At 38.2% G+C, this 69,124-nt stretch overlaps 4 protein-coding genes and 5 non-coding genes across 11 annotated transcripts; 6 read left to right on the top strand and 3 right to left on the bottom strand.

Annotated features, from left to right (window-relative positions):
* Window positions 1-5,036: 5,036 nt before the first annotated feature.
* LOC127442382 (coiled-coil domain-containing protein 39-like) lies at window positions 5,037-22,226 on the bottom strand. 2 transcript variants are annotated; one of them, XM_051700367.1, is made up of 21 exons: window positions 22,073-22,185; window positions 21,382-21,606; window positions 21,155-21,274; window positions 20,871-21,017; window positions 19,306-19,464; window positions 18,650-18,742; window positions 18,398-18,526; window positions 17,910-18,101; window positions 17,440-17,543; window positions 16,142-16,274; window positions 15,613-15,807; window positions 15,313-15,477; window positions 13,207-13,344; window positions 12,303-12,511; window positions 11,413-11,536; window positions 9,365-9,524; window positions 8,387-8,493; window positions 7,786-7,926; window positions 7,429-7,608; window positions 6,386-6,474; window positions 5,037-5,882 (listed from the first exon to the last, which is right to left on the bottom strand). In XM_051700367.1, exons 2-21 carry the CDS (start codon window positions 21,469-21,471, stop codon window positions 5,705-5,707), a joined length of 2,853 nt encoding a protein of 950 aa, XP_051556327.1. In that variant the 5' UTR covers window positions 21,472-21,606; window positions 22,073-22,185; the 3' UTR covers window positions 5,037-5,704. The 2 variants fall into 2 exon arrangements, with proteins under 2 accessions (XP_051556327.1, XP_051556328.1); XM_051700368.1 differs by lacking the exon at window positions 21,382-21,606 and having other exon boundaries at window positions 22,073-22,226.
* A 465-nt stretch (window positions 22,227-22,691) lies between these two features.
* LOC127442455 (DCN1-like protein 1) lies at window positions 22,692-27,335 on the bottom strand. The gene is made up of 6 exons (XM_051700505.1): window positions 27,119-27,335; window positions 26,778-26,946; window positions 23,579-23,709; window positions 23,355-23,437; window positions 22,937-23,032; window positions 22,692-22,769 (listed from the first exon to the last, which is right to left on the bottom strand). Exons 1-6 carry the CDS (start codon window positions 27,288-27,290, stop codon window positions 22,692-22,694), a joined length of 729 nt encoding a protein of 242 aa, XP_051556465.1. The 5' UTR covers window positions 27,291-27,335.
* Window positions 27,336-32,039: 4,704 nt separating this feature from the next.
* Window positions 32,040-45,142, top strand: LOC127442206 (eukaryotic initiation factor 4A-II). Its single transcript, XM_051700055.1, has 11 exons — window positions 32,040-32,197; window positions 32,999-33,056; window positions 36,055-36,187; window positions 36,286-36,425; window positions 39,643-39,811; window positions 40,185-40,294; window positions 41,515-41,658; window positions 41,967-42,104; window positions 42,448-42,537; window positions 42,714-42,793; window positions 42,878-45,142. Exons 1-11 carry the CDS (start codon window positions 32,169-32,171, stop codon window positions 43,020-43,022), a joined length of 1,236 nt encoding a protein of 411 aa, XP_051556015.1. The 5' UTR covers window positions 32,040-32,168; the 3' UTR covers window positions 43,023-45,142.
* On the top strand, window positions 39,474-39,545 carry LOC127443251 (small nucleolar RNA SNORD2). The gene has a single exon (XR_007897643.1). It is a non-coding gene; the product is annotated as a small nucleolar RNA SNORD2 (small nucleolar RNA).
* On the top strand, window positions 40,020-40,091 carry LOC127443249 (small nucleolar RNA SNORD2). Its single transcript, XR_007897641.1, has one exon. It is a non-coding gene; the product is annotated as a small nucleolar RNA SNORD2 (small nucleolar RNA).
* On the top strand, window positions 40,333-40,510 carry LOC127443244 (small nucleolar RNA SNORA81). Its single transcript, XR_007897636.1, has one exon. It is a non-coding gene; the product is annotated as a small nucleolar RNA SNORA81 (small nucleolar RNA).
* Window positions 41,702-41,887, top strand: LOC127443245 (small nucleolar RNA SNORA81). Its single transcript, XR_007897637.1, has one exon. It is a non-coding gene; the product is annotated as a small nucleolar RNA SNORA81 (small nucleolar RNA).
* LOC127443250 (small nucleolar RNA SNORD2) lies at window positions 42,303-42,373 on the top strand. The gene has a single exon (XR_007897642.1). It is a non-coding gene; the product is annotated as a small nucleolar RNA SNORD2 (small nucleolar RNA).
* Window positions 43,061-57,597, bottom strand: LOC127442207 (lactosylceramide 1,3-N-acetyl-beta-D-glucosaminyltransferase B-like). 2 transcript variants are annotated; one of them, XM_051700057.1, is made up of 2 exons: window positions 57,556-57,597; window positions 43,061-48,597 (listed from the first exon to the last, which is right to left on the bottom strand). In XM_051700057.1, the coding sequence occupies exon 2, from the start codon at window positions 48,375-48,377 to the stop codon at window positions 47,235-47,237; it is 1,143 nt and encodes a 380-aa protein (XP_051556017.1). In that variant the 5' UTR covers window positions 48,378-48,597; window positions 57,556-57,597; the 3' UTR covers window positions 43,061-47,234. The 2 variants fall into 2 exon arrangements, with proteins under 2 accessions (XP_051556017.1, XP_051556016.1); XM_051700056.1 differs by having other exon boundaries at window positions 57,466-57,588.
* Between the last annotated feature and the right edge of the window lie 11,527 nt (window positions 57,598-69,124).

Below are 69,124 nucleotides of genomic sequence, written 5' to 3' on the forward strand. Positions count from 1 at the left end.
ACAGCATTTATCAATCTTAATATAATTTATAAAAATACTATTGTTCATTGTTTGTTCATGTTAGTTCATATTGAATGTACTAATGTTAACATATACAACTTTAAGTGTTAAATATGTATTAGTGTATGTAGAAATTAACTTTAACCAAAAATAATAAATGCAAATATTGTTCATTGTTAGTGTTAACAAATGCAACCTTAATGTAAAGTGTTAATAATAATAATAAATATTAAAATAAATATTAAATGTATTAGGCTACATGCCTACATTTCAGGAAAGTGAAACTATATACCTGATTTAAAAGGAGCTGAAGCTCTGCTGAATTACTTGAGAGATCAACCAGAGATTTGACTCCAATCCTCAAGCCAACAATTATGGGAAGATCTATGAGGAAATTAACAAAGTGTCTTTCAGTTGTGACAATGAGGTCTAAAGATGCTAATCTAAAGATGACTCATGTCGACAAGATGTTCATGTGTAAAATTCCCTGCTAAGTCACTGGTTAAATGTATCTATTTGAAATTGATTTTGTACATTTAACTCATATTCAGCAACCCTAAATGATGATTAAAAACACACTCAGGTACAATCCTGGTTTATAAAATAATTTCTTAAGAGGAAACAAAATATGACTTTATACCAGGCTGCTGTGTTGATTCAGCAATCATGGTTGTATCTGATATCAGTGGAAATACCGCTGTTGCCTCTGTTGTGTTTACTTGGGTTTCAGGGATAGTAGCTACAGAAGACAAACAAAAGCAGGTTTTTAAAATGAGGTCAACTTATAAGTCAATATTTCAGCAATAGAAACACTTTTACATTCTTGCTAACTAATCACATTATTTTACTATGTAAATAAAATGAACATGTTTTATTCATCATCAAGATGAATATTAAGTTGTATAAGGGGAAGTGTACATTTAAGATGCTGTAACTGGTCACCATTTTTACACTTTACTCAAACAGTCCTGCAAAACGACACACACACACACACACACACACACACACACATATATATATATATATATATATATATATATATATATATATATATATATTTAAGTACACATATTCTATTTAATACAAGGTCATAAATAAATGCATGTACAATGTGATTCAAGAATTTGAGAAAAGTTTAAAATAGTTTTGCACAACACTGCTTGAAATGCCATGTCTTGAGCTAAAAGACCAGTTACCAGAAAAAACAGCTAAATTTAGACTCTTCCAGAATAATTACGACTAAATCTCCTGTATTTTGTTCATTTTGAGTAACAATAAGAGTTTTATTAATCACTCACCAGTACTGTTTGATTCTCCCACAGAAAAACAGAGAAATCCAACAAACAAGATTAAGAGGAACATTTTCTCTGTTCTGCAAATGATCCCTTAGGCAGGTGTAGGTATGTTTACGCACAAATGATCCTTGACAGGTCATTTATCAGGTTTAAATGTTGCGCAGTATAAGGGCGTTACTCTGTCTCATGGGTCTCTGTGTATAGTGATGTTATAGGACACTCCCTAGCATTGCCGGCACAAGAACAATGGGTCCCAGGCGGAAGCAATTCTCCATATTTTTCTTTTATTTGATTCTTTCAGTTCTCCTGAGACCAGCATTTCATGTATGTTGGGTTTTATTGTTTACTTTCGTTCTGCTCCCACACAACACATTCAGAATTTTCTTAACTCTAAAAAATGCTGGGCTAAAAAATAACCATTGCTGGGTTATTTGGTAACCCAGTGCTGGGTAAATATTGGACAGAACACACACGCTGGGTTATTTTTGACTCAGCTTGCTGGGTTATTTATTTTAACCAGTGTGCTGGGTTGTTTCTTGACACGATGCTGGGTTAAAGCGACTACTTTTTAAAGGTTCTTTATTTTAGATAATCTACTACTAAAAATAGTAATAAGCATGTTATGCTTATTTAAAAACATGTTTAAAAAAAACAAAAACAAAAAAAACATGTTTCACAAAAATTCAAATAAACAACAGTATACATGTACAACATGAAAGTATTTTATTTAATTAGTAAATGGCCAGCAAAAATGATCATTTTATTCTGAACCAGGCAGAAAATTAAAAAACTATTAAAAAACTTTTGGATGGCAAAATAATAGCAATTAGTTATTTTACAGAATATCAAATTAAATAAATATTATCAATATTTTTATTTAACATTTAATTTATTTAGTCCAGCATCAAATAATTCAAACAACGTTTAATTAAATTTTCGGAACAAGGCAGTGCTTTAATTATTAAGAATGTACATTAATTACTAAATTGTAGCAAATCAATTCACAATACACCAAATAAATAAATAAATAAAAATAGATACATACATGGATACAAAATACCTGCATTAGTTAGTTTAATAAACAATTTAGTCCTCAGCAGCATAAATGGAGGCACGCGAAAAGCGAATTGTTGAATTTTCGGAACCAAGCATCTCATAAACTACCTGCTGCAAAAACTCCCAGGCAAGGGCACACTGTTTTGGAAAGTGGGTGTCAAAGCAAAAAAAGGACTTAAAACAAACATCTACCGCCTTGAGGAGAGTCTGCTCTTCTAGGGCTTCCCCATTCACCACCACGAAAAACTGTCCACCAACTCCAAGTTCTAAGTCAAATGGGAAGGGCTTCTCCTCCCTCTGTTTTAGTAGGTACTGCACCATGTTGGTTCCAGACTAAATAAGAAAATAACATCAAACATTAAAGTGTATGTACTCCTTACCAAAAAATTGTTACAGGTTTAGTGCACTTGATGAACAGCTGTAATTTAAAATAAATAAATGAGCCTGCTTTGGTGTTGTTTTCACATGTTCTACTTACTGGTTGTACATCAATGAAAGAGGTTCTGGCTTCCTCAATAGTTGGCCGGAAGGTTTTGTTGCCAATCTTGTACACTGATGGTGGAATGATCTGAGGTAAAAATGTTCAGTGCCATGGTGCCTTTGGTATTTAAAAGAAGATAAAAGTTAATTGCAGTGATCTGATCACAAGCGATCAGCACTAAATACAGGTGTAAATGGGGCCCAAAATGTTTTGTAACTGGATCACAAAAAGCATATTCTATATGGAGGTCATCAAAACACAAGTGACCCCATCACATTTTAGGTGTAAACACTAGTCCATCCTCAATGCGTCCTGGACAGTAGCTAAAATACTCCTCTCAGCTCCTAAACAACCGCTGCACTAATAAGAATTTTAAATGTTGCTGGTTTTGTGTGGCTTTAAAGGAATAGTTCACCAAAAAGATCTACTTCTTTCACAGTTTTCTCATTCTCATGCCATCTCAAACTCATATGACTTTCTTACTTCTGCAGAACACAAACAAAGGTATTTTGAAGGAGATGTCTGTTTGTCCTTTTAATACAAGTCAATGGGGTCCGAAACATTCAAGTTCCAAAATTGACCTAAAGGCAACATGAAGGTAATCCATACCTTCCAGAGTCCAGTGGTTTAATCCTTGTCTTCTGATTCGATAGCTTTGTGTAAGAGACAGACCAAAATGTAACTTCTTTTTTCCAGGGCTCCAGATTGCAACAACATTTTTCAACTGGTGCGACAATTTTGTTATAGTTTGCACACATCAACAATAATTTGTGTTTTGCAGAGGAATGAAAGTTATCTGAGTTTGAGCTAAACAGCATTTTAGTGTTTTTAAAAAGTGAGAAAAGAGAAGATCAAGAAGGGGCAAGTACTTTTAATGCAACTGTTTCTTCTGCATTTGATGTTACATAATTACTAACCTGCACACATGTTGTCTAAACTTGAGTAAATCCATTTGTCATCCATCTCTTTTAGCAAAGGCCAGAATCTTGTCAGCAAAGTCAGGCAGCCAGGATGAACACAATTTGTCAGCAGCATCAGGGTGAAGTACACTAAAGTCTTGAGATATCTGTAGTTGGAAATTATGATTATGACAATTATGATTATAACCTCATAGAATTTTAGTGATAAATTCAATTTATTTTTTATTGTATTTTTATTTTACTCAGTTTTTTAAAGTGATGAAAGTGAGGCTGGCACTTTATCACATGATTAATGTTATTACAGTTATTATTAAAATTCATCTGCTTCAATCTACTGGGCAACAGAGCGAAAAAGACACTGAGGTTATATTGCATTTACCATGCCTGGGGTATCCATTAGACGAGGGAACTCTGATAAAATCTCAGATATTGGTTTGGAGCTGTTCTGGCGAATCCAGTGAGCCCTAAAAAGAGCAGTTGCTTTCATATACTGCTCAACCTGGTCCTGTGGTCTGGTATTGTTTTTTAGCCATTCTTTTAATTGAATTGCTCTCTCAGAAGACAAAGTTGATGCTGTTGAGAGGTAAGTTGGCAATGTGAAAAGTCATACTGGTTAATTTACATCAGCTGTATTTGTACAGTGCCCTCCACAAATATTGCCACCCTTGGTAAATATGAGCAAAACAGGTAGTAACGGCCACGACGCGACTACAACCTCAGAGTGTTAATAATTTTTGAATGGTCACTTTTTCCTTAATTATGTAAATCCCAAAAATATCATACTTCTCACTAGTTGAAATAAAGCTAGTTTTATAGATTTATAGCAAAACAAATATCATCACTCACCTTTACTCATATACTGTCCAACGTCGTCGTCCTCTCGACCGTTACGTTTTGGCTTTGAACAGCGCGAGGAGATGAGGAGATAACCCAAGCGCTGGGTCAAATATTCCAAGTGCACTTTGTGTCACCCAAAGAACCCAAACGCTGGGTCAATATGAGCCATTACCGAGAATATAACCCAGCAAAATAGGTTAAAATACTTAACCCAGCGAATGGGTAGAAAAAATAACGCAGCATTTTTTTTTAGAGTTTTATAGAAAATTAAATAACCTTAATTTAAAGTTTTCATTTTTAATTCACAGTGGAAGTAATAATCAGTCAGCTGCATAGGTGTCATTTATGGGTGGGACGAGTGGAACATGTCCCCACCACTTTTTGAAATAGCTTTCATCAGGTCTAATGCAGAATAAACATTAACAGTTCTTGAGCAGGAGTTTCCATTTCATTTATTACAAGATGTATTTACATTAAAAGATTATTTGAAATTATCTGTGCATAGCCTAATTAAATTAATGAGTTTTGTGACATCACAATTAGCGCACAATAAACTGTCCCCACAGCTTTTTAAACAAAGTGATGCCCATGGTCAGCTGTCATTCTAAATGAACATGAAAAGGGCCAACATTTAAAAACATGAACTCTTTTTGTTTATAGTAAATGTCTGATGTAATACTTAATCACTGATATTGGTTAAATACATTTCTAGGAAAAATGTATTTATTTATTTATTTTAATTGCAAATGACTTTTTCCTGGAAACCACTCTTCACCTAAGGCATCAATTTAAAGCGAAATTTAAATAGCCAAACAAATACAGATTTTTTTAGACATGAGGGTGAGTAAATGACAACAAAATTTTCATTTTTGGGTGAATTATTTCTTTACTTTAACGTTTAATTGAATAAATGAAACATATTCAGTTACTGTGTAAAAAACAGCAATTAAACAAACATTAAACCACTTAAAGAACACACCCCTTAAGTAACAAGCCGAAAGGAAATACTGTTCAATAACTGGAAGAAAAAGAACAGTGACAGATGTTGTTCATTTAAAGGGGGTAAAATTGACTGACACACACTGTTCTTTAGAGAGATTGGGGTCTGTATCTGTTTAAGGACTCTTGCACTTGCTGCTTCTGGTGCTGCTACCACTGCTGGGTGGACGGGACACTGTAGTGGAGAGAGGAGGAGACGTGACGGAGAGGCCCAAGCCCAGATCCACTGTCTTCACTGGAGGGGACGACACAGATTGGCTTCTGGGACTGCTGCTGGCTGATTGACGTGAGGATCTGATGTTGGACACACACGATGACACAAAAACAATAGTCATGATTTTCTGCATGCTATTTATTCACCCTTGTGATGTAACAAACCAGTATGCTGTTAAGCCATTATGACATTTCATAGTGACCATATCTGTCAAACTCCAAAAAGGACATATTTGATTTGAGAGCTGCAGCAGTGGGGAAGATTTTCAGTGAATAATTACTTATATTTCGGTCTGTTCCTCATACAAAACTATCGTTTCGAATATAGTGCAGAAGTTGCGTATGAATGACTTTTATGGTGAAATTTTGTCCTTTTTAAAGCTTGCCAGATGTGGTCACCATGAACTGATGTTGTATGGAAACAAGCTGTGTGAAGATTCTTCAAAAATTCTCATTTTGTGTTCCATGGAAAAAAATAACAGCATACAGGTTTAGAACAACACAAGGGTGAATAAATGATAGAAATTGGGGTGATTTAATACACTCAGCTGGGGGCAGGAGCATGGGCGAACTGAAGCACTTACCGAAGTGAAGCAGAGCTCCGAGCCGAGTTGATTTTTGAGCTCAGACGACTAGATGGGGTGGATGAAGGAGAGGGCAGGGATAGACCAGCCTTCAATGAGGAAAATAACTCCTTTTTATTGTCTATTAAACACTTTTATGTTAAGATGTTTTCAAGATGCAGTCATGTAACATAGTTGCTGACTACACTGACAAGTGCACCTACTACATACGGGTCCACGTTGAGCAATTTTATCAAGCCTGATATCATGAAAATTACGTGACTGTGGTGACATTTTTGTAAAATAATATTAAATGGTTCATAAAACATATCACAGCAGTTCTGAGGTGAAATGTCCACAGGGTGGTGATAAAAGCGAGTTAAAGTTAAGATGTTTTTAAAGATAATGCTCTATCGATTCCCCTCCCCCCCCCACCACACACACACACACACCAAACCTTGAGCCTAAACCAAACCAGAAGTGTCATAAAAAGCTAATGTGAGATGAAAAACAGATGAGGTTTAAAGGTTTAATTCTCTATCGTGTTTGAAATCAACAAGACCGACCTCCCTAACCTAAACCCTAAACCTAAACGATAGTGTCAGAAAAGCAAATGTAAGATGAAAACGCAATTGCTAAAGAAACCATGTCTTTTTGTGGTGCTTCTAGGGGACATGAGTCAACTTGCGTGCTCATTAGGATTCATACCCCTATCAGTTGAGCTACTGGCAATTTGATTGCACTTGAAAAGCTTGTAAATGTAGTTGGTTATGTAATGCAAATGTTAAAATGTATTGCCTTACAAGTCGTGCGCTATAGTAAAAGTGTTTAGATGTCATAAGAGAGCACTGTGCGAGGATCAGAGCGAGAAGTAAGTGTTTATAAACTGCTAATCTGCAGTTTTACTCACGATTCATGTTTGTTTCGTGTTTCAACAGCACTTCTAGTGTTTAGGTTGTGCACGATACGTAGAACGTGCTACGTAAAAATCCTTTTGCAAATAAAAGGTATGGCAATGTGATTCTATGAGACCAGGTTGATTTTATCTTTATGTTAATCTGTACCTGCATAAAATATATCTGTAATGTAGCTGACAGGTCAGGATTCTTTTCCATGGCTTCTAGGAGCATCTTATTTATGCTTTTATTGACGTCTCTGAGTTCTCGTAGCTCTATGTCACATTCCTCAAAGGTCTTCTCTTTGGTGTTTTTAGCAGACCGAATTTCCCTGGTATATTTAGAACACTGTAAGAAAAGAGCAGGATGAGTTTTTTAGGTCATTTGCTAAGACAGGTGGCAATCTTGTGGTATAATCACAAAACCAGCAGTTTCATCTGTCATTACTGGCCTACATGCATACATTGTTTGAAAAATCTAAATAATTTAAATTGACTGTAGGTCTTGTGAAGGACAGTGTCAGACCTGTTTGACAACTCTATTCAGTTTTTCCTCTTGAGAGCTGAGCTCTTTTTTGAGAGAGAGTACATGTGATTGAGTCCTCTCAGTGTTCTCGTTCTGGATTGTCTGCTCTTGAAGAAGACCCTCCAATGTGCTGTTCATTCCCTGAAATTTGAGGTCAAAACAGAAACCGGTTTTACCTGTGGCGACTGAGGGTTTTCAAACATTGTTCTGGTAGTTTAACTGTTGTAAAACAATGTTGGTGTCTGTGAGTCATTCAAATCCTTTGGGTAGATTTAGCAAAGTACAGCTTGATGATTTGTTGCAAAAAATAAAATAAACATTTCATATTATTGCAAAAGATGAAAAGTTATAAGGAACTCACCACGCCACACAACCCAAAACAGATTATAGGTGTGTAGGCCACAAAAATCCAATTAGAAAATGTATACACAAAAAGCCTGCGCACTATTTTTGTTTAAAAAGATGACATACACCACAATATGTGAGATAAGTTTAAATTTACTGAAGGATAGCAAACGCTTCAGTCGCAGGTGACAACCAACATTTACTTTGAAGCCCTTCCTAATTGTAGGAGTCTTTAATTCAACACACAAATAGCTACCTCAATGTCCTCCTGCAGTTCTTGGATTTGCCGTTTCTTGTATTTGTACTTCTCCTCGGCTGCTCGTCTCTGTTCTTCCAGCTTTAGTTTCTCCTGGTGCTCAGGACCTACAGCAATATGGATTTTTGTTCAAACTTACATCTGTACAAGCGCTTGACTATATTCTCTTTGAATATATCCACTTCAATGTTCCAAATATTGTTTATATACCAAATGAAACCTTATGCAGAATAACACTATCTACACTGCAAGCATACAACATGCCAAATCTAAGAGGCTCCTTTTATAATGAATCACAGCTGTCTACACTACAGAGTCCATCACTGATAATAATGGGAGCTTTCTAGTTTTGTCGCATATTGTTGCTTGCTGTAGACATGGTTTAAGCATGTGAATAAGTAACATACATAAATATATCACTGTCTCTGATTAAAGTTGAAATGTGTAATTTGTGCACCACTAGCATCACCAAACTAAATTGTCGAAATTATTACTGTTTTAAACAGATTCCAGAAAACTCCCCATGTCTTTGATTGGTTGTACAAACAAATAGTCTCGTCCCAAACTTACGCCATTGGTTTCTTCATTGTTTCTGTGTTGGGCTTGGTGGGACGCTCCAACAAACAGAGCAATGTTTTAATTACACCTTTAGGTGAAACCAACCTACAAATAGCTTACTATTTGTATTCTAACAGTTGACACTGCATATTACGCTGAGAATTATTATTTTTTTATATGACATGAGTTTTAATTTCAGTGGTGCTCATGCAAAGCCACTCACTTTTATTTTAACAGCTGTTTTCCCTCATTCTTTACATCAACAAACTTACCAGTCTGCTTTATTATTAGAATCCGAAAATGAAGCAGTTGATCCTAGTCAAGCATGTCAAGTCATTGTGTGCATGTGGTAAACTTAGTGGTGGAGAATGTTCAAAACAATGGCAATGTGTCATGGCTTATATATCTGATTGCACATACTTGACTCTGTCACTTTGGTTAGGGCTTTGCGGTAGGTTGTATTGCGATTATTGACAACTTGCAGGGTGTTCTCCAAAGCTTGAATCTCTTTCTCTGTCTTGCGGATTTTAGAGTCCAAATCATCCCCCTGACGCTGAAGTTCCTCTTTCTCTTGAGCTGCCTAACAAAAAAGGCAATATTTTAGATTGGATAATTTGCTGTTAATTCTGATGTTGGGGGAACTGGTAAACAGCCAGGAAACGAGAATACTGCTTAAAGATGTTGTTGTTTATGTTTCTGCATTTGTCCGCTACAGATGCAGGATGTAAAGAAACTTTAATGCTCAAGTTTTACTTCTTCTTTCTTTAAGAAAAAAACATATGTAACTTCTTGTGACCTGTGGGCATTTGACTTTAGAGTTGGCTGATCACAGAACTAGAACTAGTTTAAACCTGTTAATATGGTTAATGCAAAACAAAAAAGTCTTCTTAGAGGAAGGTTTATCTTAAAGGGATAGTTCACCCAAAAATGAAAATTCAGTCATTGTTTACTCACCCCTCTGTTGTTATAACCCCATATGACTTTCTTTTTTTTTTTCTTAACACAAAGGGAGAAGCTGTGAAAAAATGTTGTGCTCAGTGATGTCATACAATGGCAGTTTATGGTGACCACCTCTTCAAGATTCTTCAAAAGAATGCAAAAGTATAATTCAGAAGTCTAATAAATTATTCCATGAGACTCATGATTTTTATGAAAGCAGACGATAAGATTTGGTGAGAAACAAACCAAAACCTAATGTATTAATTAGTGAAAATGTTCACTGACCGTTGATCTCCTGTGCGCGTTCATGATAGGGCACGAGAGCAACAGTTCACGCAGCCCCCTCATGACATTGGGCCGTTCAAGCAAAAACTTGTTTTGTTTATCTAAATACAGGTCCGCCACAGCGATAGCAACAACAGAACACAACACAGCTGCACATAAACCAGAGAACAGAAGTTACTAAACATGTCGGAAGAGTTTGAAGTCGAAGAAATTGCATTTTTATGCCCAGCCTTTTTTTTTTTAAACAGAGTACTCAGAAATCAAACAGAAATATAGAGGAGTCTACAGGCAGCCACAGTCACACAGTGTCCTATCCTGACGGCAAACGACACCTGATGTTTAACTTTTCTGATTAACTTTTCTATGTTAATCAGAGTTTTGGACCTAACTATCCGTGACGAGCGACAGTAAATTCTATCGATCACTTGTTTTCTATTTTCGGCATCGCGCCAGTTACTCTGTCCACTGTGAACTGGCACCGGTCCAAAAACTCTCATAACAGTATATTAAAGCCGGCAGAGGCCTCACTCTCCTCAGGTCTGTCACATATACTCACCGGTTCAGAATGGAGAAGAGGTGACAGAGACTCCTGCCTACTCCATCTCTCTCTGTTTGATTGAGTAGTCTACTCCGGTTAAAAAAATAAGGCTGGGCATAGAAATGCATAAATTCTTCGACTTCAAACTCTTCAGACATATTTAGTAAAATAATTTATTAGACTTCTGAATTATACTTCTGCATTCTTTTGAAGCTTGAAGAGGTGGTCACCATAAACTGCCATTGTATGACATCATTGAGCACAAAACATTTTCACAGCTTCTCCCTTTGTGTTAAGAAAAAGAAAATCATAGTTATAACAACACAGGGGTGAGTAAACAATGACTGAATTTTCATTTCTGGGTGAACTATCCCTTTAAGTAATTTTGACTTTACACTACAGTGTTCGAAAGAATTAATTAACTGGTCTCATCACTGTAAAATAAGTAACTTCTTTTGCTTATTATTTCAGGATATTGGTTATTCACTGCTTTAATTACCTGTTTTTTATTTTATATTGCTGTACAGTAAAGCATTATAAAGTAACTTTTATTATTTTAAGAGAGTAATGTTCTCGACTGAGCATTTTTTCTTGTGAATGAGTACAGATCTAGGCTGATCTAGCTCTTCCAGTCTAGAAACCTGATCTCTGAAATTATACTATATCAATGCATCTAAAAAAATCAGTTGTCTGCTGTATTTGATACCTTTATGATGAAGTAGGCCTGTGATTTATCCTCCTCTCCTTCCGGTGCAGCCATGGAAACAGTCAGGATCTCGTACCGCTTCCTCATCTTGTCGATTTTGGATAGTCTTTCGTGCACTTCAGCACTGACACCATTTATCACAACAGACAGTGCAAAAAAGATAGAATATATGACATAACTGCAATCGGATTCTCTTCTAATTACAATTTTTATAAATAGAAAAAAGTTTGGACACAGCTATTTGTATAATTTTTTTAATTTTATTATACAATTCTATTTGTGTACAATGAAAGGAGATGTTAGGCTAAATGTTTGCCTCAGTCATCATTCACTTTCATTTAAACTTTTTTCCGTGCAATGAAAGTGAATGGTGACTGAGGCTGTTTTTCTACCTAGTATCTCTTTTTGTTTTCCACGGATCAAAAAAAGTATTACGGGTTTGGAACAACATGAATTTTCATTTTTGGGTAAACTAGCCAATCATTGTTTTGGATAGAGGCAGGTGTTACAAAAAGGGGCGGTGCCAGGATTTTTTCACAGGGGGGGCCAGGCAGGGTACGTGATCAGTCTGGGTGGCACCGAAATTCCAGGGCGGGGTGATGTGAGTGGGGAGGCACATGGGGGGCTGCCCCCCAGGCCCCCCTCTAGAACCGCCCCTGGTTACAAAAAAAACGCATGTTGGCATTTTATCAAGGAAAGAAGTAAATCTGAAAAGACTATAAAATTGACATTCTGAATTATCTAGATCAAAATGGAACTTCAAGCACGCTTTATATAGTAACTAATTTTTCTATGATGACACAATAAATCCTCTTTATTGTTTGATTACTAGCAACAAAACCACTTTCATTTTTGCACGAAGGGCTGATTTCTCAAAGGCAGGATTATACCTGAGTCGCTGTCTCTCCTGCTCGGATAATTTGACCTGTTTATTGAGCATCTCTCTATGCAAACAGATCTCTTCTTCTCGCTCCTTCATGGCTGCCTGCAGCTGCAAGCGTCTCTTCTCCAGAGTCAGCACTCCGTCTGCTCTGTCATACAGCAGATCTCTCAGATGCTGCACCTCCATTTTCAGCAGGCCTTTCTCCACCATGCTATCCTGATGAAAGGACACATACCCACATTTGCAAGAGACAATGGGCATTATGCATAAAACATGAGCATAATGGATTTCTGTGTAAATTGTATGTTATGTCTCCTTAGGTAATTGATATATTTAATTCAATGAGACAATTACGATTTACACAGAAATTCCTCATTTTTTATGAATAAAGTTCATTGTGTTTTATATGTTTTCTCCCATAGGTTACCATTTATGTGCTTCAAAATGCTTTGCTAGATCAAGGTATCCTGCTCAGAAGGGTCCATGATATTTTTTTATACTTATAATGGCCCCAAATAGTATTTGGAAACACTTAAAATTCACACTTAAAAATGCATTATATAACAAAATATCCAATCAAGTGGTATTTATTTTAAAGAAAGACAGAACAAGAACACTTTTCAAGAAAGTGTGGTGTTTGTTAAATTCTAAAACAACATAGATGTACTGCTCAAAATTAAGGACACTTTCTAGTTGTCAAACGTTACATGTGGTTTCTCTACTAGAACACCTTTGTGAAACTGAGGGGAACTAACTTCATCCATCCAATAAAAAATGAAGAAAAATGTTAGCTCTGACAAAAGGTCTTGAATCATTTGTTTGCAGCCACTTGGTTTGATATTTTGTTACCTATGCAATGACACATCCTTATTGGAGCCACCGTATCAATGAACGTCAATCAAGTAATTCACCTGTTTTTTAAGTCTGAGTTTTTTCTGTTCTTTCTCGGAGATGTCAATGAAGAGCTGCATATCCTGGATCTTGGAGGTCAGATCTCTCTTCTCTGCTCCAGTTTTCTCTGTTTCTTTTCTAATACAGCGGATATCATCCTGACAATATACACAGAGACTATAATAAACCACTGACTTCATACATACAAACCAGATAATCTCTACAACAGAAAACCCTCACTGTTAAATAAACACATACTTTGCTATAGTAATAATGAAAAAGTCAGTGTGTTTTAAGAATCTGATTTAATGTTGACAGTAAAATTGTATGGATTTTATGTTTTATTTATACATTTCCAAAGCTAAATACCTGTTGAAGGACCAATATGGCTTTTGATTTGAGGGTTCCAGAAGTAAAAATCCCATTTATTTTCTCCGTAGAAATTTTTTTTTTTTTAGAGAAACCTACCTGAGCTCTGAGATTGTTTAAGGGATAGTTCACTCAAAAATGAAAATTCTCTCATCATTGACGCACCCTCATATAATCCCAGATGTGTTTGATCTTTCTTTTGCTGAACACAAACTTTTTAAGAAGAATATCTCAACTTTGTACAATGCAAGTGAATTGTGGCCAGAACTTTGAATGACCAAAAAGCACATAAAGGCAGTATAAAAGTAATCTATAAGACTCCAGTGTTTAATTCCATGTCTTCAGAAGCAATATGATAGGTGTGGGTGAGAAACAGATCAATATTTAAGTATTTTTTTTACTATAAATTCTCCTCCCTGCCCAGTAGGTGGCGATATGCACGAAGAATGTGAATCGCCAAAAACAAAAGAAGAAATATGTGAAAGTGAAGATTTAGAGTAAAAAAGGACTTGAATATTGATCTGTTTCTCACCCACACCTATCATATCGCTTCTAAAGATATGGATTCAACCACTGGAGTCGTATGACTTGCTTTTATGCTGCCTTTGTACGCTTTTTGGACCTTCAAATTTCTTGCCACCATTCACTTGCATTGTATGGACCTACAGATCTTGATATTCTTCTAAAAATATTTGTTTGTGCTCTGCAGAAGAAAGAAAGTCACACATCTGGGATGGAATTAGGGTGAGTAAATGATGAGAGAATTTAAATTTTTGGGTGAGCTATCCCTTTAAGCAATGGTATATGCTGCTATAGAAGCAACAAGTCAGTGTGATCTTCACGTTTTAAAAAAATTTAATTTCCAGTGAAGCACTACAACACCCATAATCCTGAAGAGAGATCCACCAACCAAAGATGTCGGTGATTGAAACAAAAATCGCAGCAAAAGAACTCAGCAGCAACTTCACACTTCCATGAAGCATTGCAAATTACATAATTAAGACGGTCTCCTTATACTCTCAAAGAACATATATATTTGTACTGTATATACAGTATCTCAATATTTTCCAACACACTTAAATACATCGGTTTTTTTTTTGGTTTTTTTTTGTGATTCTTTCCCCCTTTTCTCCCCAATTTGGAATGCCCAATTCCCAATGCGCTCTAAGTCCTCGTGGAGGTGTAGTGACTCACCTCAATCTGGGTGGCGGAGGACGAATCTCAGTTGCCTCCGTGTCTGAGACCGTCAATCCGCGCATCTTATCGCGTGGCTTGTTGAGGAGACCTAGCGCGTGTGGAGGCTTCACACTATTCTTTGCAGCATCCGCACACAACTCACCATGTGCCCCACCGAGAGCAAGAACCACATTATAGCGACCATGAGGAGGTTACCCCATGTGACTATACCCTCCCTAGCAACCGGGCCAATTTGGTTGCTTAGGAGACCTGGCTGGAGTCACTAAGCAAACCATGGATTCGAACTTGAAATCAAAGGTCACTGAATTAACAGCTGGCGATCACGGTTGCGCTCCATTAACAGTAGGAAATGTTTAGAGTGAAATTTAGAGAGCAACAAAAAGAACTACATCGTTTTTAGGTATAGTAATTCAAAGGCAGACAACAAAGACATGCTGAAATCAATCATCAATCACGCTTATGACATGTAAAAAGGGACCTGTGTCCCTATGCTCTCCAAACCTGAAAGAATTGTGAGAATCAATGTTTCATGTGTCAACAGTGACATGGAGTTTCCTCACCTGCAGTTTCTTCAGCTGTGTGGTGAGGGTGGCGGCCGTCCTCTTCCTCTCCTCCAAAGCCTCAGCCATATCTGAGGCCCTCTTCTCCAGAGCCTCTTTCTCGTCTTTGTTCACTTCCCCCTGCAAGCGTGACATCTTCCTCTCCAGCATTTGGATCTGAAAGTCCTAGACCAAGTGAAAGTACAATACTTTATGCTTTGAGAAAAACATCTGCTTCAAGAAAACAACCATCCAATTCCACATTGCTATTGAGCTGACATTACTGCCCAGTAAATGGGTGACAACTAGATGTTCTTTTACCTGGTTGAAGACGATCATCTGCTGTTTGAGGGAGTTCTGGTCCAGTTTGCGGAGTTTGCTGTCTAGGTTGGAAAGAGCGGCCCGGGTGCCGTAGATCTCAGCTGTTGCGTTCTTCTCCTTAACACGAAGCCCTTGCAACTCCTGACTCTTCTTGAACATGAGCTCTCTCTGCCGGAGAAGCTGAGCATCGATCTCCTACATACACACACAAGCAACAGCTTTTATTACAGTAGAGCCAAAAGTACTTATCAAATAGTTAAAGATGTAAAAATTAATCAAATAAAATGTTATTTTTTCATTTACATTAATATATGAATCTATGAACTATTGATCTCTAATAAAATATTTCTTTATGACTTAATAATAATAAATGTAAGTTATTATAAAGTTTAACCCATCACATTCTTTCTGTTTTTAACACCTGGACTCATGACACGTTACACTTATACAGTATATCAGTTTTTAAGTGTTCTCCTGCCAGTAAATGCTTTGAAGTGTGTCACTCAGTAGAGGAAAGAGTCAAACTCACTTTGATGTTCTGCTCTTGTTCTCTAAGCAGCTGCTCCATCTGTGCTGCCTGCTCTTCACCATTCAGCGCCGCCTCTGTCACCTGCTGCAGCTTCTCCTTCAGAGCAGCGTTATGCAGCTTTGCCTCCTCAATTCTAGCAAGAAAGAATTAAAAGTTGCTACAGTGTTATATATACAACATTTTTAATGTTACGTCTTTTCTGACCTTAAAGAGATAGTTCACCCAAATATGAAAATTCTGAATGCCACTCACCCTCATGCCATCCCAGATGTGTATGAATTTCTTTCTTGAGCAGAATACAAACAAATAATTTTTAGAAGAATATTTCAGCTCAGTAGGTCCATACAATGCAAGTGAATGGTGATCAGAACTTTGAAGCTCCAAAAATCACATAATAATCCATAAGACTCCAGTGGTTAAATCTGTCTTTAGAAGTGATATGATGTGTGGGTGAGAAACAGATCAATATTTAAGTCCTTTTGTACTATAAATCTCCACTTTCACTTTCACTTTCAGAATGTGACAGTGAAAGTAGAGATTTACAGTAAAAAAGGATTTAAATATTGATCTGTTTCTCACCCAAAGCAATTGCATCGCTTCAGAAGACATATATTAAACCACTGGAATTGTATGGATTATTTTATGCTGCCTTTATGTGATTTTTGGAGCTTCAAAGTTCTGGTCACCATTCACTTGCATTGAAAGGACCTACAGAGCTAAAAATCTTCTGTTAAAGAAAGAAAGTCATACACATCTTGGATGGCATGAGGGCGAGTGAGTGATGAGAGAATTTTTATTGAATTGAATTTTTTTGCCAGTTTCATTATGCAAATTATGGGGAAGAAAGAGGAGAATGGGGTTCGGGATATGACACACTCGATTGCCAGACTCAAACCTGCTTCCGTGTGAGCACTGAGTCCTTTATAGGTAATGAGGTTGTGTGATACAACTACACCACAACTCTGACATGCTTGTAAGAATTCCAGGTATGAATAGCTGCACTACTTACGGTTAGCAGGTTAATAGTAGCACAAAAACAAAGATTCAGAACAGTGACGCCACTCCTGTAAACAAAGGTCATGTCTCCATCCATGAAAATGTGGACAGAAATCATGTCTAACAATATTCAGAGTCAGAAAACATGGACTCATTAAGCCGAAATTATATATATTTTTAAAAAATAAAAATAAAAAGAACTGGGAAAAGCATGACACACTGGTGGAACCTTATCTTTAAGACTGAGTTGTACTGAGGTAGACTGAGGTATGTTATGTCTGTGAGAAAAGAGAATGTATTACTTTGCTGTTTTGCCTTGAATGTCCTTTTTCATGCTGGTTAAGTGAGATCTTGTGGTCTCCACATCTGTGGCTGTTCGGTCCAATGATCCCTTCAGACTATCTAGCTGGGGGGGAAAAAAACAACAGATTGATTTCACCAATTAATTTTGGAGTGGTAATATTGTAGTATTACTATGGTACAGTGATTATATCAGATGGTAATACCATGGTATTTTGATATATACCATAAAAATGAAAAATTACCATATTTATATACCATGGCATTTACATGGTTCTCATACTTCATAGACTACCATTAAACTATGACAGTACATGTCCAAAAATAACCGTGGTAGTGCCATGGTACTTTTAGTACTTTTAGTGTAAGAACAATAAATGGTTATATTATTATATAAACTATGTAATATCGGCTTTGCTGATTGTTGATCAGTTTAGTAGTTGAAGCAGGTGCATGGGTTCAGTAGACTAACCTCATCCTGCAGACGTCTGCTGTTACTCTCTTGTTCCCGGACCTGCTGTCTGAGTCGAACCGCCTGACGTTCAGCTGAGTCTATCTTCCTCTCCAGCTCTTTATTGTTCTCTATCTCACGCTCCATGAAGTCCTTCCTCTCCTTGATCAAATCATTCTTCTCCCTTATCACTTGGTTTACCTCTGCCAGCAACTAGTAGATTCAGTAGGTTAAGGTTAACAGTTAAATAAAACAATCTTCTGAATTAAAATATAGATAAAGTTTGCTCTGTGTTAAAGTCATTCCTTTTGCAATTGTGGAATTGTCCAACTGCTTATTCTTAATTTTTCTTTCTTTCTTTCTTTCTTTAAATATCTACATGACATCCCTTCAAAGATTTGTAAAGTTTAACAGATGTTAATTATGCAGTATAGCCTTGCTTTCATTTGAGGTTATTAAAATGCTGTGGATTTAATGACGTCTCAGTATGAGTGCCATCTTCAGGTTACCATGGCACATTGCTCCATCTCCTGGTCTCTTTTCCTCATTTGTTCAATGGTGTTCTCCCACTGGCTGATCATCTCCTGTCTTTCAATGTGGGCCTGACGAAAGCTCTCAGCTGTCTTGTCCAAACCAATCTGGATTCCAAATCACAAACACATCAGCTGAGACCAAATGTCTATAGGAATGACATTTGAAATGCATGAAATTAAAATGTCTCGAAAATCTAAGTAAGTCTGGTAATTAAAACTATTAATCACCTGTGCAGTAACTGTCTCAGTAAGTTCAGTGTCTAAGATCTTTCTCTTCTGGTTGGCTTCAAGAGTCAGCTTCTCAATTTTCAGCGTCAGCTCCTGTTTCAAAAGAAAGTCGACCTTAAGTCAGTCTAGTCATGTCAGTTATATTGCAATACGCATATAGCATAAAGTGTTTATAAAAAAAGTTACCTTTTCAGTGTTATTAAAGTTTTGAGTTTTTAATTTAGTTTTTATTTACAATTTGTCTTTTTCAGTTTTCACTAACTGTTTTAGTTCAAACAAATTCTAGTTTCAGATTAGTTTGATTTGGTTTTATTTTAGGTATAGTTTTAGCATTTAAGGGCTGATATTATATAAAAATGTTTAACACTGTTAGATTTCTCAGGGCTCTTTAGTGTTATCAGTATTTTCATTTTTAATCAGGGTAGATTGTACAAATTTCACATTTTGGAACATACCATGTCTGAGAAAGTAAAACTAAAGTTAATTTGTGGTCATTTTTGAAAATGCATTTTAGTTTAGTTTCAGTTATTTGTGTTCAGCAGAAGAAAGAAAGTCATACGCATCTGGGATGGCATGAGGGTGAGTGAATGATGAGAGAACTTTCATTTTTGGGTGAACTCCCTTTAAAATCGAAAGCAGATGTCAAACGGACTCACTCGAATCCTGCTCTCGTCTTGCTTGGCGTATTTGATGATTGCCATAGTGTCTTCATCCTTGTGTTCTGATTCCTGCAGCCAGGCCTCCAAAGTCTGCTGATCCCAGTTCAGCTGATTCTTCAACTCATCCAGCTTCTGAGTGGCTTTGAATATAGTGTTCTGTGAGGATTACATTAGAACTTTTAATTTTAATTGCACTTTAACTCTTATTTTGAAATGTATGCGCTTCACTGCTTCCAGCCGCTCATTCAGACAAATAAGGGATATAAAATGTGCACTCCTACAATAATCTACAACAATTTGACAAAAGTAAACATTGTCATATTTCATCAACACTATATCATCATCAACAGTTGATCTTTAGTGATAGCTTGTCATACATTTCTGATATGACTTAATGATTGTGAACTGCTCTACAACAGCTGAACACACTCACAGGCGCCCGTGTGCTTGGAGAAAATACAACAGTGCCGCGTTTTCACTTTGAAGGACGCAGCGCATGCATTTATTTAATTAAATCAAATTTATTTGAACTTTGATAATCAAATTAGGTCATATCACGATTCCTGTCTTTCCACCCGCAAACTAAAGACCTCTTTTTTTTGGGGGTGGGGGGGACTTTCTCCCTTTTCTCCCCAATTTGGTATGCCCAATTCCCAATGCGTTCTAAGTCCTCGTGGTGGTGTAGTGACTCGCCTCAATCCGGGTGGCAGAGGATGCATCTCAGTTGCCTCCGCGTCCGAGACCGTCAATCCGCGCATCTTATGTCCATGCATGTTACCGTGGAGACCTAGCGCGCGTGGAGGCTTCACGCTATTCTCCGTGGCATCCACACACAACTCACCACGCGCCCCACCGAGAGCGAGAACCACATTATAGCGACCACGAGGCGGTTACCCCATGTGACTCTACCCTCCCTAGCAACCGAGCCAATTGGTTGGTTAGGAGACCTGGCTGGAGTCACTCAGCACGCCCTGGATTGAGCTTGCGACTCCAGGGGTGGTAGTCAGTGTCTTTACTTGCTGAGCTACCCAGGCCCCACCTCTTTAAATAAAAATTAAGACTTTTGTTGTATCATTTAAGATATTGAAGACTCTTTATGACCTTAAATTTTGGAAAACTGAATTTAAGACTTTTTAAGGATCCGCGGGAACCCTGTTTAATCAATGAGTGAAAGTGTCAACTAACAGGACGGTTACTGAGATTAAGCGAGTAGTATTCAGCTGGTCATGTGATTCAAACATGGCAGCCTCCATGTGTGGACCCTCTCCATGTAGAATAAAACAGCTTTTATAAGGTTACTGATATGACTGGAGTCTTCATTTAATGTGAGTGCTCATGATTTCATACATGTGTTTTAAAATTACAATTCAAGTCTTTAGGAGTTAAACCTTTATGCTGAGTCAATTATTATTATTATTATTATTATTTTAGATAACTATTAGTATTTACAGTTTGTGAGACACCATTGTGTGTCATATTGGCATCAATTGACCTATTGGGTCACTTTAAATGTGTAACCCTCAGTGCACATATCAAATGGATGTTGCTGGGGCAGCTCCAACCTCGTGTGCATTCTTCTTCTCATTTAATGTTTTCAGTTCATTCTCCATTTTTGTGATCTCCTGCTTCAGACGGCCTGTCTCTCGCTCTGCCAGCGCCCTGAAGTGAACCTCTGATTCAGTCTCTTTCTCTCTGGCTCTGCACAATGCCTGAAAACATGCAAACATCCATATCATCACAAATATTTCCCTGAAATCTTACTAGTCATGTCAAGAAAACCTAGGACAGAAAGCATAACCTTGGTCAAATAGTCACTGATTTAGAAAGATCCTTTGCATAGAAGTACCTGAGTATGAGAAACCTCTTGTCTTAGATTTCTGAGATGTTCAGTCACTGCATTTATAATGTCCTTGTATTTATTCAGCTTATTCTCAAGATTTAACTGCTCTTTTTGCTTTCGTTTGAGCTGTGGAGACAAGAAAGGTAGACTGATTTAGGTATACACAACTGTCTTTAACATAAAGTTAATCTGACATGCAATGTCATTTATTTATGAGATACAATTCTGCTCACCTCCTCCTCTATTGCCTTATTCTCCGCATTAGCTACAGGGATGGCAAAACCCTCGTCCCAGCCGACTTCAGCTAACAATGCGTTGGACATGTTTGCTGTTTATGTTTCAGAAACGTTCAGGTGGAGAATATAAAACGGCTGTTTGAGATTACATTCACGACTAACGTCGCTTATCAGCTCAGTGTTGTCAGGATTTGTTTCCCAGCAACGACGTTAACGACTATCCTGTTGCCAATACACAGATTGATTTAACCGATAGGTGGCGCCAAAGGCTACTTTCGAAAATACTGCTATATTGCAAGTGTTTTCAATGCAAATGATATTACCAGCATAACAACAGCAAAACAAAAGGTTCAAAAGCGGATCTTGTGTGCTTTAATGAAAACCTGACCTTTTACAAAGGAGTTAACACTGTCACAAATATGCTTATTTCATTAGTCATCTAGATTTTCAATGTGAACCTTTTCTGACAACATTTACAATGCTGAGAATCCATCTGACTTTATTCTTCAACTATAACCTGATTTTATTGTATGGATTGTGTGACCTATCAAAGTGCTGAATGGGCAGCAAACACAATATACCAATACATCAAATGCTGAGTTATTAATAAATAAAAACTGAGGTAATGTTCAAATTAATATTATTTCTAGGATTGTAAAAAACAATATTCTCAGTTATTATGACTTACCAAACAAGCAATATGAAATCCTTGTCTAGATATCAGCAGAAAAAAGCACATGAATTCACAATAAAACACAAAAAAGAAAGAAAATGCCACTGGCTAGCAAGACACCAGCTCTTATGTTTCATAAAAGAGAGAGAGAGAGAGAGAGAGAGAGAGAGAGAGAGAGAGAGAGAGAGTACAATCAAAATCCATCGACTCATAATTTCCATAAAAACCAAATGAATAGACAAACATTCAAAGCAAGAATGCACATGGAGTATTAAAATGAAAATTTTGGATTTCCTTAAGATGCCATTGTACATGTCAAGAGTATCTGTGACAGCTTGCTCATGTCAAACAGTTTTAGCTGGATGTGTGAACACTGAAGTCCCAGAGATTGATTCGGCTGCTGCATGAAGTCGAAACATAAATCGGCCCAAAAAAGATAAAAAGCCCAAAACCACCATTAAATGACTGATGAGAAAAAAAGCCTTTGCAATGTCTCTGGCTTGTATAAATGTCTCAGTCCTGAGGGCTTGGAAAAGGCAATACAGATCTCAGTTCAGTCCTCTGTGCTCAGCAGAAGCGGTGTATGTTTTTTATCTTGTCTGTGCTGTCCAGATGTCCCTCAGAAGGAACGTACTTATACAGCTGTACTCTTGGTGCCAATATACGGCCGCGCAAACTCCACAAAGTCATCAGTAAGAACTGGCCATGCACCATTCAACATAATAATTGGCTTATGAATTTAGATTAGTCCTGTATATTACAGGACATTTAAAGGTTCAGTCAGTAATTTTTGTTCAAGTACACTTAAGTAAGTGTACATCATTTGATTATATTTTTTTAAAGTGCTATTCATTTAAGTTGCGAATAAGGATACCAACCCTCCTCATCATAGTTTGACATATCGTCTGTGATCATCGTGCTGAAATCTAACAAAAGGTTCCCTGTGTCTTCGGGAATGGATCGCTTATGATGCTCCTGCAATGTACAAGTAAAGCGTACTGTATATTTACATTTATGCATTTGGCAGACGCTTTTATCCAAAGCAACTTACAGTGCCCTTATTACAGGGACAATCCCCCTGGAGCAACCTGGAGTTAAGTGCCTTGCTCAAGGACACAATGGTGGTGGCTGTGGGGATGGAACCAACAACCTTCTGCTTACTAGTTCAGTGCTTTAGTCCACTACGCCACTCCACTCACTGTAAAACTGGAAGAAAACATATTGTGTTTAAACATTATTTTAACCAATTAGATGACTTTTATGTATAACTTACCACCATGAACTAGACTATAATCACCAATAAAAATTTGTTCCATAGATCTAGAAATTTAAAATGCCCAGCTAATATTAAATTCCAGTATGCAATTGCCATTTCTAGGTCTGGTGGAGAGAAGAAAAAGAAAAAAACTAAATAAAACCTAAAAAAAAAAAATAAAAAAAATAAAATAAAAAATTATCTTTACCAGGAAATTAAAGCAATAAACAACAGAACAGTACAACTAGAACAAACTTAACACATGCCTAAGCCCTTTTGTCCTGGATTCTTAGCAAAGCTGAACGAGAACTGATAGAAGTCTTTAAATCTCCTTTGGTTTTTTAACACTTGCTCCATCCTGGGCAGTTGTGCTTTGAGTTTCTCTATACTGTCACACCTTGAAAAGATGTAATGAAAGTTAATCCAAGCAAGCAATCTAAGTAAGGCTCAACAATAAGGACAGTCCAATGGCCAGTGGCCAGTGTGAGAGTTTCAGGTCAGTCGCCGAAATGGTCAGTTGCTCTAGCGGATGAATGCTGCATCTCCCTTTCACTGATCATGTACATGTGTTTTTACATAAACTTTTGGATTTTTGTGACGTATGAACCCTTTCACATACTGTGATGACGTGTTTCGGTAAATTATTTTTATTTTGGTAAATTTCCTCTATAAAAATATCACATTTTTGTAGCAAATGCTATTTTTTTCTAACAATGAATTCAGTGTATGAATTCATGGCTTTCATAGTTAGAGTCAAGTCTTCTTCACAGCAAAAGTGATTGTTTTTGCTTTAGAATACATTAATTTAACCAGTGGAGTTGTATAGATGATGTTTATGCTGACTGTCTGTTCTTTTTGGACCTTCAAATGTCGTATCACCATCCACTTGCATTTTAAGGACCTGCTGAGCAAGATATTTTTCTATTTTTCTTCAAATGTGTTCTGATGAAGAAAGTAAGTCATATACATCTGGGATGGCATGAGGGTGAGTAAATAATGAGAGAATTTTCATTTTTGGGTGAACTATTCTTTTATGCTCTGAAAGTGTTTTTAAAGAATTCCTGTTTCAGTGGTATGCCCAAAATTAAAGGCTTATAAAAAATGAAGAGAGCAAATTGTTTGGTATCATTTTAAAGAAAACTTTTCAAATTTGTTAATTATATATATTATGATAACTTCTGAGACTCCAAGCCTAAGAAACTACTGAAAATCAAAAAAAAAACTTGAGCCAAAAATTTACATTTTTTCTTATTTTTCTGATTTGACATTATAGATTCTTAGGGTGTAAATACGGTGGCTCCAAAAAACTGCTTTTGTGTTGTTCACAATTATGTCACCTGTAACAGAGTATAATTTTGTGTTGATTGATACGACAAAGCAGTCAAAAGTTATAGCATTACAAAAGTAATTTATCCTAGTGTCCAAAAACATCTCAAAGTGTCCAAAAGCCTCTCCTAAAAAATAAAACATAATAATTGTACATAATAAGTAATTACACATGCAAATACAATGACTAAATGTATGCTCTCTCTCCAAGCATGCAGGCATGAGTAATGAGATCTCATTCAGTTCCCTTCTGTGTCATTTGAACCATTGAGTCTGTGTCATGTACTTGGTGCCATCTCCTGGTGGCCGTATGTAATTACAGTGAATGATCCTGTCTGCCCATATTTGGATGACTTACTCATCTGAATCCTAATACGATTTGTTTAGAGTTCCATGACATTGGACAACATACTACATGATTTCTGATGAAGTCATCTGATCCAGGAAAGCTAATATATTATAGCCAGATAGCACATTATGTGCTGTGTGCACTAGGGATGTGCACGAAGCCGAACACCCTATTCAGAAAGGCACGAATAATGACTTCAAAATGAATAATGGATTCTTCCGAATAATATAAAAAAAATTTGTTTGACTGATAATCCAAGAAACACAAGGATAACGCATGTTTATGTATCACATGATTCATACGTGATTCCCATTTATTCATTTATAGCCTAAACCTGAGCACGATGTTAAATTCCTGACTTGAAGTGATGATTTCACATTGGAGCTCATCTAGCCGTCTCTTAAAGTTGACCACATTTATATTCACATCAGCGATTAAGGTAAAAAAAGTTAAAATGCTCCATAAAGGTTTAAATGCTCCATAGAGTTTTCATCAATTCGGAATATTCCTGCTTATATAAAACAAAGAAACTGAAACTTGCTCTGTCTTTTTTCTTCTTGTTCTTCTTTAAACTGTGCTAAATTTGAGAATGTTAAGTGTTCTTGAGCTCTGAAAAAGCGCTGTATAAATGTAACATTATTATTATTTAACTAAATAATGGTGTCCTATCGTAAAAATTCCTGATAGACTTACGGGACTTTCACCTGTTTGTAGGCTGCATTGATTTATTATATATTTATTTTAATGCTTGAATTTGTATTTATTATTCACTGCAAAATGTGCCATTTCACATTTCGCTTGACACCTCCTGCCTCCAGAATAATGTTGTTATACATGCACAGACAAATGAAAATTCTGTTTCAGGCAGATATTAATATCAGAAATACCAGGAGAAACCACAGTTAATGTGGCCAACAAATTCAGCTTCATCTGGTAAGAAATAAAATAATTTAATTATAATTTAATTCAATAATAATTATATAATAATAATAATAATTATTATTATTATTATTATTATTATGATTATGAAGGCATACACGAGGCATATTTTATTAATAGAAACTAAAACGTAAGAGTAACATTTAAAAATGGGCGTTTCATTTCGTTTTTAACGCACTTCCGGTTTAAACATTCCCCTTACCCGGTTCTGTCCAAATACAGAGACAGATACAGATAATTTTGTCATATGAACAAATACAAATAATGGCTTCGCTGCACACCCCTACGTGTGCACATTCTGCTTCGTATGAATTATCTAATGATCAATGCATCCGATTACATTGTGTGTGGGCTCATTTTAACGGAAATCCTCTAAGTAATAGTATGTGATATTTTATGTTCTGTTTATTTTTCCTGAATTTATAAGCGAAAACACGGCTTATAAGCAACACCTGTTTACATGTAACATATCTGTCAAAGACATATACTTAGCTACTACTCTTATTACTTCTACAGTAGTTCTACATTTTAAAACAATACCTATTTTATTGTTGTTCAAGAGTTTAGTTATTAATATTTTGATCATTCTTTTTTTCACGGTGGCCCCAATCCGAGCTTAAAGGGTTAAATTATTTCCAGTAAATTGTTTTATTTTATTTTTATTTTATTTTTATTTTTATTAAATACACATTACATAAATACTGCATATAATTATATAAAAATACGTTGATAAAAATAGGCCAGTAAAAATTAAGGGCAAGTAGAAACATGACCTACTGGCCCAACTACAATTAGTCCTGTTCAAGGAACAGGGAAAAGAAAAGAAAAAAACAAACAAAAAAAACATTTACCCTTGCTCAGCCATTCCCTCTATGAATTCTTGTTTGGTGAACTCGCAATGTGTTGCAGCCCGAAACTTCCAAGCGATTAGTAGTACACTTATACTGGCAGGATCAAGTGACAGGTCATCACAGAACTGTTGGATCCCATCTATACCGATCTTGTTATCATCTTGAGGGTCTGTAAAAATAATCAGATTTTTCTCACACTGCATCAAACAGAAGAAAATCAAATTTATAGAAGAAACATATGAAGTATAGTATGGTGTGTTTATAATGAGTACCTACTCATATACCAAGGCATATTTTAAAAATACAAAAACATAAAAGATGTGCTCCAAAACAAATCTTACCTCTGTACCATTTGTAGAGCTGTTCTAACTTTTTCCGGTCTAACGTTCCCTTTAAATTCTGTACATATAGGTCAGGATTTTGGAAAAAGATGTCTGTAACAACATCTAGTTTCCAATCATTTTGAGGCAAACAATTCAATGCCATTTTCTCGTTTGACTGGGTAAAGATCATGAACTGGTGAACTTTATCCTTCTGAGAGGATTTCAGCTTGTTCTGGATGGAAAAAGCATAAAGAGACTTTCAGTTAAATAAATAAAATGTGTTTTATGATGTAAAGAAAGAACAGCAAGTATCATGCCCTTGTGTACATTCACAGGCTGTGTTAAAACATATGACAGTGGCATAAAGACCCTAAATGGCTTGATTTTTTATTTAATTAGAAGCAATTCAAATAATAAACTTGTTCTATATGTATGAATATAAGTTATATAATACGAATACTGCACACAAAACAGATGCCTCGCCTGTTCAACTGCTTTTCAGCACCATTTCACACTGTTTGCATAAAGGCCTTTTAACAGATAAACATACAAATATCCCTTCACTATGGCCCATTACTCTTGCTTGCAAGTTATAACATGAACTAGTGAATCCTGCTCACTCACAGCTTTGACCTCGCTAGCTCAAAGCTACCTGCTCTCATTAATCAATAAGCCAACTCTACTGTAAGGAAAAGGCAAAGCGCCATAAACAAAACTTGAGTAGTAGTATTTAGTCTTACATCCTCCGATATAAAATAGAATTGAAAAAGTATATTGAGATGGCACATCTCACCTAATAAAGTAATAGAAGCTCTTTCTCTTATAACACTGAACTTTTATTTTACTCTAACATTCTCTTTTTCTAGTAATAATACAAATATGTTTATAAAAATAAACAATATATATTAGAAGTAAGCCGATATATATCAGCTTTACTGATTAATCCAACAAATTCTCATGGTGAAATTGTAAGGATTCGTACGACTTTTCTAAATTTGGCTAATTCATATGATATTGTACGACTGCACTCATATGAATTCATACGACTTTCAGCCAATGGTGTCATTGGGCATTTTTTTGCATATAATACGTGACAATTACTTGCTTCTGTCACACCAACAGCTTCCTATAATGTTTACACACTCTACTGATCGGTTAGGTTTAGATAAGGGGTTTGGGTAAGGGCAGTAGTGTAGTCTAGGGCATACGCAGGCATACATTTTGTGTATACCCACCTAAAATAAGTGATATGTATGGTCGCCAGAACAACGAGTAGTCTTTTCACCCAGAAATTTTTCAATCTTCTATTGCAATGCCGCAGCACTGTTGAGTGAATTGTATGTTTTTTTTGTTTTTTTTTTAGTGTACAGAGCTTCTCTCTAAACATGCATGGAGCTTCGGGAGGTGAGTGGGCAACTGATGGCATGGGCAAGACAGACAGTCTGACTAATCCGATCCACCAATCAGAACATTCATTTCAGACTCGATTGGATATTTGCTAACCAATCATATTTTCCATTTCAGTAAGGGGTGGGACATTTCCAGCATCTAACAAGCATCCCTGGAGTAACCATAATTTGCACTCAAATGTATTTCCCAGCTAAACGTAAATATACAGTTGAAGTCAGAAGTTTACATCCACTTAGGTTGAAGTCATTAAAACTCATTTTTTAACCACTCCACAGATTTGATATTAGCAAACTATAGTTTTGGTAAGTCATTTAGGACATCTACTTTGTGCAAGACACTAGTTTTTCCAACAATTGTTTATAGACAGATTGTTCCACTTTTTATTGTCTAAAATCACAATTCCAGCGGGTCAGAAGTTTACATACACTAAGTTAACTGTGCCCTTAAGCAGCTTTGGAAAATGATGTCAAGCCTTTAGGCAATTAGCCAATTAGCTTCTGATAGGCTAATTGGCTTACTGGAGTCAATTGGAGGTTGTCCCTGTGGATGTATTTTAAGGTCTACCTTCAAACTCAGTGCCTCTTTGCTTGACATTATGGGAAAATCAAAAGAAATCAGCCAAGACCTCAGAAAATAAATAAATAAAAATGTGGACCTCCACAAGTCTGGTTCATCCTTTGGAGCAATTTACAAATGCCTGAAGGTACCATGTTCATCTGTACAAACAATAGTACGCAAGTATAAACACCATGGCACCACGCAGCCATCATACCGCTCAGGAAGGAGACACATTCTGTCTCCTAGAGATTAATGTAGTTTGGTGTGAAAAGTGCAAATCAATCCCAGAACAACAACAAAGAACCTTATGAAAATGCAGGAGGATACATGTAGACAAGTATCTATATCCACAGTAAAACAAGTCCTATATCAACATAACCTTAAAAGTTGCTCAGCCAGGAAGAAGCCACTGCCATAAAAAAGCCAGACTACAGTTTGCAAGTGCACATGGGGACAAAGATCTTACTTTTTGGAAAAATGTCCTCTGATCTGATGAAACAATAATTTAACTGTTTGGCCATAATGACCATCGTTATGTTTGGAGGGAAAAGGGTGAGGCTTGCAAGCCGAAGAACACCATCCCAAATGTGAAGAATTGGGGTTGGCAGCATCATGTTGTGGGGGTGCTTTGCTACAGGTGGGACTGGTGTACTTCACAAAATAGATGGCATCATGAGGAAGGACAATTATGAGGATATATTGAAATGGACAATGACCCCAAGCATACCTCCAAAGTTGTGGCAAAATGGCTTAAGGACAACAAAGTCAAGGTATTGGAGTGGCCATCACAAAGCCCTGGCCTCAATCCGATAGAAAATCTGTGGGCAGAACTGAAAAAGCGAGTGAGAGCAAGGAGGCCTACAAACCTGACTCAGTTACACCAGTTCTGTCTGGAGGAATGGGCCAAAATTCCAGCAACTTATTGTGAGAAGCTTGTGGAAGGCTACCCAAAATGTTTGACCCAAGTTAAACAATTTAAAGGCAATGCTACCAAATACTAACAAAGTGTATGTAAACTTCTGACCCACTGGGAATGTGATGAAAGAAATAAAAGCTGAAATAAATAATTCTCTCTACTATTATTCTGATATTTCACATTCTTAAATTAAAGTAGTGATCCTAACTGACCTAAGACAGGGAATGTTTTCTACAATTAAATGTCAGGAATTGTGTTTAAATGTATTTGGATAAGGCGTAGGTAAACTTCTGAATTCAACTGTATACATTTAAATTTAACTCATGCAATTAAACTTTGTGAAAATACTGCATGTTACTGCACCCGTGCTAGTTTTGATTCTCTTTGCAGATGCTGGACAACTGTGTCCCGTAATTATATAAAATGTGCTGATGAACATGAACATTACTACACTCATATTTATTCAATGCATAACAGTTTATTGCGTATTATGTATTAGTTTATTAATTAGAGTAATTATTAAGTATTAACAATTTTCATAGTAGCCTAATGAAAGGAACATTGATGACACCTATTAATTTAATACATATTTAACATCAAGTTACCATACCATGGTTCTTAGTAGTGTACTGTACACCATGCCAGCAAGAAACTTACCCTGATGTACATTTTGTAATTATAGTCCCACATGAACTTACAACAGCCAACATGCCCACCTCTTCAGAGACTACTACACCACACTGGGTTAGGGCACAATATTATTAATAATGTCCTTATCGCCTCGTGCGCGGAACTTGTGCTTACTTCCGCATTAGAAATCTGGGCATTTGCGCATGTTGAAATCGTATAAATTTATACAAACGAAATCATAAGAAATAGTCAACTTGTAAAATATGTACGAATTTTCATGAGATCGGGTTGGATTAATCAATGCCGATAGTTGGTTTTTTGGAACTAATGGTTATCTGCAAAATTTTATGCCAATGTGTTTTTTTTTTCCACGCAAAAACAAAAAAACATCCCGTGAGTGGCAGTTCTGCGGATGGAAATGCCTTGTTGATGAGAGAGGTCAACAGAGAATGGCCAGACTGGTTTGATCTGACAAAGTCTACGGTAACTCAGATAACCGCTCTGTACGATTGTGGTGAGAAGGATATCATCTCAGAATGCTATTCTGAGACGCGGGTTGGCGCTGTTTTGGCGGCACGAGGGGGACCTACGCAGTATTAGGCAAGTGGTTTTAATGTTGTGGCTGATCGGTGTGTATACAGTGTGTGTGTGTGTGTGTGTGTGTGTGTATATATATATATATATATATATATATATATATATATATATATTTATATATTAACAAAAAAAGTGTGTGTGTGTGTGTGTGTGTATGTATATATATATATATATACATACACACACACACACACACACACACACACTTTGTTAATATATATATATATATATATATATATATATATATATATATATATATATATATATATATATATATATATAATTGCAAAAATATTAACAAAAAATGTTGAAATAAGCATTAAAAAGTGTTTTCCTAGCTTTCTTGTTTTCAGACACTGAGTGTTTAAGATTATTGCTTAATTTCGTTGACAAATGCCATTTTGATAGGGAAATTTACACTTCACTAAAATCACTAAACATCAAGTGAAACTTGGCCAACATAAATAAAAGATTAAACTTTTTTCAGACGAGCCTACACACTTCATCTGTCGTTTCTATGTGAATGCACTATTTCCAACACAGTCGTTTACAGGTAACCACGCCTAAAAATGGTCCTAAAAAAACTATGGAGAGAAAGAGGGAAAAAAGAGAAAGCCCTCAAGTATTAAAGTCAGGCAAATTTCATGGCCAGAAATGTGGAGACCCCGTAGCGACCTCACAACTTCCTGTCAATGCTGCAATATCCTTGCGCTTCTCCATATAGATCCACACCACTGCTCACAGTTCTGGTTAACTTCGACATAACTAAAATAAACACGCCTAACATTTACACGTATTTAACTTAAATTACTACACTTAAAGATTACATCATACGGAGAGATTTGAATGTTTTCGCAGTTTCACTAGAGCTGTCCAGAAGGAGTTCCGGTTAGATAAAAGCGCCAGAGATTCACGTGTTCTTCCTTTTCAAGTGAATGCCGAAGTCGTGAACGGACCATGTCTAGCGGTTCTGCTGACTACAACAGGTAAAATCTTCTGTGACACGTAACCAAAATTCATTTTATTTCGGGTACCGTTCATATATGTGTATCGTTGAGTTAGAGTTGCGTCGGGCTGATTGTAACACTGTTGATGTGGATTTTGACATGGCGTGTGTGATATTAGCCAGGCCGCACAGCTGGCTAACGCCCGTTAGCCGTGTCTCTGTAAATGGTTATTACTGAGTATTTAGTGCTCACGTACAGCTCTGATTAAACTACACCTCCATTTTTTCATGCTCAAGACAATTGTTATTCTTAAGGACTGGAAATATGAACGTTGGATAGGCTTCACGTCCACCCTGAAAATTAACGCGTGGCCTCCATGCTTGAGGCCTTGCGGTCAACGCCCTCATTTCATGTACCTTTAAACTTTTTTGTAAGTTGTTTTAAAGTCAGAATTGTCGTAGTTGTCTGATTTTATTAGAGATGTGGTTATGAATTCAGTAAAATATAAATCGAGCTTGCTCTTAGCATATTCAAAGTGGAAAAATTGTTTGCACGGTGAATATTTCAGACCTAATTTGGACATGGGATGTGAACGGCACCTTTAAGTCACGCTTCAAACATTTATAATGACTTAATCCGTTATTCAAATTCTTCACTTCCCGCTCTGATCATTATGGTCATCCACGTGGTGTTTTTGGAATCTGGGCTCACCGGCACGCGAGTCTTCTGGAAGTTTGAAATATGCAGTACTCCCATCTGGAGTAACCACACACACATGGAGTTATTGCCATACTCCTAACTGTTTATACTTGAAACTTCGTACTGTCTTTTTCTTTTTAGCTCACGAGATCGAGACCATGGAGGGCCTGAAGGAATGGAGCCTGATGGTATCATCGAGGTTTGTAAATCAAAGTATTGTTGCTAGTTAAGTGGTTAAATTGGTTTAATACCTGCGTTAAAAAACAAAACAGAAGATTGCAGGTTCAACCCACATAAAAGCTAATACATGAAATATTGCAGCCCGTTCAGATCCTCCAATCTTTTCCCATACAAGCTTGAAAGGGAGTTGGTGTGTTGGGCAGTTTCGTTTCTTATTTTCATATTTATCTTTTGCACACTTCTAAAGTAATGGTACCAAGTTGATACTAAGATAAAAAAGATGTAATGATACCAGTGTTTCTGCAGTACCGGAAGTACGAGCGCTGAGTCAATCTGATACCAGTGTGCAGAATGACTGTAAAATGTTCATTTTAAGCACGTGTTCTGTTACTCCTTACACTGAAATGGACAATCAAGTTAAAATCGTGACAAGTCCTAGTGTGATTTATTAAACCACTAAAGGCTGCAATCTTAGTGTGGATGTGATGCGTACTTTATAAATCCAACAAATCATACATATTGAGAATCATTCACGACATGTATGAGGTGACCAAGCAGAACACTAATCTACTGTGAACCACGCAGCGCATGTAAAATATATATTTATATAATTAAAATCACTGCATTTGCACTTTAATCTCAACTCAACCGCATTTAAAACAAAGTTGACCAAAGTGCTTCACAGTAATACAATTAAATTACCACAAACACTAGTAAACTAAAACACAAAATACAAACACTCCAAAACTGTGTCCTACATTTCATTTGTCAGACTCAAAGGCCAGTGTAAAGAGATGAGATTTCAGACGTGACTTAAATCTGTTTATCCGGAGAGTGAAGATTCAAGCAAAAAATACACATTATAATAAAAGCACATCTCAAAATATAAGCTAGAGCCCTGCAATTGAAGAAATTGACATATATTAAAAATGTATAGTAAAATGTAATTCACTGTAATGATAATGATGAAGTTTGGCAAAAAAAAAAAAAAAATGCAATGACATGTTGAAAAGAATGAATTGATTAGACAACATTTTGATTAAACTAAAACATGGCGTTCTAGAAAATAACAAAAAGGAAAACATGATTTGGTGATGAATAAAACAGATTTCAGTAAGGCGCTACTTAAACACTTAAGCAATGCATCCTTGATTGAGAAACACGAAGGAAACATGGATTTCTTTTAGTTTATTTACATTGAAAAGTAACTTTAAATGGGCATGTTCAATAGCACATTATCATATTAGCATATTTATGCTGTGGTACCGTAATTGGTATCGAGAACCGTGAAATTTCACTGGTATCGGTACAGACTACTGAAATCTTGTTACCGTGACAACATTAGTGGTGGCATTCATATGCAATCATTAGGACATGTGAAGGCAGCATGTTGCCATTTTGCCCTAAACCTCAGCAGGGCACTATGATTTCCTCCATAAGGAAAACACTTATGGAATTGCGGAATCCAGCCATAAGAGTAAATCACGGAATTTGAAATTTTTGGGATAAAATGTGTGATTTCAAAAATAATCCATTTAAAATTGTAATATGTCCTAGTGTAACTAAACCACGAAAGGCTGCGCTTCAATTAAATATACAGTCTGCATGTGCTGCGCACTTCAAAATGATTGTGTGAAGCCGGCCGCTCATACACTGACAACACCGCATTGGTCCCTTTCAAGGCTAAATAATCTCTGAACATGAGCATCATGCCTGGTCTGTGTGCAGAGAGCAGAGCACTCATTAACCTTGAAGCACACATCACATGCAGACTATATATTTATAATTAAATTGCAGCCTTTCACAGTTTAATGAGCACAAAACCATATTGCGAACTGGTTATCCTGATGTGAGAAGCTACCGTCAAACTAGTCTCTTGTAGCCAGACCTTTGACTAAAATGGTAAAGGTATGGGATCTATAGAAGCTTCAATTGGACAAGAACCACCCATGTAGATATGATTTGCCTTGGGTTCCCTCTGGATTTTTCTATGGGTTTTTATAATGGGTTTTTTGAACTAGCTTGGAGTAAAATAAGGTCTGTGGTAAACATTACTTGATATGTGGATGTTTTGTTCTACAGCCATGTTCAATTGCATAATTTTTTTAATACAAGGTGTGAATTTATGTTGTAGATCAAAACGTCCATGTAACCCCATTATAAAAACTCATAGGAAAATCGCAAGGGAACCCATGGCGAATTTGCCCACAGATTAATGTCATGGCTGAACAGCTCTATTTTGTGTGCTATGTGCATCAGGTGGTTAGTGCATGAGTGTGGGTGATCCGTTGGCATGCCGGCTGAGACTACCATCAAACAGAAACTGAAAGGGCTTCACTCAAAAATAAAAGCAATTGCTAAAATATAAGCTCAAGTTACCAAGATGTGTGAAATTGCAACATATCACTACTATATAGTAAAATGTAATATTCAGTGTAATAGTCAATGACATTTAAGCAATCTCTCAAGCAAGAGTGCTTTTGTACGGAATAAAACTTGATGCAAATTAACTCAATGTTTTGTTTTGGATAGTGCTGAGTATCTATACAGAAGCACTTGATTTGATAAAAATAATGCAATGGTATGTTGGGAAATAATTGTTTGGTTTTCATTTGATTAAAGTTCTAAAGACTAATTTGATTAGACCGTTTTTTGATGGTTAAATTAAACTTTAAAACATGGAATTCAGAAATAATAAAACAAGAAACATAATTTGGGGAAAAATAAAATGTGGAGAAAATGATTTCATAGGGCCCTACTGCTGGTTGCTCCAGGGCAGTGGTTCTCAACCCTGTTTCTGGAGGCCCCCCAACACTGCACATTTAGTATATCTCCCTTTTCTAACGAGCTGATGAGTTGAATCAGGTGTGTTTGATTAGGGAGATATCCAAAATGTGTAGTGTTTGGGGGCCTCCAGGGGAATGTAATAAAATGTTACCACTTTAGAAAAGAGAGATCTTAAATGACTGACGAACCAAAGCATGCAAAAAAAGTGTGTACATCTTGTTCTTTTACAGAGCAACTGGAACGAGATTACAGACAATTTTGATGATATGAACTTGAAGGAAACTCTCCTTCGTGGAATTTATGCCTATGGTTTTGAGAAACCCTCTGCAATCCAGCAGAGAGCTATAATTCCTTGCATAAAAGGTACAGATTGCCTGGATGTTCTTGTCTGTTTATAGTCTACTGTTTTGGAACCAATAGCATAGTGCAGTAGTGTGAAACTGTCCTTAATTTCTCCATAGGTTATGATGTTATTGCTCAGGCCCAGTCGGGAACTGGAAAAACGGCCACATTTGCCATTTCCATCCTGCAGCAGCTGGAGATTGATCAGAAAGAAACTCAGGCTCTGGTCCTGGCACCAACCCGAGAGCTTGCTCAGCAGGTATGCTGTACCTGAGGTCATGATAAACTTAAGTGTGTCTCAGACCAAGGCGGCATATTCTGGAAGTAGATCAATTCAAGGTACTTTTTTGCTATTCTTCCTGCTACATCAATCTCTAAATGTGGACTTTTATTTGCATAATTTCATGAACTATTTGGCAGGAAGTCATTATCTAGCTCAGTGGTTCCCAAACTGGTTGTTGTGGAATCTCTACTCTGAATATTTAAATACCCACCGATGTTAAAAGTACCGGATGTACCAAGTATTGAGCATGTTTATATGCACACAAATATGCTGATTACTCCCAAAAATCAGCTTATTTTAAAAAGAAAACATAACAAGGCAAGAAAACTGTTTACATGAGATTTGAAATCCATGTTATTCTCTGCTTTTGACGTCAAACCGTGAAGAGACATGCACTCAACACGTGCGCACCTTGGATAATCCGGTGAAAATATCGCTAAAGGTGTTTACGTGCCATGCGAAATCGGCGTTTATTCTTAAGCCGTTTATGAACTTGCATTGTTTATTGCGTTTACATGACCACACGTGCTGTCTGCCTATTAAGCATAATCGCTGTAAAGAACGTGCATGTAAATGCACTCATTGACACACTTTGGTAACTGCGTGCTACTGCTGGCTGCTTTCATATGCTCATGTGTATGTCTGCACCTGCTCTATCCACAATATTCCTGAGTCCCATGATACTTTGTGAGCAGAACTTCGGTTAAGCGTAAACAATCGTTATGTACTGCCGCAGCATTAAAAATGACAAACTTCAGAACAAATGATCACAGAATTATAGTGAGGCGATATTGTTCTTTCCCACCTATCTGTTAATGATTATGGGTTTGAGGATGATGGCCATAGTGGCCATTTAATGTAACCCTGTAAAGCCTGTCGTATGAAAATTGTCTATTTTTATTTTTACATTTAAACTGTTTTTAGTACATTAGACAAACTTATGTATCATATTTGATTAGTAATTAATTTTTGTGGAGGACATTTGTTGTTCAAGTTTTTCTTTGACCATACATACTACAGTGGTAAATCTTGGGGTATTATCAGAGGACTCCCTGGGCTTTTCAGAGATGCCAAATATTTGAGAGTTTGGTCATGACAGCTTCCTCTCCTTGGTCTAAAAGTATGCACTGTAAGCACATCAAATACTATATGAATAAAATATTATTTTTCAATAAACATTTATCAAATATATTTTATGCACCAAACACCATAATGACCTTTTAAGAAAGGGAGTGTTTTGTCGGATAGTTACTGAAATTCAGATGTTACAGATATATCAACTTTTCTAACTTAATTCGAAATGCACATGGCGAAATACTGCGTCTGTTAGCGAGCAGCGTGATTAAAACCTTCGCTCCTGTTAATAATTAACAAAGCTGTTAACATTGCTAGCGTGTGACATTGGAGTGATCTATAGTTTTGACACCTTAAATATCTTTGCGCTCCCTCATTAGTCATAATGCAGCACATTTGACAAAGGCAGAAATAGCAGAAATGCTTTTGTGTACCAGCGTTTTGGTGAAGAGAGACACTTAAACACCTGTTACATGTCTAATCTCTCATCCAGGGTCGGATATTAATGGGGGCTCTGGACAAAATGCCCCCTAAATTAAAAATATGGGGGCAAAAAAATGCCCCTGCAAAGAGTTCTTGTTAATGACATCTAATAGCCTATAGGCCTACTTCCAAATACATGCATCATGATCTTCATTGGAGTTTTTGCTGAACTTTATTTGTTTCGTGCCTGCCTTTGTGCAGATGCTTGCGCCATTTCGGACACTCGCTTCTCACGCTCCGCATCAGTTCGGTGTCGCGCTCACGCGCTAAATTACGTGACCATTTGCTCCTTTCATTCGAAAAATACTGTCCTAGTAATTAACACTGTCACTCCCTGTGCTATAGCCTACTTACCTGCCCAACGGTTCATCTCACTTATGCATCTGTCTATTTGAAAAGCCTCCTCACCAGCTAGAAGCCAAAAGTGCAGGAGGGATGGATGTTATATATTTAAGTTATTCAGGTCTGAGAGAACACAAAATATAATGTAACCAAATGCTACAATGAAGTTAATAACAAAAATATCTAGGTAAATAACTTGATGTGAAATAAAACATTATTAATGATACAGTCATATTTTTTACATTTTAATCACATTGTATGAATCAAATCTGACTAATTTTCATTGTGAAATGTTTATTTTTGCATTGTTTTATTCAATTGGAATGGAGTTGCCAAGTTTTAAGCTCCTCAATCCAAATCTAGAGAAATGCCGTCATCTCTATGTCGGCGCATTAGTTTGGTTAATTTAATAGACAAAATGTTTGGAAATATGTGAGAGAAAAAGTTTTGGAACCAATGCACATTATGCAATGTACAGATCATGTAATTTTGTAATTATTGAAACATGCCATTTTTCAAATTGAATTAATTGTATAAATTCTAACATAAAAGGATAATGGGGTCATTTTGTAAGGTTAGAAGAAAAAATTCCCTTGTAAAGGTAAAAAATGCCCCTGGAAATCAAATATTGCCCCTTAATGAAAAAGTTTATTTCTGACCCTGATTCCATTTGACCTATACAGGAATTGAGAAAAGGAGCCCCAAGTGAGATTTAGGTGAGTTTGTTGTAAGATTTCAGATGTTTAGTGTTAACCCAAAGTGTGTGAATCCCACCCATATGAGCCGTGTAAGGGGGGAATTCCCCCTCATTTTCAGAAATGAATTTCAGGACCTGATATTTGATACAAACTGCTTTATAGAGTTAATAGATTGTTTTCAAAAGCATAATTATTTCTCAGTGGTTGGGCTGCTGTGGGGGAAGAAACAACGTAAATGGAGCTGTAGTTTACAAAAGTTTGGGAACCACTGATCTAGCTGGCACCTCTGCTGGGATAATTCATCAATCTTTCTGTAATGGCCAGGAGTATTTAGTGTAAGTGGTTGGAAATTAGAATTGAATGGTTTGGTATTAGGTAGCTTAATGACTTGCAGAGGCTGACTGTAACTAAATGGATCTGTGGACAAATGTGATATGATGTTAGACCATCTTTCGGGACTGACCTGTTATGGAGATGACTGTTTTTCAACTGATCATACTTGTCCACTTTTGTACATAAAAACTTGGTAGCAAGCTTTTTTTGTACACGAGGATACAGAGCTTTTTAACTCCATCCACCTTGTCCTTTCTCTGTAGATTCAGAAGGTTATTCTGGCCTTGGGTGACTACATGGGTGCTTCTTGCCATGCTTGCATTGGAGGCACCAATGTGCGGAACGAAATGCAGAAACTGCAGGCCGAAGCTCCGCACATTGTCGTCGGCACACCGGGTCGTGTGTTTGACATGCTAAACAGGAGGTACCTGTGTAAGTAGACAATGCAAATGGTTTAGGCTGAAACATGCAAGCATGCATTTAAAGCTGAAGTGTGCCATTTCCCCCAAAATAATTGCTGTTTGTGGAAATGAATGTACAGATTGCTTCCTTTAGTTGTTTCTACTAAATAAGTTGGGGTAGGGTATTTTAACAAGAAAAATGACAGATTTCAGCTTTAAAGTGTAAGTGCTGGTATCAAGTATGAAGTGATGCTATACCATCTTTCGGGACTGACCTGTTATGGAGATATTTATAACTTAACTGATCATACATTTGACCAAATTGGTTGCAAGCTGCTTGCCAGGAGGAGCTGGTCTAATAATTTTAAATACAGGAAACTTTTTTTTTTTCTTTCTCAATACAGCTCCCAAATGGATAAAGATGTTTGTCCTTGATGAAGCCGATGAAATGCTGAGCCGTGGGTTCAAGGATCAAATTTATGAGATTTTCCAAAAATTAAGCACAAACATTCAAGTAAGTCGAAGATTACCTGATGTGAATCTATTGATTTGTCTTCCACTTAAAAGAACTGTGCTAAAATTACAGAGTCCAGGTCCTCCTGGTATATGTAATCATGCTAGCAGAGTATAATGTGGAAGAAGAGCACTAGCCCTGCACCGGAAGTGAAACTGGGTCGGACCTCTTTCTTAATGTCCAGTGGCTTGTGTTTCAAGGTTCAGAGCAACATTAATTCAATGCATGTGTTCTCCTATTTTTACAACATTTATTGATGGAATATATGGATTTGAACATTTTGTAAAGAGCTAAATGTGACCAGAATGAAAAACTAATGATATGTAAAATGAATATTTTTGTAATATACAAAGTTGGAAGGTCACCTGTATAATTAAGTGTTAACTGAGAGATGATTTATATGTAAGAAAAATGGACATTATAACTGAAAAATACCCATAGGAATGGAATTTTAAATACGAATTGACTCGCGAGGAGAGAAAAAATTACACAATTGAGCATGTCCACGGTCATTAAAAAAAACAAAACTCCCATCATCGAAGCAATTCAAGATTGAATACAACCTTTTTAGCAGGGGGCAGTAAGCTCAACTCTCACTAAACAAACCTATTTTAGAGCTCCTTGCAACAAACTACACTTGACGGCAGACAACGCAATAAGTTCTTGCATTCCGAGCACAATTCTGAATGCAGTGTTCTTGAGACATGTTTTTAAATTGTTTAACTTGACATGGCAGTCTAAATACATTGTGTTTAGGACTTGACCAAAATTAGATCTATGCTCCTAAAATGTCCTTTTGAAGCATGTGTACATTGACATCTTTAGAAAAGCCCTTGCAAAATGCATTGCTGTGGACTGTAGGCCAATGATCGTCTTATGTTCAATTATATGGAAATATACAATGTATATCGTCTTATAAAACAACTTTTTGCGTTGCCTTATCAATGCTTTACTCATCTGTCACTAATGTAATGCATTCTAATTATCTTACTATATTTATAGTAGTTAATTATTGGAATAACTAGTTATAATTTAATCATGAAAAATTGTTATTTGAGGACATTTCTCAGCAAATATTTATGTATGCAAATAATTGATTTGTTAATTGGCATATCAAGTAATTAACTCAAATTTATTGGCAGTCCTAATATACATATGGCATGTATTATGCATGTGTGTATTTGAGGTAATCATGCTTTAATAATTGCTTGCTTGACCAGGTTGTGCTGCTTTCGGCCACCATGCCTGCCGACGTGTTGGAGGTGACCACCAAATTTATGCGTGAACCTGTTCGCATCCTGGTGAAAAAGGAGGAGCTGACTTTGGAGGGTATCAAGCAGTTTTACATAAATGTAGAACGAGAGGTGAGGCACTGGTTACGTTTTCTCATGCACGTGTAATCCCAGTCCCTTCTTTTTAAAAGCACCATGCTAAAATCATCAGCTCAAGACCTTCGGGTCTAGCGCCGGTGTTAATGCTAGTACTGGTTAATCTCAAAGAAGGAAGAGCAAAAGCACACGTCGGAAATGAGTTCAGGAAGGACCTCTTTCTTAATGTCCAGTGTCCTGGGTCTCAAGATTCTGTGCCACACACTATATGAACCCACAATGCTGATGTAGGATGACTTCTTGCGTTGTTGCTTAAATTATGCTAATTAAACATTATCCTGTAGGAGTGGAAATTGGACACACTTTGTGACCTCTACGAGACCCTTACAATCACCCAGGCTGTTATCTTCTTGAACACAAGGAGAAAGGTCGACTGGCTGACTGAGAAGATGCATGCAAGAGATTTCACTGTGTCTGCTCTGGTAATCCATATTAGTACATGCCAGATCTGTAAATGTTTGTGAAGACATTAAATGTAAACTGTAGTTTTATAATTGGGTGATTTTATTGGTAGGCCTGTGCAAGAGGCAGGGCATTTGTTCCTTGACTAAATCAGTGAGGGTTGATTTTTATAAAGTAAATATGACATGAAATGTGTATTATGGCCTAGCTTGGATGAAGTATGAAATGATGGTCTACTATCTTTCGGGACTGACTTGTCATGGAGAGATTTAAAAATTACTGATCATACTTGTCCAGAGTTTATCATTTGAGAATGGCTTAAAGCTGGCTTTAATAAATTAAAGTACTGCAACTGCTTTTCAGCACGGAGACATGGACCAGAAGGAGCGAGACGTAATCATGAGAGAGTTTAGGTCTGGTTCCAGCAGAGTTCTCATAACCACAGATTTGCTGGTAAGTAGGCCTCACTGGTTTTTGAAAGGTACCTGCCTAGCAATCTGGCACAACAGTTGTGCCATTTTGTAAAGACTTGCTACTTCCTAGTTACTTTTAGGGCATAAAATGCATATGTACTCATATGTGGACATTTTCTTAAGCTTAATTACTGACCTGAAACCACTCTTCCTCAGGCACGTGGAATTGATGTGCAACAAGTTTCACTTGTCATCAATTATGACTTGCCTACAAATCGAGAAAACTATATCCATAGGTGAGTAAAATTGCAGACAATGTAACTATCTCAGATGGTGATTCATTTAATGCTGACCATTTTACTATCATTGTTCCTTCCCAGGATTGGCCGTGGGGGTCGGTTTGGCAGAAAAGGTGTTGCCATCAACTTTGTGACTGAAGAAGACAAAAGGATTCTTCGAGACATTGAGACGTTTTACAATACAACTGTTGAGGAGATGCCTATGAATGTTGCCGACCTGATTTAAACTTCTGAGATTTTAACACGGGGATAGCCGTTGAATGATCGTACCATTTGTGCTTATTTTATTGGAAGGGGAAAAAAAAAAAAGCTACTCTCTTAAATGCTGACCTCGGATCTGACTTGCGAATTCAATACGTGACTCTCTGTGTGGACAGTTGTAGACTCCAACTATATCAGTATTTTGCTGGTGGTGTTTACAAAACATGGGTTCTTTACATCTATTCTTTATGTGGTATTTCACTAGTATGTACAAAATGTGTGTGTTCGATGTTCTTCATCGTTTAGTCATTTACTTGTGGACTAAAAGATACAAGTGCTGCATCAAGTCTGCCAATTATGTTATGCTAACATATGTATGCAGTTTAACTTGGTTCACTTCACCTATCTTTTCAGTAATATAAAGGCACTTTTTAGTTGTTTGTGGAATGTTAATTTAATTATAAATTGTTTTTATGAAGTACTGCTATTTTGTGAAGTCTTCAAAGTTGGGTCTTAAACGTTCCATCTAGCTTTTGGCCCATTTGACAAAAAGGATTGTGATTGATCCTGTCCGTGAATTGTTGTCTTGTGTGTTTGGTACACAGAGTTGATCTTGTGGTAGAGCAGGGCACTAAAATGTATACCTTAAATGTGTTTGATTTGGATAGAAGTGTCTGCTAAATGTTTAAATATTAAATAGTTGAACATAGTCCATATAATTGTAGTTTCAGTTAAATAACATATATAGAATAATCGGAATCCATTTCTTAATTGACCATACAGGAATTGACACCTTATTACTCTTTTGGTGTTCCTGGTCAAAAACTTGTTTACTTTCAATTAGCACAGGTTTTGTATTTGTTTTTGGAACATTGTTCGTAGGCTTCATTGACCTGAGCCAATGCACATCTGTTTTTGAGTGAAAAAGAATTATTTGTTCATAATTTTGGCAGTATTAAAATATGAGAACATTCTGTACTATTTATCACAATAGTGTGCTTTAATGTTTAAGCAGGAAGTTGTTCTTTTTCACAGAGATGAACTTTCTTACCCTGAACTGCATTGAACATCAATTCATCCAACATTACCACACACACCAGAACTGTCTTTGCCCCACAGTGATCCCTCCAATAGAATTGTAGTGTTTCTGTCAAAGATGACTGTCAATTGAAAATGAATGGGGAAGATCACAAAAAACAGGACTTTTATATACAAATCTGACCATTGTGATTTAAAAAAAAAAAAAAACTGTCCTCAGACCATTTACACATTAACACTGTCATATGAAAGACATTTCATGGAACAAAAATGCCAACACTTCATATTTCTGTTATATTTTCTAAACAAACCAAATCAACGAACACCTGGTGGTTTTGTGTTCTCATCCACATGACTGACTAGCTTTTTGCATGTGCCTTGCAAATGTGTGCTCTGCATTTAAAACAATGTTTGAGGAAAGAAAGATTCTATTGGAGAGGGGTCACTGGGGGTCAAAGACAGTTCTGTTGTTTGGTAGTGTTGGATACAGTTCAGGTTAGGATAAAGTTGATCTCTGTGAAAAAGTAAGCATGTAATACTCAGTTTGTACGTGAACGTGTGTGTGTGTGCACAGGTCCGAGGCCTTTATGTTTGCAAACACATGTGAACATGGACATGCTCTTGAACACTTAAAATTTCTCTTTTTTTTTTTTTTTTTGATCTCCCCCATTCATTTTCAACGGCTAGTCATTTTTGACCGGGAACACCAGAAGTGTGACTGTGCCATTTTTTACTAAATAAAATCATTTCAAAACAAACTTCCTGGTTAAACATTAAAGCACACTAGTGTGATAAATAGTACAGAATGTTTTCATTATTTAATATTGCCAAAATGATCCACAAATAATTCTCTTTTTTTCACAACAAAACGGATGCACATTAGCGTAGGTCAATGAGGCCTATGATCAATAAGTTCCAAAAAGAAATACAAAACCTGTGCTAATTGAAAGAAAACAAGTTGGCAAAAAGATGTTATCCAATATTCGGTGATAATTTAGCATAATAAGAGATTTATAAGCAATTTTTATAGGCCGGTCATTTTTGACCGGGAACACCACAAGTGTGACTTTGTGCCATTTTGTACAAAATAAAAGCATTTCAAATCAATCTTCCTGGTTAAACATTAAAGCACACTAGTGTGATAAATAGTACAGAATGTTTTCATATTATCCATAAATAATGCTTTTTTCACTCAAAAATGGAGGTGCATAAGTCAGGTCAGTGAGGCCTATGATCAATAAGTTCCAAAAAGAAAATACAAAACCTGTGCTAATTGAAAGAAAAGTTGGCAATAGGGTCTAATCTAATATTTGGTGATAATATAGCATAATGAGAGATTTATAAAAATTTTTTAAAGGCTGGTCATTTTTGACCGGGAACACCAAATTACGTACAAAATGTAAACAGCACAAGGGTTAATCAAATATTATGTTGGCACTCACTTTGCCTGTTGCCTCAATCACTTCTTTCAAATTAAACCCCAGGTTTTCAATACTTTTGAGCTTGGTGTTTTTTTTGTACTGATTGATGGTCTGTTTGAGAGTGATTTGGCACATCAGGATGTAACATGATCCCTAAATAGTAAATAGGCCTACTAGAAATTTTCATAGCTAAACATTAGTTCATATCCTTGTATTCGGGAATGTAATGAATTACATTAACAGTGCACAGTCTGGGGCATATACGCCCCACTAGTTAGTCAAAAAGACAACATTAATACAAGCTAATCTTTAATTCATTTTCTGGACATGAAAATATGTAATCTACACTGCTGTAAAGGAAGCAAATACAAAGACATTCTATAAATTCAATAAAGCAAACAATTTTAATAGGCATGCAGCAATACAGTATTTAAAACCACTTTGTACTGTTAACAGTTTGCAGCCCATTGCAATCAAACCCTATAACTGACAGTGAATGTCTCTTGACAGCTTGACTCATTGGTCACTTGAGGTTGACCTGCATCAACCTCAAGGGAGAAGAAAGTTTGGTATGCTAGGGTGGTGTTTTTGACAGGCTAATTGCAAAGACTCAAAATTACTCTACAGCTTTGTATAAAAAAAAAAAAAAAAGTGTCAAATTTCTGATATCTAGAGTATATTTAATCTGGCAAAAATTCTTACTGGAAGCGCCACATGATCTCTTATGTTTTTAAGTTTATTATAAGGCATTAAAAATATTATTTCCTGCTAATTGCATATACAATGAATTTTCTGTATCAGAAAGTGTCTATTTTAACCAAAGGACCCAAGGGATCACATTTGCTGAAAAAGCACATGTGGCCTCAAATATGTCATGGTGCAGCTTTTTCCAACCAAGAAAGTTATTTCATTTAGATTAATTTGAGAACATTTACTGTAGTATTATGTTTAGGATCATTAAGATTTTTTGCATTATTTTCAGGACACTTAAGCACACATAGCCCCTCAGTTCTCTTTACTGTACTTTTATTGTTCCTATTTTTTTGCAATGATTATTCTCATTACCATAACATTGTAATTTTTCTACTGTAATAGTCAAGTACATTTTTATTTGTATAGCGCATTTCACAACAAGTAGTTTCAAAGCAGCTTTACAGAAAATGATGCTGTAATGTCTTGAAGTCCTCACTGAGCAGTGTAAATGAAAAACATGATTAAAAATGATGTGTCAGTGAGCAAGCCAAAGACAACTGTAGCAAGGAAGCGAAAACTCCATCAGATGTTAATGGAGAAAAAAGAAAGAAAAAAACTTGGACGAAATCGGCCTCAGCTGGGGGAGCCAGTTTCCCTTTAGATTAGCCAGTTCTCTGTCAAAATAAGTTAAAAATGCTGTTGTACAATGTTTTTATTATTATTAAAATCAGCAAAAATGTAAGGCAGTACCAAAAGAGTACTACTCTGATGTATAAATACGTTACAATTTGAATATAATTTTTTAGCATGTTGCGGTAATGAGAATATTGTAATGACCATCTTTTATCATTTTGCGGTAATGAGAACTGGAGGGTAAAATGTTCTCAACTGTCATGAGAATAATGTCACAATGTAAAAATAAATTAATGGACGTTAAATAGGCCTTACTTTCTATAAACAAAATATAATTTCTTAATTGTTTCTTTTAATTTTGGAGTAAAATAGGACCAGGACTTTCTGGATACATATACAGTACAACAAATTAAGGGTAGAATAGAGTTTTTCCTTTAAGTTTCAATACATTTTCATGTCAAAAAAGCTGCCATGCATGGGTACGAGATAGAAGAAAATGGTATACATAGGAGCCTCACTTTCACCATGGTACAGTAGAGCCTCCAAAATAGTCCTGAGGACATTTGACCAACGTCATGTTCTGTTGCAAGCTTCCACAATTCATGGATGTCCCTTACATGTCCATGTGAAGTCATCATCTGGTTGTAGATACAACGGTGATGAGGGGCTTTTCCCTCCCCTGAGAAAAACACATGATCCTTGGGAGAGATGCCCAACATTTTGGCACAGATCCCAAGAAAGACGTCATCAATGTGAAGGGAAGCATTTAAGGTGAGTGAAACCTGATAGATTTTGGTAGCCACATCTTTGGAGAGGACATATCCAGACCCTGGGGTGTAATCTGGGTAAGAAAACCATGGGTACATATCTCGGGACACATAGTACTTACTCTCTTTGTCTCGGTCCGGTGGGGATCCACGGTGCACCCTTCCTATCCAAAGGTCTTTGACATTACTGTGGGCAATCCCTTGCAAATAGTGAATTATGTTGGAAATATGGACAAAGACGTCATCATCCGCAGACATGAGGAAATGGGCATGACGGCAGTAGGTTTCTTTCCAGCCAAGCTGCAGAAGAAGCTTGATAGTCAGATTGTGGAAAGAGTCTATGAAGTCCTGCTGGATAAGGTCATGATATATGTGGTCCTCAAAGAACAATTGCTGCTGAAGTTTTCTTCTCTGCTGTGGTTCAGAATGAAGGCCCAGAGCAAACAACACCTTTACCGTAACACCCAGTGTCCTTTCAATGTACACCTCATTTCCCCAAGTAGAACGAATTGCCTGCCTTCTCCCAAAGTTCTCAGTGGAGCTTTTAACAAATAGCAAGAGCATAATGTCTCTTGTACCACATTTCCTTTCTTGGTTTATTATGTATTTATGATTGCTATACTTTATAGCCTCTTCAGGACTGATTCTAAAGCTTGCATTAATGAACTTGAAGCTATTGAGAAGGTAGCGGTATGTGTTAGACTTTACATGGGTCACAATTTTATTGTCAAGCTGTTCCCAGTACACCATGATCATCGAGGTAGCAAAGCACATTATCATTATCTGTAGAACTTGGCATTTTCTGATTCTATGCATGTTTACAAACATAATGACTCCTCCAAACTTTGTCTCCTGGTTAGATTCAACAGTTAATTTGAGATTCCTGGCAATGTTTAGTTTACAGCCTTTAAAACTTGTTAGAGTCTGAGTTACATTATGAGACAAGAAAAACTGATCTGGAACTCTGATGACTGTTCAGATATAGCTGCCATTGATGTTGAGGTCTTCATCATAACAATAGACCAATGGAGATCTCCTTGTAAAAAGCCTGAAAGAGAAATGTAAAGACAACTTTAGTGGTTACGTTACAGTCCTTAATCAGATAGGTGCTTGTGAGAAAGTAGGGTAAGATCCGCAAAGGTGACCATGACTTTGCCAATTAAGACTTGTTTCTAGATCAAGATCTGTTGTTGGTGCTGGAACAACATTCCTGTCCAACAATGCCTAAAGGCTAGGGAATACTTCATTTATCCATGTGCCACTATGTCTCACGCACGGTCGAGCACTCTGTTAGCTTGTATGGATGTTTTTTCAGCGCATGCATACTTTCGCTGATTTGTGATACGCTTAAGTACTGTCAATGCCAGACGCATGGGCAGACGACACGCATAGAATTGGGTCTTAAAAAACTGGGTTACGTGTGGACAGTACTATGCTGATGATGAAATTTGCATCACACACAGATTGCGTGAGAAGTAGCATTAGGCGGAAAACGAAGTATACATTGGCCTTAACTCCAACTCTAACCATTAACTACCTCTAAAATCAGAGGGAAATAATTGGTTGATAAAAATATTATTAAAGTCCAAGAGGCATAGATAGGCAATTTTTTTATGTGTCCTCAGATTGATCTCCTACATATGTGTTTAAAATTTGGTAATAATATCTCATTCTGTTCAAGAATTTTAACTATTCAAGAAAAAGTGGCCACGCCCACTTTGTACGTTTTGTCATACTGTTACAACGGTGCATTGAAAGTTCCAATTTCTTTGGATAATTACAGATATCGGGACTCCAGAGAACCTTTGTTTGGTACCAATTGGGTGAATGGCCAAGGACTAGCTCAAAAAGGTATTTTTTTCAGCTGCTAAATGTGATTGGTCAATAGCGGCCATGTTTTTCAGGATTTGTGACTGTCCTCATAGACCTTGATGGCACCTTGGACAAAGACACTGCATGCTAAATTTCAAGTCGATTGTACCAACGGTTCCATAGTTAGAGCCATTTTTATATTTTTTAGTATTATAGAGCCACTAAGAGGCAGAGGTGCACAATTTTTTAATGTGCCCTCAGACTGACCCCTTACATAAGACTTCCAGATTTGGTGACAATATCTCATTACCTTCAGAAGTTATAACCATTTAAGTAAAAGTGGCTATGCCCACTTTGTACATTTTAGTGTACCGTTGCAACAATAAATCAAAACTTCAAACTTTGTTTTTATAATTATTGATATTGGGACTCCAGAGAATCTCTCTTCAATGGTTTGGTTCCAAATGGGCAAACAACCTAGGACTAGTTCAGAAAAGAATGTGTTTTAAAGAATCTCAAATATTTAACAAACGATTTGATTCAGACCAATGGTTCTTGTGGCCAAGTTGGTGGAATAGTCTGCGCATATACCTGGAATTGTTTTCACTAATAAGTTGGCCCACAAGGTGGCAACAGACACAGTTGGGCCATTGCTTTCAAGAAGTAGTGTAAGAAGATGATGTTAAAGCTGGTGCACAACCGGATACAAAGGAGGAAACAATGACAATGACGCATTTTGATATGTCTGCGGCCAATTTATCAAGATAAGAGCGAAAAAGTACTCCATGGAAGCATCTGCTAAGATGTGTGAGACCTACAAGGCATATTTCGGCATGCCTGAAGGGAATCAAGATAAACCCTGGGCACCTCATTTCACCTGCGAGCACTGCAAAAACAACTCTGGAAGGTAAGATGGACAACTGTTGCTCGGAATTTTATGTTATAAAATTTGTTAATTTTTAAAATTGTAAAAGTTTTTAATTTTAAAATGTTTTACAATTTTCAATGTTATTGAAAAAATATATAATATATGAAAAATGTTGCGGGAATCTCTTACACATTAGTCATGGGTGAAATAAATGTATTTTTGTAGGATGGTACAGAGGGGAAACGAGAGCCATGAAGTTCGCTATCCCAAGAATTTTGCGGGAACCCACTGACCACTCAAGTAACTGCTACTTCTGCATGGTGGACCCTTCCAAACGTCAGACTGACAAGAATGCACCTGCTATCACGTATCCGGACCTTTCTTCATCCATCGCCCTGGTGCCACACTGCCATGAGCTCCCCATACCCACTCCTCCAGAGAGATCAGCCGTCTTTAGAATAGAGCAGCAAGTCAGAGAGCGAGGAAGACGTTGTAGATACAGATGACAATTTCAGAGGTGGAGCTGAGGAGAGAAAACCATACTACCCCAACCAAAAAGACCTCAACGACTTGATTAGAGATCTTGGTCTCACCAAGTCCAATGCCGAGCTTTTGACATCTAGACTCAAGCAGTGGAATTGTTGGATGAAAGTGTGCAAGTCGCAGATCAGAGGAAGCATCACCAAACTTTTTCCAGCTTCTTCACCCATCAAGATGGGCTCTGCTTCTGCAACAATGTGACCAGTCTGTTCGAGGCAATCGGAATTGCCTGTAACCAGAATGAGTGGCGCCTCTTCATTGACAGCTCATCCAGGAGCCTCAAGCCGTGCTGCTCCATAATGGTAACAAGTACCCGTCTCTTCCTCTGGCTCACTCGGTGCACCTCAAAGAGGATTACAACAGTATCAAGACCTTGCTAGATGCCTTGAAGTATGATGAGTACATTTGGGGGCTGACTCGTGAAAGTGATTTACAGTATAATCATAAATTTTGGAAAACTACTCACTTCTAAATCTTTTGTAGTCATTTCTGTATTACTTTAGTATAAATACATGTTAATTTGGATTAATGTTTTTTTTTCTGACTTTATGTGAAGAAAAAGACAAAAGACATTCGCCTGTCCTGGTCACAAAAGCAAAGTTTGTGGGGAATAATAGCCATTTTCTATACTTTTGAGGCATAAGCAATTAGGAAATAACACTTACTACCCAGGAACAAAAATTGTGTTACACAGTGTAATGAAAAGGTTTCTTTTTAACCAAAACAGTTTGACAAATTACAAAACTTCATGAGAGAAAATTATCATCATTAACACATGAATCATGTTAAAAATTACTTATCACATAAATATATAAAAATATGAGCATTAGGAGTGTACTTCAGCATAAGCTTCTCTGTCATTAGAATATTATATAAAGTATTTGCATACTCTTCTTTAATAGACTAAATCAGTATAATAATATTGCACTAATTCATATGCTGAGCCAGACTTTCAGGAGTTAGTAGTTTCACCACATGGTAGATCAAACCATTAAAATTAATGTGTGTTAAAGAGTGTGAAGAGAAGGCAAATGCCCTTATGTGCACGTTGTCGCAGGCAGATAAACTGGAGCATTGCACCATTTTTCCAGAAGTTTTCTCTTCAGGGTTGCCATTATATCTCTTGTGTTCTGGAACCCTACTCATAGCTTTGTCATTTGGATTTTCACCCTTCAACAGCATGTGGATTATTTTCTTCTCCTTGAGTGTGCTCTGACGAACAGCTGTCACAGTTTGTAAGAACAGACCCAAATGCAGGAGGCAGTTTTATTGCAAACCAAACAAAATACAAACAAAAACTCACAAGGGAGATAAACAAGAACAGAGAACTGAAAAGTCAAAGAAACAAACGAACTAAAATCCAACCGAGCAAACCAGGGATTAAACAGACAGGAATTCATACAATACAATCCAAGACACAAGACTGAACACAAGAGGAGTTTAAATAAGCAGACTAATGAGGGCGAACAGGTGAAACAGATAACAAGGTAACAAGGCAAACGAGAGGGCGGGGTAACACTCAAGACAGAAAAGAACGTGGCAAATGAGGAAACCAAACAAAGCCACGTACTAATACATGACCTACACAGACAACTGACACGAGCACATGCCGTCAGGAAAACACAAGCAACATGCACTCATGTCAACAGACAATGACAGGACAAGAGAATACATGACAACACCAATAAAGCAATTCCATGCATTCTCACACAGACACTGGACTAAACAAAACCTGACTGCCCACTGCAAAGTAAACAATCAATGCAATGCACACCCAGCCACAAAATAAGACACGAAACATGTCAGAGCTGGACCACCAGATAATAAACACTAATAACAGAAGTGTCTGAACCCTGACACGACATAGAACAAGGCAAGACAAACAGAGACAGCACTGGACAATCAGGGAGAGAAGATGGCCACGATCCCTCCACAACATGAAAAACCAAGACCAAAGTGGCAGGACCGTGACAACAGTGTATCCTTTGAACACTTCCATGTTCTATATCATTGCTTTGTGTTGCACTGTGTGTTTCTTTCATTTATAAAAAATAAACTAAAGGGGCTTTTGCTTAATGACACATTTATAAAGATGCGAATGTTTTCCAGCATGCAAGTGATATATTTACATTTACATTTATGCACTTGGCAGACGCTTTTATCCACTGAATGCAACGGTGCATTCAAAAAAAGAGTGTTGAAAATGCTAATGAACAATCTGGCTGAGTGCTGATATAAATCTGGGTATCATCAGCATAACAATGATAACCCAGCCCAAACTTCTGGATAATCTGTCCAAGAGGCAACATATAGATACTGAACAGAATAGGACCCAGAACTGACCCCTGCGGAACCCCCTGTCGCATTGGAACAGTCTGGGATCTATTAATGCCAATATAGACAAACTGTGAATGCTCATATAGGTAAGATTTAAACCAATTGAAAACAATGCCAGAAAGGCCAATCCACTTTTCTAGTCTGTCCAACAAAATTGTGTGACAAATAGTATCAAATGCAGCAGTGAGGTCTAACAAGACCAAAATGCCACAAGCCCCTGAATCCGCTGTAATAAGGAGGTAATTCATGACCCTCACAAGTGCAGTCTCCGTACTATGTCCAGACCTAAACCCTGATTGAAAAGGTTCTAATAAACAGTTCATAGATAAATGACTTTGCAGTTGACCAATAACCACACGTTCAAGAACCTTTACCAGAAATGGTCAATTTGAAATAGGCCTGTAATTGGACATGTCAGCAGTCACTTCCAGGTTTTTTTAAGGACTGGTACAATTGCTGCCATTTTAAGAGCGGAGGGGACAACTCCAGTTTCAAGTGAAACATTGACAATAGCAGTGATATGGGGAACAATTGCTGGCAAGCATCGTTTAAGCACAACAGTAGGAAAAGGATCAAGAATGCAGGTAGTAGAGTTCATCATAGAAACCTATTTTAAAATAAAATCATTATTAATAACAGTAAAACTTGAAAATACAGGAACCGGAGAATGAAGAGGTAACAACTCCACAAAGTCAGATAATCGGGCAGAAGCAATGGAGTTGTAGATATTTTCAATCTTACATGAAAAATAATTAAGAAACTCATTGCACTGCTCAGTAGTAGAATATGACCGTGTTTATGTGTCGAAAAGTTAACACACTGAGTGAGGTTGAAACACTCTAACACATCCATAAAACTCAAAGTATTGTTACAATTCACATTGTCTACATGAATATTGAAATCACCAATTAAAAGAATAGCTGAGCAGATTGCACTGGTAAGTGTCAACAACTCAGTAAACTCAGAGAAGAACACCAGGTTTAGTTTAGGAGGACGACAGATATTTAAAACAAGAACCAGTGACGGACCACTCAGTTTAAACACCAAACATTCAAAAGATGAAAAACAAGGCAACATAAATTCAGTAACTAAAACATCAGATCTGTGAATGACAGCAAGTCCACCACCTCTGCCAGTGGATTGTGACTGGTCAATGTACGTGTAGCCTGGCAGGTCACACATATTAAGATTGACATAGTAATTCGGCTGATGCCAAGTCTCACAGAGGCAGAGAAAATCCAGTTTATTATCCATAATAATGTCACTGATGGAAGCAGCTTTATTGTTTATAGAACGAGCGTTCAGTTGTGCAAACCTTATTGTCTTGAGGCAAACTCCTCCACTAGATGCAGTACGCTTCAGGACATGCTGATGTCAGGAGCACAACCTCTCCCTCAGCGTCAGCAAGACAAAGGAGCTTGTGGTGGACTTCAGGAGAAAAGACAGAGAACACAGTCCCATCACCATCAATGGAGCACCAGTGGAGAGAGTCAGCAGCTTCAAGTTCCTCGGTGTCCACATCACTGAGGAACTCACATGGTCCGTCCACACTGAAGTCGCTGTGAAGAAGGCTCATCAGCGCCTATTCTTCCTGAGACGGCTGAGGAAGTTTTGAATGAACCGCCACATCCTCACACGGTTCTACACCAGCATTGTAGAGAGCATCCTGACTGGCTGCATCACTGCCTTGTATGGCAATAGCACCGCCCACAACCGCAAAGCCCCGCAAAGGGTGGTGCGAACTGCCAGACACATCATCGGAGGTGAGCTTCCCTCCCTCCAGGAAATATATACAAGGCGGTGTGTGAAAAAAGCTCAGAGGATCATCAGAGACTCCAGCCACCCGAGCCATGGGCTGTTCTCACTGCTACCATCAGGTAGGCGGTATCGCAGCATCAGGACCCGCACCAGCCGATTTCATGACAGCTTCTTCCCCCAAACAATCAGACTTCTGAACTCTTGATCTCTCACGATCAATATACATCAGCACTGCACTTTATTAATCTTATTATCTCACACTGGACTATCATAAATTATATTCTCTCTTAACAACACACTGGCAACTGACTATCAACCGACAATACAGTACAATTCAACCTACTGTACATTTTATATATACTATATATACTATTTTTATTGTATAATGTGTATTCTATATTGTGTGTATTGTATACTGTACAATATTCTATATTGTGTATTGTATACTGTACATTGTATATTATTATTTGTATATTGTGTTGTGTGTAATTATGTGTATATTAGATATGTAAATTGTGATGTGTAAATCTGTTTATTGTAGATTGGTATATGTCTCATCTATGTCTCATCACTGTCATGACTGCTATGTTGCTCAGAACTGCACCCAAGACTTTCACCCACTATTGCACTTGTGTATATGGTTGGTTGACAATAAAAGTGATTTTATTTTATTTTATTTGATAAGAGAGATTAGCAGAGCAGACACCACGCGAGGCTGGATGACGACGATCCATGCCTCGGCGAGACCATATCGAGTTGATACCAGCGCCGCTTGTATGAAGATTCCAATGGGAACCCCGATGAACATATTTTGGCCGGCGTAGAAGATGTAGCGATTTCACCATATCAAAACAGGTATCAGGAGTGTATCACGTGAGACTTATGCTGTTTGTTCTTGCTCTTCCTTCCTATTTTTAATATGAAGTGGTGGTTCTGTCAATACCTTTTTATTACCCTAGTAAATGTGAATCAGTAGCACCATGTTATGGTATACAATTCCCATAGCGTCAGCTACTGATGTGCCATCGAAGGGAACGTCTTAGTTAGGACTGTAACCTTGGTTCCCTGAAAGGAGGGAACAAGACTCTTTGTAACCTTGCCACACTACTGATTCCTTGATGTTAAGGGATTGAGAGATGGCTCTTCCTCCCTTCAGTCAAAATGTTTTGGTGAAATGGCGCTGTGCTCCAATTTGTATGCTCTCGATGATGCACGCATAAGGGACGGAGTGGTAAGCACCATATGCTAATGAAATTGCAGTGATTTTATAGGGTTTCAGAGATCATCACTCCTGCGAGGAGCTACTGACATAACATCTCGTTCCCTCTTTTGAGGGAACTAAGGTTACAGTCGTAACCAAACATTTTAAGGTAATGCAGATCTCTGAAACTTAATTGCTCAAACATTGGAACTGTGCCATATACAGTGGCCCCAAAAAGTATTTGGACACTTAAGCCACACTTGAAATGTATGAATTATTTGCATAAGATTCCAACATATCAAATCAAGTGACATCTAAACACATAATGCAATACATTTTCTCAGAACTAACTTACTAACCGTTTTGCAGTTATTTTTAACCAAGTGGTCTCGAGGTGATTTTTTGTAAACGTATGAGGTCAGTTCCCCTCAAGTTCACACAGGTGTCCTTGCAGAATAATCTCAGATGTACTGTAGTTTAACACAGAACTATGGATATGTTCTGCTAAATTTGACAACCAGATAGTGTCCAAATAAATTTCATCTTCATTTTGAACAGTACTTCCAATTGTTTTATCATTTTAAAACATTACGTATTTTCGTGAAATGTATAATATTAATATTATATTCATTTATACATTTTCAGACTATTTATTACCCCCTGTGGTTATCACTTGTGCTTAGCGCGTAATGACGTGTCATAATTTCTTAAGGATAATTTCTTTGTGGCCAAAGCATACTCCCCTGAGTTTCTTTTTAAAATGAATTTTTAAAATTGACTTTTCCCAGTAAACTTTTACCTACTATTGAAATCTTTAAAGCTCAGTGTGATACACAATAGCATTCAGCTAGACAAAACTGACATTCTTGTATAGTACAGTAAGCAGTCACTCAACAAAAAAGTAGAACAAAAATTAAATTTGTATACAACAAACATTTCCAGGGTTGACTGCCATGGTGAAAAAACATCTAAACATTTTGCCCAGTACAGCTCACATGATGACAATAAAACTTTTCATTTTGGTGGCACTGGCCAATTTACTGACACAATAACTAGGTTTTGACGCATGAATTAAATGTTTTGGGTGAGTTACTACATTTTGCAGACATGCAATAGAGTTGTGATGTCCCATAAAACAGCTGTGACAATTGCACTTACAGTTTAGAGAATGTTAAGACTGTTTCAAAAAAGAAAAACTGAGAAAAACTGTAATTTATTAATATATGATGGTATTTATTATTCCCTGAGGTTCTCACTTGTATTTAGCGCGTAATGATGTGTATTTTTTATGGAATGGCAAGGTAATTGTGCCAACGAGTTGGTAACACAAATTTGTTATTGAACAGCGAACATTTAAAAAAAAAAAAAATAATAAAGAAAATAAATAAGGAAGGTCTTACCCACTAACAGAGTCGATTCAGAAAAGAATGTTATCTTACAGTCCCAATCTCAATCATGTTTCCAAGTGCGTAAACAGTGACTGTACTCACAACTTCAGGTTTTGACATCTGTTACCAACCAGAAACTCCAACACACTGCTTCATGTGCTTGTTACTTCCTCTACAGTCAGTAAACGAGGGTGGATGTGTTGAGTAGCTGAGGACACTCCCGCAAGTGTATTTATTCTTCCCTGTGTGAGACGCGTGTGTGAACTTGTGTAGAATGTATACACCAGTCCACACACTGTATTCATTACAGATGTCGATGGGAAACCACACGTATTGTGTATTTATTCACACACCTTCGAAAGCGCGGTAAAAATCCCATTCTTCCATTTAGCGTCCTAACTACTCCCAGATTGTAGTAAACTTCCTAAACGAGTTCATTTAAATAACAAATGTATACATAATGACTTTTTCGCAAAGAAAGTTACATGATGTCGGTGGCCTCTCTGTTTTCGCTCCTACTCGGAAATGACACGCGCGTGAAATGTGTGGAGACTGAATGAATGTTGACCCTCATATTAAACATCGCTTTTTCATTTTAGTGCTAAGATTTACATCCGGCGTTTTCAAATAGAGGAAAATAGGCTTCGTTTTGTAGGCTATGTGTCTTTCGTATTTTAATTTGTGAAACAACAGGTAGGGTGAAACGGGGCTAAAGGCACTTTTGAATTAATTTCCCCCCCCCCCCAAAACACTAAACAGCAACAAAACTACCATAACACCTGTTTGTCACTATACAACGCAAAATATTCCCGATTCATGAGATTATTGCGTGCAATGTCTTAAAGTTTCATTTGAGGTAACTTGATATTTATTTACTTTTTTTAAATGTTGCAAATGTATGTAGCTAATGAGAATCCCTGAATTTAACACAATTTTTTTTATACAAAATAATTATTTATTTGACTACCACCCCTGGAGTTGCAAGTTCGATTCCAGGGTGTGCTGAGTGAATCCAGCCTGGTCTCCTAAGCAACCAAATTGGCCCGGTTGCTAGGGAGGGTTGAGTCACAGGGGGTAACCTGCTTGTGGTCGCAATAATGTGGTTCTCGCTCTCGGAGGGGCACGTGGTGAGTTGTGCGTGGATGCCGCGGAGAATAGCCTGAAGCCTCTACATGCGCTATGTCTCCGAGGTAATGCGCGCAACAAGCCATGTCATAAAATGTGCCTATTGAGGGTCTCAGACGTGGAGGCGTGTGCATTGGGAATTGGGCATTCCAAATTGGGGAGAAAAAGGGGAGAAAATAATAATAATAATAATAATATTATATATATATATATATACTTGACTGAAATGTTTCTCATGATCTTAAAAATCTTTTGATCTGAAGGTGTATGCTTAAATGTTTGAAATTAGTTTTGTAGACAAAAATATAATTGTGCCAACATATTAATTTATTTCATTATAAAAAAAAGTTTTTGAAACAGATGACTTGGACCAAATAATAAAGAAAAGCAGCCAATAAGTGCCCAACATAGATGGGAACTCCTTCAATACTGTTTAAAAAGCATCCCAGGGTGATACCTCAAGAAGTTGGTTGAGAAAATGTCAAGAGTACATGTCTGCAAATTGTAGGCAAAGGGTGACTACTTTGAAGATGCTAAAATATAACACAGTTTTTATTTATTTTGGATTTATTTAGTCACAACATAATTCCCATAGTTCCATTTATGTTATTCCATAGTTTTGATGACTTTACTATTATTCTAAAATGTGAAAAAAAAAAAAAAAAAAAAAATTATAATAAAGAATGAGTGTTTCAAAACTTTTGACCGGTAGTGTATATTATATATCTCCTCGGAGATGGGGTATAGGGGGCTCTGGATAGAGTTGTCTTGTTGTCTTTGTTTACCTTTGTTGTCTTACAGCTGCCCTCTCCAAGTGGACGGACGCACTGGCCCTCATCCATCCCAAATCTGTCACATCTGCCTCCAAAAAGGAATTATTCCTGGCATTTTGTACATCGCTTCAGCTGGCGGGCCAATGAAGTTGAGGGGGTGATGTTAACACTGCATCACTAGGCGTATGAACTTCTACAGTGAAGTCACCGGCTAGGGCGGAAGGTCTCTACAGATCAACGGCCAAGTGTTCGGGACCAGGGCGCACCATATGTATTAGTGGACTGCGGCTGTGGCCGGCCAGCTATGGTTCGGAATAGCGGGGAAGGTGGATCTCATCAGCCATGGTTGGCCATCTGCCTAGGAGAGGGAAACTCCGATATAAAACCAACGGCCTGTGGACCTCGCTGTCACCGTCTTGGCTTGCTGGGCCATGGCAGATGAACCCCAGGTTTAAAGGGTGTGGCCAGTTTGCACAGACTGTACTCCACCTAAAAGCTCCATTGCGCAGGCATGAACAAATTGTCTACTGTCTACTGTTCACGTCTACACTTACATCTATATCAAGCCCTGCAGCGATGGGAAAGGGGCGAAAATGGCAGGTGAAAGATGTCACTGGAAGCCACAGTCCCAATCCTACATGCAGGCGACACAGGCCCTTGGCCGTCTGATGTTGATCCGGAGATGACACCATCACCCGGTAGCAGCCTGTGTGAACAAGCAGCCTTTTCTAGGGACAGCACTGCTTGCTCCGGATGGAGAAGGGCCTAGAAAATGTGGCCTAACCAAAGTTCGTCTCTTTACCCCCCCAGTTGGCTTGCCGCAGCCAACGGGCATCTTCCAACGCGGTCGAAACAAAACAGAAAAAACAAGGCATGCCCCACCTGCCTCACATAGTGGGAAAAGACTAAGACTAAAATTGGCTTGTTGGAACATCAGAACAATGCTAGACTCAACCGACAGCAACAGACCAGAATGATGCTCTGCCTTAATTGCATACAAACTCTCTCGCCTTGGTGTTGACATTGCTGCACTTAGCGAAGTCCGCCTTTCAGAGGAAGGAAGTCTGAGAGAACTCGGTACTGGATACACCCTGTACTGGTCAGGAAAACCAAAGACTGAAAAACGACTTCCAGGAGTCGGTTCATGGTCAAGGACTCAATCGCCACCAAGTTAACAAACCTTCCTACCGGTTACACTGACCGCATCATGTCCATGCATCTCCCATTAGGGAACCAACAACACGCCACACTCTTCAATGTGTATGCTCCAACACTCCAGGCAGATCCTTCTGAAAAGGATGAATTCTACGCTGACCTGTGCAGACTTCTCAAGAGCATCCCAGAAAGCGACAAAATAATCATCCTCGGAGATCTAGGTCGAGACTCAGAAGCCTGGAAAGACATCCTTGGGAAACATGGTGTGGGTGGCTGTAATGACAATGGGCGCCTGCTTCTTTAATTTTGTGCAGAATTACAGCTCACCATCACAAACACCATCAAACATTTCAGCAGAAAGACAGCCTGAAAACGACCTGGATGCATCCTAGGTCAAAACACTGGCACATAATCGATTACATCATAGTACGCCAGAGGGATTTAAAAGATGTCCTTCATACCAGAGTGATGGCCAGTGCAGAGTGCCACACAGATCATCGTCTTGTCCGATGCAAGCTTGACTTCCACTTCAAGCCCAGGCCCAGACAACAAGGAGGCACCCCGAAAAGGAAGCTCCAGGTCAAAAACCTGTTGTCTGCAGATGTCAAGGTAGATTTTCAAGAGAGCCTGCAGTCTAGACTTGAAGAACCTCATTTTCCACCAGATCTACTTCCGGAAGAGATGTGGAATCACATCAAGGCTGCCATTCTGCAAACCTCAGAAGAAATCCTTGGATTCACCACTAAGAAATACAAAGACTGGTTTGATGAAAACAACCAAGAAATCCAAGAAATACCTGCCAAAAAGAGATTAGCGTACCAAGCCCACCTCCCTCAACCATCCTGCCCACAGAAGAAAGCAGCCTTCCGCCTTACCTGCATCTCCCTCCAGCGCAGGCTCCGAGACATACAAAATGATTGGTGGACAAAGCTTGCAGAAAGAACCCAGCTGTACGCTGACATTGGTGACTACAAGTGGTTCTATGAAGCATTGAAAGCAGTGTATGGTCCTTCATTCCAAATACAGAGCCCCCTACGGAGTGCAGATGGCCAAGAGCTACTCACTGATAGGGAATCTATCCTGAACCCCTGGTCAGAGCACTTCCACACCCTCTTCAGCACTAGCCGCACAGTCCAGGAGGCAGCTATTGACCGCATCCCACAACAGCCAACAAAGATGGAACTCGATGAGGCACCCACACTGCAAGAGACTGTAAAAGCCATAGAACAGCTGAAGACTGGAAAGGCTGCAGGAAAAGATGGTACTCCACCTGAGATATGGAAGAGTGGAGGCCCAGCATTGCACACCAAACTCCATGAGTTCTTCATTTGCTGCTGGGAGTGAGGGAAACCTCCACAAGATCTCTGAGATGTAGTCATCATCGCCTTGTACAAAAACAAGGGGGAAAAGTCTGACTGCTCAAACTACCGTGGGATAACTCTGCTCTCCATTGCAGGCAAAATCCTTGCTAGAGTGTTGCTGAACAGATTGGTGCCCACCATTGCAGAAGAACATGCTCCAGAGAGTCAATGCAGCTTCAGAGTCAATAGGGGCACAACCGACATGGTGTTCTTCCTGAGACAGATCCAGGAGAAATGCCGAGAATGAAGGATTGTACATCACATTTTTGGATCTGACGAAGGCATTTGACATGGTGAGTAGAACTGGACTGTGGAAAATCCTTGAAAAGCTCGGCTATCCTCCAAAGTTCCTTACTATGTCCATCCAGCTACACGAAGACCAGCTTGGTCAGGTCAGAAATTATAACGACCTGTCACAGACCTTCCCCATTGCAAATGGCGTGAAACAGGGCTGCATTTTAGCCCCTACATTGTTCTCAATCTTCTTCAGCATTGTAGGGCTTTACTGGTTGTTTAGATCAGTGTTACTATCAGAAATAATTAATAATTATTTCTGTAGTTATTAATTAATATTTAAATTAATCAATTGAATCTAACTCATTAAAACCTCATATGGGGCTCCAGTAAATGTAGTGTGCTACGTTTAGGAGCAAGTTTGGTTATTAGCAATAATTATCAATAATCAAAGAGAATTATTAATTATTAAAATCAATAGAACATTGATGAGAATCAATGTTAGCTTTTTTAAATCCTTTAAATCAACAATTATCAAAGATAATCGTTAATTGTTAACATCGATGAAACATTAATTAAAATTAATACTAGCTTATTGATCATTCATATTCAACCATCAAAGATAATTATCAATTATCACAAATCAATAGAATATTAATAAGGATTAACATTGACGGGGCACCACCCTGAAATCAGGGACTAATAACCAAATAGTAAAACAGTCTCAATATTAGATTGTTTTCTTAGGAAAATCGACATCCGAAGAATATCGATTTTCGGGGAAAAAAAACAATGAATGAAGGTTTGAATCCAAGCACTGACATCCCGTCAGCATGACACAGGCATATGCAAAACAAACCAAAACACTTCTCTTTGTAATATAAACAAAAGTTTATTTATGCAGTAATATCAATTAATAATTAATACAATGCAGTCAATAAACTTCTGACTTACAACTACAAACTAAACAGCGATATGATTAGATATGGAAATAAAAATAATTCTATAACACATAAGGTGTGTGTGTGTGTGTGTGTGGTTAGTACGAGAGAGAGAGAGAGAGAGAGAGAGAGAGAGATGATTAAGTGACAGCCCTAAAGCCGATTTCGCGATAGTGGGAGAGAAAACAGCTCTCAGTTTATCACTCAGAGACGCGGTGGATGGCTCGTAAAAGTCCCGCGTTATTTGACTCTTTAATGGATAAACTCAGTTGCTGTCTCACCCGCGATGGCGAAATTGCACAACAATCCAATTTGGTTGGACCACAATACAGCAAAACAAATTTGTGATAATTAATACCCTGAGTATTAATAATGAGCGGACATGGCAGTCCGTAAACTGTACAAGCAAAAACCTTGAAACACAAGAATAACACACTATAATATTCTATCTCTGCCCAGACATAAACCTCTTACTTGAATCGCATGAGGACACAGGTAGAATGTGTTAGGTTCGAGTTAGGTTTTTATGACTGTATTAGGCCTGCCTTTGTCTTCTATCTGAATACATGAGGCCCAACAGCATGATGCTCCAAAAAGCAACAGAAGACCTTGATGACGAAGATGGCATATATATCCGATTTCGTACTGATGGCAACCTCTTCAACTTAAGGCGACTTCAGGCCCACACCAAAACCTTGGAAAAACTGATTAGAGAACTTCTCTTTGCAGACAACGCCGCCCTTGTTGCCCACACGGAAGTCGCCTTACAGCGTGTAACATCCTGCTTTGCAGAAGCTTGCCAGCTCTTTGGTCTTGAGGTCAGTCTAAAGAAAAATGAGGTACTTCACCAGCCTGCACCTAAGGAAGAGTACCAGCCACCAAGCATCTTCATTGACCAGACAGAGCTGAAAGTAGTTCACCACTTCACCTACCTGGGCTGTGTGATCTCCTCTGATGCCAAGATCGATAAAGAAATAGACAACAGACTGGCCAAGGCAAACAGTACCTTCAGCAGACTCTATAATCGAGTGTGGTACAATGCCAGTCTCAAGAGAGTTACAAAGATCAGCGTCTACAGAGCTGTCGTACTGACCATCCTCCTATATGGCACCGAATCCTGGGTCACCTACAGCCACCACCTCCGCCTCCTTGAAAGCTTCCATCAGCGCTGCCTCCACACCATCCTAAACATCCACTGGAGTGACTTCGTCACCAACACTGAAGTCCTCAAACAAGCAGGGATCACCAGCGTTGAGGCCATGCTCATGAAGATACAGCTACACTGGGCAAGGCGCGTCTCCAGGATTGAGGATCATTGCCTGCCAAAGATCGCATTGTATGGTGAGCTGTCCACTGGCCACCGTGATAGAAGGGCACCTCAAAAGAGATATTAAGACTCCTTGAAAAAGACCCTCACCACCTGTGGCATTGATCACCGCCAATGGGCATCACAAGCTGCTGACCGTGAAAGCTGGCGACGTACAGTTCACCGGGCCACTGCCACTTTTGAACAAAACAGACGGGCCAGATCGGAGGAAAAAAGATGGTGAAGAAAAAACCGGGAACCATCTTCAGCACCCACCACAACACAGACATTCCCATGCAGTTTCTGTGGATGTATATATTATATGTATATATATAAATAATATGTATATATTATTTTCAGTTTTGTTAAAGGTGATTAAATGAAATTAAATCACTTTTTCCGAAGTGATTATTTTGAATAAGTATTATCTAAATTTGTTACTCAAGAAAAGCATCTCATTGTCTCAAAAGTATTTGCCTAAGTTTAACATTTTTGCCCTATAACTATTGTCCCTAGATTTACACAATATCACTTTAATCCCCCTGATGCGTTTTACACCTAGTGTCCTTGCCACCTTTTTTTTTTTTTAATCAAAACAACCTTCAGTTATTATTTCTTTTCACACAAATTATGTTGCTCCATCAATATTCAATAAAACAAAATTTATTTTTTCAATATTTATTCACTTTTTGACCAGAAAAAAAGCACATTTTCCTTAAGGTGTGCCTTGCACCGTTGTACCCTATTAGCATAGATGAATTACACACTGGGCCAATGGGGCCAGTGCTCAGGGGCCCTTGACTACTAGGGGCCCATGGGGGCCTTGAGCTGCAAGGTCACGTGGCCCATCAACATTGAAAACAAATGTATATATATGCTTGAATATATGGGCTCCACAGCATACAAGGCCGCTTTAATAGGGCCCTGTGACACGAGGACCCTTTTGCCTCTCTGTTTCTAATAAAAAAAAAATTTAAGTCATAATTTCAATTTTCCTTTTTTAAATGTCATTATAGTGTTTGGTGTATATATATATATAAAAAAAACATATTATAAAATTAGCTTTTTGAGAAAAAACAACAACAACAAACAAACATATTTTATTCATATTGTATTTGATGTGCTTAATTGTAATGTCATACATTTCTATAGACCAAGGAGAGGAAGTTGTCATGGCCAAACTCCCAAACATTTGGTATCTCTAAAAAGCCCAGGGTGTCCTTTTAATACACAGAAAATTTACTACTGAGGCAAGTATGGGATAAGAGAAACTTAAATACAAAATTGTCCTATACTAAAACAAATTGTGGGGTCTCAGGAGGATAATGACCTTTAAAGACTGATGCATCAAAAACATAAATAATAAATAAATAAATCACATATTAAAATACGTTTTTTTTTTTTTTGGTCTGTAGGTTAAAAAAACTGCTTCATTTAAAAAAAAAAAAAAAAAAAAGAAATGTCTGACAATCGTTTCAAATATTAAGCATTTTTTAAAATAGATTTAACTAAAACACCAACTTTTTGTGCTATCCGTTAACATGTCAGGTTGTGCACAGCAAACAATACATTGATTTTAAATTGTGTTTCCATTTTAATTATTCAATATTGTCACTCTCGTCTCAACACTGTCACAACACTCCCACCACTTGCACCCACATAATTTTAACACCATGTTTTATTCAAGTAAATATATAGAATTTATAATGTATAATATATTGACTATTCCATATTTTGGTTCCAATATTCATAAATGTTGTGAATAACTCCATCACAGGTTTACAGTGAAATATGTGACAGGGTTGTGTGTGACAAAGTTGTGTTTTTTGCTCAGAATGACCTCTGTTCCTTGTGTGGTGTTGGACAGAAGACCAAATAGCATGCATGAAATTAATAAATTCTATATATATTTATGGATTAAAATATTATTTTGAAAAGTACTGATTTAATATCTTAATTTCATGTGACGGGGTTGAGTTGTTAAGCTTGACCATACCCATAATACACTTCAAAATATGAATACAAATTATGATACGTCTTACCTGTTTATGCACCATGCTGTTAAAGAAATCTGAATGATGTCACTTCTGGTTAATAATGTCACATATGGGTGGAACCAAAGTTCCCCATCTGTCACTCACTCGACGTTGTGTCGATGTAGTGACACTAGGGGTCGCCCTTGGGAGCCCCAAACACCTCATATCTTTGAGAAAAGGCTAATGAGAATTGGCAAGTGGAATTTGCATGCCACTCCCCCAGACATACGGGTATAAAAGGAGCTGGCTCGCAACCACTCATTCAGATTTTTTCTTCGGAGCCGAGCCGTTGTACTATCAGCGAGCTGAATACTACTGCTGTTCCATTCACCTCTTAAGAAGCGTATGCTGTTGGATATATGCCGCATTTCCAGCGGCTTTCTCTCCTTCTGCACGACGAGTGCAGATTTCGCCCCTGGGCACTTCGACAGCGCTAAAAGTGTGTATATTCCTGCTAAAGAGTATATTTTCTCTATTAGAGCACACACATTAACATTGAACGTCTTTTTAAAGACGCGTCTTTATAAAGATGCCTTTCCGTATTTGTGTGATTCCTGGATGCGGTTGCAATCTCTCCGCTTCTGACGGCCACGGGTGCTGCCTCACGTGTCTGAGCAGCGATCAAACTGAGGCAGCATTCGAGGATGGTTCATGTTCTCATTGCGAGAATATGACCATTGCAACGTTGCAGTTTCAGCTTTCCTTCTTCCGGGGGAAAGCCACTCTATCCGCCCCCCGTGCCTCGCCTTTTACCTCCGGGTATGAGGCTGGCCCGGCTGGCGCTGGAGGCGATTTGGGGGCTTCAATGGGTGCGGCTCCACTGGGTAAATTCCAGTGGACCTCCCATTCCCCAGCACGCTCGTTTGCCCCCGGCAAGTTCCGAGAGAAGACCAGCTCAAGCCAGGGCCAGCTTAGTGTCCCTTTCAGAGCTCCGGAGCGGGATGAGTGCTCGATCGCTGCATCGGAGAGCGTACTGGCGATGTCAGACGCTGAGGACTCATCTGGGCTGCCACCTTCGGGTCGGCCCGCCCAGTCTGAGGCTGATGGCGCCATGCTTGCCCGGGCCACCACGTGTGTCGGGTTGGAGTGGAACCTTCCACCCTGCCCTGAGCCCTCGTGGCTAGATGAGTGGTTCCTGAGTTCGGGGCGCTGCTCGCAGCCACACTCCCCCAGTCCCTTTCTTCCCAAAAGTGCACAACAAGCTGATAAGGTCATGGAGGGCACATTTTTCTGCCCAAAACCGACCTCCCAGCTCATCCGCTCTCACTACCCTCGATGGCAGGGTGGCCCACGGGTATACGGAGGCCTCCGGGCGAAGGAAGGTCATGGTGTGAGCACTCGAGGTCCAGGAATGCCACCTGTGGCTGAATCTGGTCGTGATGAGGTACGCGGACAAGGTTTGCTTAAGTTCGGCCTATTCAGTGACACCAGCGAAGACTTCATCCAGCAGTTCTCGGCGGTGAGGAAGCAGACGGATGCTATACCGTATCCCGTCTGCTCGCCGAGGGCGTCCCCCTGTGGCAGTGAAAGCCCAGGGAGGATGAGGAGCAGGTCACCCTCGTGGCCCCATATTGGCCCACCCAGTCTTGGTTCTCAGACCTCACGCTCCTCATGACAGCCCATCCCTGGCGAATTCCCCTGTGGAAGAACCTTCTTTCTTAGGGACGGGGCACCATCTGGCACCCACGCCCAGACCTCTGGAACCTCCACGTCTGGCCCTTGGACGGGATGCGGAAGACCTAAGTAGCCTACCACAAGCAGTGGTAGACACGATCACTCAGGCCAGAGCTCCCTCCACGAGGCAGCTTTATACCCTGAAGTGGCGTCAGTTCGAGAATTGGTGTTCTTCCCGAGCTGAAGACCCTCAGAGATGCGCAGTTGGGTCAGTGCTTTCCTTCCTGCAGGAGAGGCTGGAGGAACGGCTGTCCCCTCCACCTTGAAGGTGTATGTGGCCACCATAGCAGCACACCATGATACAGTGGACGGTAAGTCCTTAGGGAAGCACGACCTGATCATCAGGTTCCTCAGAGGCACCCGGAGGCTGAATCATCCTAGGCCACGCCTGTTCCCCTCATGGGATCTCTCCATGGTCCTCCTGGGCCTTCGCGGAGCCCCCTTTGAGCCGCTAGAGTCAGTCGAGTTGAAAGCCCTCTCCTTGAAGATGGCCCTCCTGATTGCGCTCACCTCCATTAAGAGGGTCGGGGACCTGCAAGCATTCTCTGTCAATGATACCTGCCTGGAGTTCGGTCCGGGTGACTCTCACGTAATCCTGAGGCCCTGGCCGGGCTATGTGCCTAAGGTTCCCACAACCCCCTTCAGGGATCAGGTGGTGAACCTGCAAGCGCTGCCCCAGGAGGAGGCAGACCCAGCCCTGTTGTTGCTGTGTCCGGTGCGTACTTTGCGCATCTACTTGGATTGGAGACAGCAGAAAGGGAACGCTGTCTCCAAACAGAGGCTTGCCCACTGGATTGTGGATGCCATTGCTATGGCATACCAGGCCCAGGCCGTGCCTGCCCCTTCGGGAATATGAGCACACTCCACAAGGAGTCTGGTATCCTCGTGGGCACTGGCCCATGGCACCTCTCTAGCAGACATCTGCAGGGCAGCGGGCTGGGTGACACCCAATACCTTCACGAGATTTTACAATCTCCGGGTTGAGCCGGTTTCGTCCCGTGTTCTGTCAGGTATGAACAGGTAAGTTCGGGAATATGGACAGCTGGCCGGGTGTATCACTTGCGTA

The sequence above is a fragment of the Myxocyprinus asiaticus genome, chromosome 6, assembly GCF_019703515.2.
Source record: "Myxocyprinus asiaticus isolate MX2 ecotype Aquarium Trade chromosome 6, UBuf_Myxa_2, whole genome shotgun sequence".
NCBI lineage: Eukaryota > Metazoa > Chordata > Actinopteri > Cypriniformes > Catostomidae > Myxocyprinus > Myxocyprinus asiaticus.

What these genes read in the sequence shown, in the direction of transcription:
- LOC127442206 (XM_051700055.1), top strand. Translation starts at nt 32,169, where the DNA reads ATGTCTAGCGGTTCTGCTGACTACAACAG. An exon ending in ATTTCACTGTGTCTGCTCTG is followed by an intron (nt 42,105 to 42,447) that starts GTAATCCATATT and finishes ACTGCTTTTCAG; the next exon opens with CACGGAGACATGGACCAGAA. An exon ending in CGAGAAAACTATATCCATAG is followed by an intron (nt 42,794 to 42,877) that starts GTGAGTAAAATT and finishes GTTCCTTCCCAG; the next exon opens with GATTGGCCGTGGGGGTCGGT.
- LOC127442207 (XM_051700057.1), bottom strand. Translation starts at nt 48,377, where the DNA reads ATGTTTGTAAACATGCATAGAATCAGAAAATGCCAAGTTCTACAGATA.
- LOC127442382 (XM_051700367.1), bottom strand. Translation starts at nt 21,471, where the DNA reads ATGTCCAACGCATTGTTAGCTGAAGTCGGCTGGGACGAGGGTTTTGCC. An exon ending in AGAAGAAGAATGCACACGAG is followed by an intron (nt 19,465 to 20,870) that starts GTTGGAGCTGCC and finishes TAATCCTCACAG; the next exon opens with AACACTATATTCAAAGCCAC. An exon ending in TACAGATATATTTTATGCAG is followed by an intron (nt 6,475 to 7,428) that starts GTACAGATTAAC and finishes TCCTCATTGAAG; the next exon opens with GCTGGTCTATCCCTGCCCTC.
- LOC127442455 (XM_051700505.1), bottom strand. Translation starts at nt 27,290, where the DNA reads ATGATCTTTACCCAGTCAAACGAGAAAATGGCATTGAATTGTTTGCCT. An exon ending in GCTCTACAAATGGTACAGAG is followed by an intron (nt 26,947 to 27,118) that starts GTAAGATTTGTT and finishes TTATTTTTACAG; the next exon opens with ACCCTCAAGATGATAACAAG. An exon ending in TATGGAACAAATTTTTATTG is followed by an intron (nt 23,033 to 23,354) that starts GTGATTATAGTC and finishes TGTACATTGCAG; the next exon opens with GAGCATCATAAGCGATCCAT.